This window comes from Ammodytes marinus (genome assembly GCF_949987685.1).
Source record: "Ammodytes marinus genome assembly, chromosome: 22".
NCBI lineage: Eukaryota > Metazoa > Chordata > Actinopteri > Uranoscopiformes > Ammodytidae > Ammodytes > Ammodytes marinus.
Genome location: NC_137226.1, coordinates 12,493,575 through 12,560,191, shown reverse-complemented (window position 1 = coordinate 12,560,191; position 66,617 = coordinate 12,493,575). Strand labels below are relative to the sequence as shown.

Here is a 66,617-nt window from a genome sequence, read left to right as displayed (position 1 = left end):
GCGCTCACGCTGCAACAAGTGCCTCCGAGTTGGGTAGGATAGGAGCAGCATCTTTGGAGAGATTTGCATTAGCTTGATATTTGATCCAAGTGTCAGCTTCTGCAGAGCGTTTCTACACACACACACACACACACACACACACACACACACACACACACACACACACACACACACAGCTCGGCAAACTGAGCTTCGTCATTCCAGCCGTGTAATGTGTCACAGTTGAGATGATGATTTATCTTGAATTAATTTCAGCCCACAGACATAATTGTGGATATTTCACTCCTCACACACTGTTCTTCACATTGCCTAATTTGTAGTAATGGAGCACTGTCACTCCTCATATGTTTTGATCTACTTATTTTCAAACTTGTATTTGATGTCTGATTCATCATCACCCACTAACGTTATTTCTCACCACAATGTCAGGCATTACTAACCCTGCTGTCATTTCAGACCATGCTGCCTGCTATTACCCTCGCCCAGTAACGGTATGCACTCCACTGCCAGATCAGTCTGTGGTGTGGTTCAAGCAGTCAGTTATCTGTTTCGCCTGCCTTTCCTTGTGTGACCTCATACCTGTTCTTTCACACCGACCACTTTCTTTCGCCACCCTGGCTGCCTGCCTTGCTGGCTTTGCGATAACAACAGATTTCTATTTTGCAATGCTGACTAATTTTGCACTTCTACGTCCCTCTTATGAGTCTGCATTTGATGCCTTATTCAGGTCTCTGGTCCCTCCCAGGCAAAGTGCACACCAACCAAAGCAGCCTTATTGTCGCCTTCACTTTATTGCACATCTGGCTTGTATGAGTACATTGACAGCAGGTCATAAAACATATTACGTGTCCCCTTACGTCAATGTCGCTTGATAACATTTCCACAACCATAATGGAATTGTGGGGGGAGATTGTGTAACAGCAGACTATCATTCCAAGAAGCAAAAAAGAGAGAGAGAGATGGATAGAAAGAGAGAAAAGCTGCGGTTTACATTGCCTACGTTCTTACATATAAGCATAGCCCAGCAGTTTCCTTGTTTATCCCTCTGAAGGTATAAGCTGTCATTTTAATAGGTGTTGCTGTCTACATTAGGTCTGCACAAGCTCTCCCACCAAGCTCAATCTTAAGTGCCACTTATAGCTGCTCTATATTGTTATGCCTCACATTCATTCACTCACTGTGCGTTATTCTAACTTGCCTTTGTAAACACAGGTCGGCTGCCCAATAGCAGAAAATGTTTGGCACTGTTCATTCCAACTTATTAAAATTAAAAGTAAAACATATGACTCTTTATATACACAATAAGCAAACTATCATATTCTATGAACTTTTTCTATGACTTCCATGTAAAAGCTTTTTCTGTAAAGCAAATACTAACTGTAATCTTCTCCTAAACATTGAGTGAGTCAAAAGGTCAGTGTTGCCCTTTTAACTGTGGTCAAAGTACCACCCCTCCTAAACATACTTAAGTTTTAAAGAACTTGAGCATTTATACTTATTATCGAATGCGGGGGCATATATCAATATGAATGTACGGCAACTTATAAACAGATCAAATCAACCTAATAACATGGTCTAGGGGTAAACCGAAATTGAATTAATGGCCTTGATTTGCTCTGATAACCGATGAAATTCAAACTGTATACATGAACAAAAACCACAATTTAGTTTCATGCATGCCACTTTAAGCAAGAGCTAAACCAACCTGAGCCACGAGCACAACTAAAGCTCAATCGGCCATGGCAGAAAATAATCCAAGGAACATTTTAGAATAAATCAGCTGGTATATTAGCACGCTAAGCCAGGCCAGATGGCAACCACATGTCTGTCTGAGGTTTTTCTTGGAGGTTACACTGAGGTCAAAGAGCAGATCTGAGATCCACAGTCCCTCCCTACATCTCTCCCTCTATCGTTCAATTTCTCTTAGTCCACTTTTTCTTTCTTTCTTTCTTTCTTTCTTTCTTTCTTTCTTTCTTTCTTTCTTTCTTTCTTTCTTTCTTTCTTTCTTTCTTTCTTTCTTTCTTTCTTTCTTTCTTTCTTGCTTTCTCTCTGTCTCTCCTTCTTCCCTCTTCACAATAAAGTGTAATATCCCTCAGCAACAGATTGGAAGAAAAAGCGGCAAATCTTTTGTCCTCTTTAAATTTGAGTTTTCGTTTTTGTTTCCTAGTGTTTTTTTGGGGCATGTTTGAAGCATCTTTGAAGCCATATCAGAGATGACATGTTTTGTGAATATATTTTCAAACTGTTTTCCTTTTGTAATGCAAATGGTGGCGACGCCTCTGTCAATACATACTGTACTGTAGAAAGGGCTTCGGGACGCATGCTAAATAGATCGCCTGAAAAACTTTGGCGCTGTGGAGTTTTGACTGCTGTGAGGGATTGTAATGTTAACTGCTTGTGATGGGGGGGTTGTTTTAGGGCTTCACTGACTTGACTCGACCGCACTCGCACATGATTTACAAATAGGCATGCGCACAGACACACACACACACGCACCAACACACACACACACACACACACACACACACACTCACACACACACACACACACACACACACACACATCTTGTTGGTGGTTCTCACGTTTGTGCTTCAGTGCTCTCCATCAGAACTCAACCTCCCCAACACACACTGTGCTTCTAGGCCCTCTCCGCAGCCCAAAGAACCTGCAGCACATCTGTCTACACACTGCATCTCCTCCTCCTCCTCCTCCTACTCCGCATTTGCACTGCGCTGCTCCTCTAACCGTGGCCAGGTGTTTGCCCACAGCCACACGGCTCTTCATCTCCAAGCCGCCAGACCGACGCTGATGTAATTGCTCTCTCCGCTGATCCATGAAAACAGAGAGAAAAAAGGCATGGGAGAAAGAAAAGGGGGGAAAAGTAGCAAAAAGAAAAGACAGTGCGAGAGAAAGAGACAGTCCGAACGAGGGCTGGGAATTTGTGGCGTGGGTGGCGAGGGAGGATGCGTGTGTGTGTGTGTGTGTGTGTGTGTGTGTGTGTGTGTGTGTGTGTGTGTGTGTGTGTGTGACTATTTTATGGGGGGTGGAGTGTGTGGCTCTGCATGTTTATGAGAAGGTCAGGGATAAGTTGGGCGAAATGTCTGGCCAACTTGTCATCATTTTTTTTTGTTTGTGTGCGTGGAGGTCTCCAGGTCCGAGCAAGGAACTGTTTCTGCACACTGCACACATGACCTCTCCCAAGAGGGACAAAGCACAGCTCCACAGTGGGACTTGTCTGTGGCGTGCTTTTAGTGCTTGTGTTGTGAGGGCAATTCCAATTAATGTATTCATGATATTTATATATTTAAATATATTTATAAGGGGTTAAACCCACAGGGGGGAGGTGGCTTTCCATTTTCCTAATGACATGCAAATGGGGGCTGTAATGTTTTGTTCTGTCTCAAGCCCATTCCGGAGAGTTCTGATGTTGTTATATATCTTATGGGACTCATATCACATTCTGTATATGTGTGTCCTTATAGATAGAGATAGATAGATAGCTTTATTGTCATATGCACCGTTACAGCACAATGAAATTTGCCTTTTCAGTACACACCTCTCCAAGAAACATACAAGACAGTGACAAACATCGCTGAGTGCAAGGCATCCGCATTAAGTTAAGTTGACCTTTCTTGTTTAAATTTTTGAAACTCTCTCATTCAGTTACACTTAAAATACAAGTAACACGATTTTGAATCATCTGCATTACATCCAGGCAGTAATCAGGAATTACATACAAGGGTGTCCTGGCAACCAATCTGGCAAATTATTAGGCTAATTAATGTGTCTTTGGAATGATCACATATCACAGAACAGCTCCAAGACTCAATATAGTTGATATTGTCAAATTGATATAAATACTTGATTGCACTATAGCCTATTTAAAATTATAATCCATAAATTATCCAACATTGCCCACAGGTAGGCTATGTTAATAATGTTGCGAACCACTCCATTGCTTCATCATTTAAATTATTCAATTTTTTCTGCTCAGCAAAGGAGCTAATTCATCAAGTAAATCCTATTTATTCCGTCGCGAAACAAACAACAACATTAATTTAATAGTCAGAGATTGCAACACTTAGCGGAGATCCCCTGGAGTTTTGAATGAAGTGTTAGATTAGATTAATGTTTGCTCCCTATGTGGCTAACCTGCGGCACAGTGATGAGACGATGCTGTATATCAAATTAGACAATCAGAGGCAGGAACGCTTCCCGCTGTTAAAGATCTAATTATTGCACACACAATAAACAGCTTGATTGTTTTGAATTCACGCTACTGTATCCTTTCTCCCACACAACCCTACTGATTCAACTGGAGACACCAGAGCACGTTCCCCTGCGCTATTAATAATAATTCCATTATGCTAAAGAATAAATACACAAATGTTCTTTTGTGCAATATATTTCAGAAACTTCTTGGCTTATTTCTTATTGTTGTGCATCTAGAGTAAAGGTGATTAAATTTGACACCCTTACTGAATGCTTTAGCATCTATTATAACAAAGAAAAATACAGAAGACTGGAAAAATAGGAAAATACACGATGGTAGCTTTTGAAAAAATAGTTTGACATTTTTGGGAAATAAAAATATACACGTCGTTGTCCAAAGTAAGATAAAAAAGTAGCTACAACTATCATGTCTGAACAATATGAAGCTACAACATTCAACTAAGCTAAGCTAGTAGGACAGTCTTCGCATCAGCGTTAAGATGGAAACATGCGGGAACAGCTAGCCTGGCTTCGTAGGTAACACACTCCCTTGCTTTTTTGCTGAGAGTTAAATTAGAAATGTAATAACCCTGTCATGTATGTACAGTGAGTATGAAAATACATCTATATGAGAAAGTAAGCTTAGCTTAGAAGGCAATACAAACTTGGAACAGAGGGATACAGCTAGCCAAGCACTCTTCAAAGGTAACAACATCCCCCTAAGGTCAACTAGCAAAACTGCATAAGCATTTTTTCCGACAATTAGCCCCTGTAAAACAACCATTTTTTGTATGGTTATAAAAAATCTCCGCTTCTCAGCTAAGCGAATCGACTAAACCTCTTTGTGGGCTGGCTCAGCTGAGCATGTGTTTTGTGGAATGATCTTATCTGCCATTCTGTTTGACATTCCGGACATAATATTCGAAATGTTTTGTTCAATTTTATTATCTAGTAGGTTGGGAGAAGAGAAAAAATATTTCACACACATTCTTCGGTTTAATTTAATCCTATGATGTGTCACTCTCGACAGATGGCAGATTTTCCCATACAGGAACAAAACTCTTCATTTCCATAAAGGCTGAGCGAAATCTTTGCTGATTCAGCGTTAGGAAAACATTTATCTTTCCACAAATTGATTCTTGATATTAATTCATGTGTTCACTCTTGAAGTGTGCCCATGATTTAAGCCTGCCTCTTTTGTATGTCCAACTTTTAATTAATTAATGTCATCGCTATCATTGTGGTCTGGCTGATTGGTTGGTCCATCGTTTACTGTACTCCCTCTCCAAATCTCATCCACTCCAGCGACGCTGACATTTGGAGAATTTTTGATTAACATAATTAGACAACTTTGATGGGAGATTTACAAAATCCCCCCTTTTTTTTCCTCCCGTCCTGACTTGTTTCCATGCACGTCTCGCAATCTTCACGTTAATTCTTTGAGTCCACGGATTAGACGTGACATTTATTAGGGCATATTTAACTGGAGAATGTACAGAAAGATATCCTTAAATGCATACAGATGAAATGTTTACTGTATTAAAGCTATAGTGCGTGACTTCCGTTGCCCTCATGAGGAATTCTGAGTAACTTCAACAACACTCATCTACATGATGTAAGCCTTCGGTGATCGTGCTTGGATTTTATTCCTTCTGCTGTACGTCCATGTTTTTTCTTGGCAGTAGAATCAACAACTGAAATACAGTCCCCTCCATAAGTATCGGAACAGTGAGGCCAATTCCTTTATTTTTGCTGTAGACTGGAAACATTTGGGTTTGACACCAAAAGATGAATATGAGACAATAGCTCAACATTTCAGCTTTCATTTCCAGGTATTTACATCTGGATCTGATACACAACTTAGAAGATAGCATTATTTGAAACGGAACGCCACATTTTTAGGCGAGCAGAAGTATTGGAACAGATAGACTTTAAATAAATTAAAGTGAATACAACGTAATATTCTGACGCAAATCCTTTGCTTGTAATAACTGCATCAAGCCTGTGACCCATTGACATCACCAAACTTTTGCATTCTTCTTTTATGATGCTTTTCCAGGCTTTTACCGCAGCCTCTTTCAGTTGCTGTTTGTGTAAGGGGGTAACTCTCTTAAGTCTCCTCTTTGGCAGGTAAAATGCATGCTCTATAGGGTTTAAGTCTGGGGATGGACTTGGCCAGTCTAAAACCTTCTACTTTGTGCCCCTGATTAACTCCTTTGTTGTGTTTTGGGTCATTATCTTGATGCATGATGGAGGATCTTCCAATCAGTTTGGTTGCATCTTTCCTTAAATTGGCAGACAAAATGTTTCTGTAGACTTAGAGTTAATTTTGCTGTTGCCATCATGTGTTACATCATCAATGAAGATTAATGAGCCCGTCCCAGAAGAAGCCATGCAAGCCCAAGCTATGACATTGCCTCCACCGTGTTTCACAGATGAGCTTGTATGTTTGGGATCATGAGCAGATCCTTTTTTTCTCTAAACTTTAGCCTTTCCATCACTTTGGTAAAGGTTCATCTTGACAACAACACAGTAACACATGATGGCGGCAGCAAAATTAACTCAGAAGTCTACAGAAACATTCTGTCTGACAATTTAAAGAAAGATTCAACCAAACTGATTGGAAGATCCTTCATCATGCAGCAAGATAATGATCCAAAAAAACTGCAAAAACAACAAAGTAGTTCATCAGGGGTTAGTTAAGTTTTAGACTGGCCAAGTCAATCTCCAGACTTAAACCCTATAGAGCATGCATTTTACCTGCCAAAGAGGAGACCGAAGGGTGTAACCCCCCAAAACAAACAGCAACTGAATGAGGCTGCGGTGAAAGCCTGGAAAAGCATCACAAAAGAAGAATGCAAAAGTTTGGTGATGTCAATGGGTCACAGGCTTGATGCGGTTATTGCAAGCAAAGGATTTGCGACAAAATATTACATTTTATTCACTTTAATTTATTTAAAGTCTATCTGTTCCAATACTTTTGCTTGCCTAAAAATGTGGCGTTCCGTTTCAAATAATGATATCTTCTCAGTTGTGTATCAGATCCAGATGTAAATACCTGGAAATGAAAGCTGAAATGTTGAGCTATTGTCTCATATTCATCTTTTGGTGTCAAACCCAAATGTTTCCAGTCTACAGCAAAAATAAATTAATTGGCCTCACCGTTCCGATACTTATGGAGGGGACTGTAGTTCTTGGGCGCTTCTCGGGATGTTTCTAAGCTCCTGCACTAGTGTCAGGGGGTTACACCAGTTTGTTAACGCTGCCATACTAAGAAATACAGCGAGAGTTCTGTCGAGCTGATAGTCTTCTTAATTTACTTTTATGAACTAATTTGACAATGGCTTGAATGTAACCGACACACATTTATATGGAAATGTTACACACTATAGCTTTAAGGGCACTGCACTGTGTCGTTACGTGTTTGTATTTATAAAAAAAACAAAAGCTGAAGAGAAGAAGAGAGTGCAAAGAGAAATAGGGGGAAAACGAAAGAGACACAAATAGACTCTGGCTTGCTGTTATATCTCTATGAAGGAGACCACGGAGAGCTCCAGTGGTTTATTGATTTTCAGAACTGCTCTGCTCTGGTTGTTATCCCAGGGTGCTGAGCACTGTTCATTGGACACACGCTGCACCTCGGGCTGTGATCCCTGTCTGAGAAAACCCCCAGTTCTTACTACGGGCCCTTTCCCACAGCCCACCAGCTAGAGCCCCATTCATACCCAATTCATGCCCAAGTCTCACTAGCTTCTGCTGTGGAGATACAGTGTAGTAGCAGGCAACCATGAGGGGCTATACAGAGCATTGAGGTTCTTTCTCACATCTTTGAAGTATTAGCCGGATATTCCACTGCGTCATGCAGGGCCGGGCGGTGCAGGTGAAAGGGTCAGATCAACAAAGACAAACTCATTTATTACTGTTTTCCACCCCGACCGCGCTTATTCTCGCCGCAGCTGTTGAGGAGGTTAAATTAGTTTGGATAAGCCGTCCCGGTGACATTTACGGATGTTTACCCAGCATGCATCAGCACATGCTTACAGGAAAGAAACAACCTGCAGCAGCCACATCGCACATCCAGCTCTGCTTTCTTTTTACTAATCGTGTGCGAGTCTCAAGAAGACAGGGAGAAAAAAACAAGTCTTTGCACACTTTTGCATTGTCCACCACCACTGACTGTCTACTCAAAGCAGGGCCGTCTGAGCACCGCCACCCTGAAGCGATGTCGTGGCTGCTGCTCACCTTTAGCTGGGGTTTGTCTTTAATTATTGTCAGGGAGGAACACACAGCCCAGCTCATCAACTGGATAAATATTTGACCGCTGTTCCATAAATTGGCATGGGGGTGGGGGGGTTTATTTTAACCACGCATTCTGTCCAAGCCAGACACCATGCGCCGCGAATTGGCTTCTCTGCAGGTGACCACAGCTCGTCTCGGCATGAGGTAAATTAAAACTCACATTTCTGTTCAGGAAATGAGAGATTTCAGACACTTCCTGAATTTGTCTTATTTAATTATAACCTATGTCAAAGCCTAATCTTGGAAGCTTAAGCAGGGCATCCAATTAATCAAGAAATAGGTGTGTTTGTGGACTCTGGAGGAGCGTGTCCGTGCATGTGTGTGTGTGTGTGTGTGTGTGAGAGAGAGAGAGAGAGAGAGAGAGAGAGAGACAGATAGTTATTGCATGAATATGGTGAGCATATTTGTGCTTTGTTTGTGCGTTTAGGTTGATGTGCGCGCGGGCTGACTGCGAGTGTGTGTGGGTAAAATTTGATCTGCCTCAACCCAGGGGGTTTCGCTAACAGGACTCAGGGGTACGTGTTGGCACCATGTGAGAAAGCTCAAAGCAGGACAGAGGCGTCCCGCCTTAACAAATAAGGATCCCGTTGTGATTTTAGCCAGTGTCGCTTTAGCTTGGCTTATGGTTTATGCTAATCACAAATCTGTAAAGGATCATAGAAATCCAAACAGCCTGACATTTTTGATTATCATTCCACGTTGGACAACAAAGGCGGCAAAGGACGAAGAAGAAACATAACTTTGTAGTAAAAAGAAAAAAATTGTTTTTGCAGATATTTAATCAATTCGGTGAGTGCAATTTGGGTTAGAAATGCATAAAATAATATCTGAAAAAATAAGAATAATGAGAATTTCATTCAAGCGTTAAGCTCCTACTGCTAATTCACAGTTACAGTGATTGTGAGCGTTTCCTCACTCAGTGCGTGCCTGGAGGTTCAGATCACATATAAGCAGCTACAAGTCATCTCCCTCACAAACTTGTAACATTGCATCAATTGTCACAATACAGCCTGATGGGTCAATGGCTCTACAAGCTTGAGTGGCATGTATTTAATGCAAAGTCGCATGTTATAACTCACTCCTACAGTGTAAATTGTGATCGTGTAAGAGCTGTTTGCTCCATTTGTCTAATAGGACGTGGCTATGGTGGTGGCATGCGTGTGACTGTATCAATGTGTGAGTATTTATGTTCCTCCCATCGAGTGGACCTAACTCCTAAACCAGATTCCACCTTCCTCTGGTTTCCACATATCATCAAATGATCAGCATATGGCGGAGCAATGACGGGTCAACACAGTCTCTGTCTCGGTTGCTTTGGATGACTGTCAATAAAGTTAAATGAATCGCAGATGGACGTCAACTTTGATCTTGTGTTCTATCCAGGAGCCGGCGGAAGCCATTTTGAATCCTCTTCGAAAAGCCGTGGCGCAGGCGTCTTCTTCACATGTGGATTTCACATCGGCCTGGCTCGAGATATTGTGATAGCCCGCCGAGTGAGCTCTTTTGTTTTTAAACGTCAGTATTAATCGTCAATCACCTGCCACGCTCGTTCTTTATGCGAGGGATACATATTTATGAAGTCTGCTGCTTTCCCTGTGAACATTTGCAAGTGATTATGGGCGCTCTTCTCGCTCCGAGCATCAGAGTCCAGATGTTCAGCTGTAAAAGACGAAAAAAACCCGGTCATTATTATTAACTCGGAGAGTCCTTGTTGAAGGAAAAGTATGTTTGTTTGCATTCAAAATGGTAATCAATTGAAGTAACAAGGCTTCATTGGGATCAAAGAGAGACATTTCTTTAATGAGTCCGTCAATTCATGCCTTATTCATGTCCAGACAGTGTGATTCATACCGCCAAACGCAAAGTCGGCCTCCTTTGACAGTCGGACCAATAAAAGGTTGAGTGTTTTGATCAGACAGCCTCAAACAATCCTTTACTTGGAAGAAAGAAAGAAAAAAAGAAGGACTTACCATAATGCTATTAATCATGTGAGGGCGTCGGGGTTCAGCGGGTGTCACGGTCAGCTTCAAAAAGCCTTACTTATTAAGTTCTACTCATTCTGTGTGTGGACTGGTGTGTGTAAAAAAAAATCTTTGAAGGTTTGATCAGGTACAGGTGTCGGCTCTCGCTGTTCAAAGCGACACCTCAACTCATTGGACTGGCCATTAAAGTCGACGCAAAAGGCCAACGTGGGCCAACTTTAGCATTTCTATTAGAATCTCCTAGTCTGCTGAGGAATAAGCTCATTAGGGATTGTTACAGATGTTCTGTCCAACAGCCATTTCTGCTAAAGGATTACTCCATGACAAAAACATAACTAAACAAATGTATAGCAAGAAGCTCATGATAAAAGCAGATCCTTATGATAAACTAACACTTGGACTCCACCGACTCTTGCAATTATCAGTGTTTTAAAGAAATATTTCAACATTTTAGGGGGACGAGTCCTGTTCCCTTTCTGTGTACAGTTACTTCCTGGAGTCTGGGCTGGTTGCCTGGAAACTGGACCCAAACAAGAAATAGTTTGGTAAGGAATTAAAATAGCTGTTTTTTACCCTTCGGGTTTTGTATGGATTACACAAACAAGATATAACCAAAGACACATGTCTAAGCTTTGGAGCGGAAGAATACCAGCCAGAGTTTGTTTGGAGGTTAGCTGTTTCCCCTTGTTTCCAATGTTTATGCTAAGCTAAGCTCATGGGATGACAGCTACAGCTACATACAGCGTCTATACATACGTACTTACTTTACAGATGCGAGGGCGGTAACAAACAATTATCTTATGTAACTCTTGGCTGCAAAGTGAATAAGCATATTTTCCAAAATGTCAAACTGTTGTTTAAACTAACTATTGTTATTCCGTTTATAAAAATGTATTCTCGATGCTCGGATAGCTACAGACTGGGAGCTTGCAGTGGGAGTCTTTTTGGGACGTGTGTGTGTGTCTGTGTGTGTGTGTGTTTGTGCATCATGTGCCATGGAAAGTCACAAACAGAGATGCGTGTTTGTTTGGGGCCAGGTTTCGGAGGATTAGGCTTGTCGACAGCATGTGCACCGACTGAGCCCCGGCGCTTTCCTCTCGCCACCAACACACTCCAGCAATCAAGCCGGCTGCCAAACAAACAGATGAAGTCAACAGAGAGACGTTTCCCTGTGTCTTCTGGGATGTGACTGCAACAGATGCGAAAGGCTGACACCGACGCTTGACACAGTGTGACAGCCTACTGTGTCTACACAGCCGGCTCCACTTTGACTTATTTTGAAGGAGGGAAGGAGGAGAGTGTGGTTGTGTGTGTGTGTGGGGGGGTGGGGGGGAGGGGGTGACACTTTGCACATGATCACACACAAGATAATGTTTGTCAGCAGCAGCAACAGCGATGTCACCGTGTAAGAGAGACAAAGACAGACAAACGGGGGTTGATTTCACGGTGCAGTCATGTTGCATGTACAGTCCTCAAAAGATTTCCATATGTGCAGGGGCGGAGGGGGGGGGGGGGGGGGGGGGAGAATCACAGTCAGTTTTTTTGTTTAAAGGGCAGGCTTTGATTTGCTCTGTGCATGATTCAATCTCCGAAAATGAACTATGGCTATTACACACGGCAAGGTCAAAATCCCCATTACTTAAATGCAATTTTGTCCATGATTTTTTACTTACAGCTCCCCCATCTCTCAAATATAGCTCCACACATTGCCACCCAGATAGGCAGGCTGAGAGCACTGCATGCTGGTTAACAGAGTTCTTGCGCTCTGCAGCGGCTCTAGGGGATGGAGTGAGGGAGTATCTGTATCCAGGTAATTACAGTCGGAGGGGGCACAGAGGTCCACTGTGATTACACATCAGCCCTGTAATGGATTCAACACTTATAGACGGAGAGAGTGTGAGAGAGAGAGAGAGAGACGCATTCCTTACCTTTCCCATTGCGAAGGCAAGGTGGGGCGGGGTAGGTAGGTAGCCTATATCTGCAAGATGGATTACGTGGGGTTTGCCGAGTTCAACATTGACACAGATTCATCGTAAATCATTATGCTCGGGACCCAAAGTGATTTCTGCATTAGGAGCAGAAAATGGAGTTCAGCCAGTCAATGAGGGAGGGCATATTTCACATCAATCACCTCCACACTCTCATGTTACCAAGGCTTAAATCTCACTTATACTGTTACCAATAGGGTTCAATGGCTATGATGGCAATCAGCAAGACACCACACTAAACAATAGCCCACCGACTACACAGAGGACACAGCATGGGGCTGCGTTGCCATTTATTTAAAGTGAATTATATATGAATTGAAATGGAGAAAAGTTAAAGACGGTGGTGGCACTAAAAAGGTTGTTTTTAGGTGTTCAAACTTTCAACTTACACTGGCCAACTTTGCAGCTGACCTACTGCAGCAGGTTTGTTCATGTTCTTCAAAAATATTGAATTGGCCTGAGTCTGTTACCAAGGTTAAAAACAATCCAACTGACAACACTTCAGATACATTGCTAGTTTCAATTTTCCATGGTGAATATAATTAAAGTTAAGATTGTTTTGAACGTCTTGTTGTTTAGGTTCTCACTAACTTCACATTTTGAAAACCCAGTATGTTAACCCCGTATCTAGAAAAGTACTGAAGTGGTAACCCTTACTTACTCTACTTACTTACTTTCAATAAACTGGACATGCCATTTAATTAAGGTGGCATTGGATGCTGGTAGAACTCACTGTGGTTGGGGCTTGGTTATCAGTACACACTGACCTTACTTATGTTTGGGGTCAAATTGACCCTAGAGAGGTGTAGCTCCCTACCGCTTATAAAACTCCGATAACAGACATAACAGAAATTCCAGACAAATTCACTGTACTTGGGGTTTCGGAGGCGTAGTGCTGCTTAAAAGAATACTGTCAACACAATCGCAGATATACAGCATATGGAAATGCTGTTATATTTAACAATTTTGTTTTACAACTGGGCTATCTGAGACCACAACCAGAAGCAGTATGCCATTCCAGGAAGCTTGTGAAACATGTCATCAGCTCAGTTCATGATGTTTTTAAGCCATTCTAATTAAATGAAGAATTATGAAGTATCAAGCTGACAAACAATATTAGCCTACACAAGGACGACCTGGGGTCTCCTGGAACCCAACATGGGGTTATTAAATCATATTGCAACTTATACAACATTAATCATTTTAAGGCAATACAAGCTTGTCATTCAGTGAAACATGAAGTTTTGATGGATCACTTTGGATTTATTTGATAACTGACATTGTCTTATATAGCCTATCAGAAAAGCTCGAAAGCATCTTATACGAAACAATAAATAAAACAATTCAGTAGGCCTAGGCTAATGCTTTTTAATAATACTATACTCAACAACTATAAAACTAACTTATAAGTTAAGATTTATTCTTGACTTTGGAAATAATAAATAGGCCTACACAAAACATCTCCACACAATTGACTTGTTTCAGAGGCTGTCAACCTTCAACCACTTGAGGTGGCCTTCCTCGTGTGTGCACGTGACCCAAATGTCATACTTAGGTCACGTGATAACAATAAAACCATCTCCTTGACAACTGAGCAACATGCTGAGGAAAACTTTAATAAAGTTAAGAATTTGTTGCAGTATTTTCCTTACTTTTCGCTACAGCCTGCCTGTATGCGATGTAATGTTATATTGCCAAAGTTGTCTGCACCTAATACATTTGACATTTATTTCAGTCACCAGTAAAACTTTAAATAAAGCTCTTCCCTTTTTTCAACTAGCCTACATTTAAAACATTTAAATGCAGAATAACATTGAAAACGTCCCAATACATTTTATTTGTAACATTTTATTTCGTTTTTTTCAGTTACACCTAACTTTATTTTGGGAGACACATGTTCAGGGAGGGCTTTATTCACTTCTCTGCCGCCAAGGGAAGTAAAGGGAGAGAAGAGCGAGGCTTCACTGGCTGTACTACAGGAATCCGGATATGATGAATATGTTTCAGACTCTGCAACTGTCCTGTGCAAACTACCGCCACTGAACGTCGAAGGCGTCGCGAGGAACATTATCATTGACATTTTTCTATATGTCAGCAACATCTATACAGAGCGGGACCGCGGCAAACTGGCAACTAAAGTTACCGAAAAAAGTTTTGGGACACTAAAAAGTTACTTTTTCACACGGTTTGTTTCTTTTTTTCCCCCCTTCCCAACGTCTCGGTGGAAGAGTTGGAGGAAGGAAGGATGGGAATAAGTCACATTTGAAGCGAGGGAGTTGTCATGTTTGAAAGGTAAGATATGTTATATAAACAATGTCTGCGTTTAGCTATAAACATCACTTAGCTGTTGCGATAACTTTTTTTTCTCTTAAATAAAAAGGTAGCGCGTGAACAAACGGGCTGCACATGGGGAGTCTCTCGAGCAAGTTTATGTAAAACGCGAGAGGGGAAATTTCCACTAAGTTTTTACTGTGGCTCGACGTCACTTTCTCGCCGTGTGTGAATAAGCAGACGACTCTCTCTCGAGTTGAGTAATGACCTACACGGTGTTTCAGTCTGTGTGTGTCTCTTTATGCCTGTGTTTATGATGATGAAGAGACGTTGGTTTTCACAGCGCTGAGGGCTGAGGAAAGGGAGGAACGTCGCCTGCTGTGTCTGTGTGTCCCCAAAAAAAGACGACTGTCTCATGTCCAAGGAGACTGTCTTTCCTCCGGATGGGCCGGCGTCAGGGCCAGGGAAGGGCCCCCAGCAGGAGACAAGTCCCTTGCTGTCTGTCTCACAAGGTAAGGGCACACTGTGTAACTTGCCACTAATCAATAACATTGGGGTTCAGAGTTACATGTGGGTGATGGAAGTGATCCTAGGAGATGTAGGCTAAAGTCCCAAAGCTCCTCCAGCAAGATGTCATTTAACGAATATATTATTAAGTGGTATAGGATAGTGAGACAACGTAATGCCCGTTTCTGCATTGATTCAAGTTAACAACATCATTCTGCCCTCATTTGGCGTGTCAACCAAATTCCTGTGGTTTGGAGCAGGCCAAAGATGTTCCCGTTCAAGCGCTCTACAATTTGCAAACATTTGATTTTAGTAACTCCTTCTTTAAGATCCACAAAGCGTGTATAGGCTACATGAAGCTCTCTCTTGTGCATGTTTACGGAATGTTTTTTTTTTTGTTTCTTCTTTTTCGCAGTTCTGCCAGGGCACCCAGTACTGAAACTATAGCTATAAATGTCAATGATGTATTCCATTCAAGAACTCGTAATGCTTGTGTAGCCAAACATGGGAGAGAACAAAATATGTAGAGGGGTGGAGGGGAGGAGACATTTAGAAAATGACTGGTGCATAATCAGCATTTATCAGTCTGCGTGGGACTAAAATCAGCCTTGTCTTTTCAAATTATATTCATGTGACTTTTAGTATACATCAGTATCTGTGCTCCAGTGTTAAGCCTTGATAATGTGTTTGCTTTTTTTTTTGTTCCTCAATAAAGTCTGAAGAAACGCCCTGGTGACTATTAACAGCAACCACAGCCAATTATAGTTTTTAATTAACTTTCTAGTTGCCCCTAAGATTATCACATGTAAAATAAGCTTACACCCACACCCCCTCCTTTTTCATTTTTCTTCAAACAAGCAATGAACCGTTAACCATCCTATTTATACCAAGCATCATTATGGCACTGTCAAAAAATAGCAAAGTAGGACAAAGTAAGCAATCACTGGGGCTGCTGGATTGCGGATGGATTTTCGCTGGACCTTCAAAGGCGCTCGCAGTTAAGACTGGATCCCCCCTCTCTGGGGACTGTGGATGTACTGAGAATAGAGCAATTTATTTCTAACTGTGATCACTAAATACTGCGATGCATCACACAGTACTGCTGCTAACGCCACTGCCCGCTCCCATGCATCAGCTCCAAGCTGAGATATGTGCCACATCTATCTGAGGCTGCTGGCCTGCACCCACCCGGCCCCTCTGCCCCATCCATCACTGCTTACAAACAGAGAGTGTTGTAGCACTGGAACAAACGCATCAAGCTTGGGTAAACGTGATTGCTAGGGCTTTGCTGAATCATTCTTCACCGGGTTTTTCTTTAGATCCACCAAAAGTGGCTCAAGAGTCAAGACACAGTTTGTATATGTTAGGGGAAAGCACGCAGGCCAAGAGAAAAAAAAATTGTGGGCTCCGAGCAGGAGTCTGGCAGCAAAGTAGTGTTATTGTGGAAGGTTTATTTACTGAACAAAAGCGGCAGTGTGCAACGAGCAGCAAAAGCGTCAGCGAGTTCTTGAAGTCAAAGAAGCCAGAGGACACGGCTTAAGAGAGATGAGGGGGAACTGTCTCTCGTGTTCTTTTTGCGCAGCTATCAGGCCTGGAGCTTTTGCCCACATGCTTTTTCCAATTTAGATGAATGTAGCCTTTATGGCAGTGAAAAGAAGCTTGGCAGGTAGAGCACACCCGGGAACAGACGGGAGAGAGAAAATGAGATCCAGAGCTCTGGCAAGGCCTTTACCTGAACCGCTCCCACCATGTTGTGTAACCATTTGCCAGCGGCCTCTTGTGTGTTTTTTCTGGCAAAGAGAGGCAGCGCTGCCTCGGCACCTCTGGCTCGTCCAGCTGTCCCTGATACTTTGTCCACTGCGGCTGACTGACCCCTGCCGTAAAAGTTTACATCTGTTTTTTAGGGCACGTTAACTTAAAAGACAGTCGGGTTTCGTAATAGGATAACGTTCAAGTAAACAAGCCTGTCACGACGCAGCATAATATTTTGCTGCTTGACTTTGTGTACAAAGGGTTTTTCCGTCTCCCGTCGACAATGTTTAACATGAAATGCTTGTGACCCCCTCATAGATGCCTGTGACAGCGAATCCTCACGAAGAACACCGTCTCCCAGGAAACCAGCCACCGAAGGACAAAGTCACGTGACAGCCGAGAAGCCTAATTACTGCGAGCCTGTAAGAAGTAAGTTTTAACGATCCAGGAAAGCTGTGGGTGGACAGCAGGATGTCATGGTGTTATTTTTAATGATAAACAACAATGGGCCGTTTAACTGGAGAGACTGGAAATCACTTGCACATTTTGATCTCAACTGCTCTAGGTATTTAGCAAACTTTATTTTTTTACCATGTAAATCGTTAAAATGTAATCTTTTTTGTTGTTGTTGTGAAACCGCACCAGCTGTCAAGACTAGTGGTATTATGACAGTTGCACACAGTGTACATGCACAAGGCAGGGTCAGTTGGCCAAGGCAAATATGAGCCTCAGTGTTTCTAATTAAAAAAATCCCCTCAAAGATAGCGCCAAGCTCTCTTGGCAAGTGAGTGGTAACATGCTTGCTCTCTCATTCTGCCATGGTGACCAGGAGTTGGCTCGTTTCTCCATTTTTGCTCCTCCTCCCAACCCTCATGCCTTCTGTTTTTAGAAGTGGGGAAATCCTGTTTGCGCTTCTGAAGTTGACTGTTTTAAACGCATCCTGACCACAATGTTTTGACCCAGTACCAAACATTTACCTTTCGGAAGCTAGCCAGCTGTTAGAGCATTTTTTTTTGTTCAACAGTGTCTTTTAGTGTGTGTACTGGCGGTATATTGTTCCTACCAATAATCTACCATACCAAAAACACATGTTTTAGATTTTTAAATGATGTTTGTTTTTTCTCCTACGGCTTATTATCAAATTGGATAACTTGTGGAAACCGTTGAAACCTGCATTTCAACCCTGAAAGAATCATGTTGTTTATGCTAATGTGCTGACACAGGGAGGCTTTACAAAACCATTGTTTGGCATTGAACTGCTTTTGAGTTATTAGCAGGTCTCATTAAGTCCTAGATGCACTTCTTGACTTGATACTGAGCTTGTTGGATTGCAGGTCTACTTAAGGAAACCAGCTAAAAGCTTTGCGTGCGTTTTATTGTTCCTTTAGAAGAGTGAGATGTGTCAGCAAAGGCTAATAGCAAGCTGATTGCTTCCATCCATGTAAGTGCCTCGCTATAATAAGGACTTGTGTTTTGCGTTTGACACAACAGTTCTTTTGTTTCTAGGTTGTTAACTTTTCCAGGGCGCCTTTTCCTGCCTCTTTTTGTTTTTTTTCTGTATTAAGCTTAATGATTTGCCAGTGGCTTGTTTACTGAATCAGCGAAGGAAAAAAGAGATGCAGTTGCAAAGAAAAAAAAGATTTTCTGTCATGAGGTCTTTTCTAGCTTGGCAGGTGTGTGGAGTATTGCACTTCTGGGGGAAGAGAGAAGCATGCTTTTCTTTCATCTCAGCAGATAAGCCCCTGTGACAACAGTTTTGCGTTGTAATTGATGTCACCCCCACCTCCCACCCCCCAACACACATCCTCTCTCTCTCTCTTTCATACACTTTCTCTCTCTCTCTCTTGTACACACACACACACACACACACACACACACACACACACACACACACACACACACACACACACACACACACACACACACACACACACACACACACACACACACACACACACTGTGTAGTGAGGGAATTTCAGAGGGAGGAAGATGTGCTGCTTTTGAAAGAGTTACAAGAACATACAAAAGTCATGTCAAATAAAAGCAAAACCCCAAATGCGTGCTGCTATAATCCTTTATGAGACGTTTGTGGTTAAATTGAAGTTAGCAATTCTTACATTAATGTTTTGGGAGGGGGGGCTTAAGATAGCCTATTTGTGTCATGATCTCACTGTGGTTTTGTTTGACCAATCAGATTGCTCACTAGCATGGGTAATTGAGAGCCCTCTTCCCTGCAGAAACAGGAAATCAATAAGAAATCATCTGCCTGCCTACATCCTGCTGCCCCCCTACCACCCCCCCCTCTGATGTCCCATTTAACGCTTGTGTACAGTATGTGGAGGGCGACTTTTCACAACAAGAGGAAGCCTATTGTAGTGTTGTACGAACAGCACTGATCCTATTTCAGTTAGGATACTATTGTTTTGACAAGACCCCCTTAAAAACCAGAAAGTAAACATGGCAGCGGCTCCGTATTCATTCAGAACTGTTCTTGGAGCACATACACAGCATGCGTTTTGTTCAGCAGAGTACTGTAAACACCCAGTGACTGAACCTCGCTACACAATTAATCATCACGTGTGACCTAAAAAAAGATGTATCACAATGACCATAACTTTCATAATTACTGTACACATTGTGGAGAGAAAAAAAAAACTTCAAGCAAAGGTTGTTCACAGGATTACCAACCAGTGCATGTTAGAAAAAAGTAGTATAATTTTGCCCTTCCTGTAAGGCCCCTGTCAGTTCCTCTGTGGCTCCTCCGTCCTGGGGGAGGAGGGAGAATCTTGTGGGGGAGACAGACATTCCTCAAGAGACTGCTCAGGGTTTTCAAGCAGCTGATATCTCCTGCAAACAGGGCCTGGGTTGCTCTCCCTAGCCCCTGCTTTAGGAATAAATTGCCACCACCACCCAGGACCAGTTTTAGGAGTTTAATCGTCACATTATTCACCGGATTGTCAAGTACCCTTTTTTTTTTTTTTTTCTTTTTTGTTAACGCCTCTGTGGTTGATAAAGATGACCTTACTAGTAGCTTCCGAAGAACAGGTCTGTTTTTTTTTCTTTTTATCACAGGGAAATTCTGTAGTTAGAATGGAAGGTCAAATAAAATGACTCTTTTTTTTTCCCTTTTTTTTAAAAAGAAAAACAGTAGTCTGGCCTTTGTGTGAATCTCTGATTGGGCTCTTTAGTGGCACACCTAGGAGGTTATTACCTGTGCGTAGAGTTGACCTTTCGGAAGTGAATTTGTGACCCCTAATAAATGCAGCAAAAACGGATTGTTCGACTGGGAGGGCACCTCATACTCGTACAAGAAAAGATTCCTTGACCGTGCAACAATTAAGATTTTTACACAAAACCCACAGAGTTATGATACTAGACATTTGAATAAGATGAAATAAAAGGGCAAGTGCCTCCTCATCATCATTCTCATCATCAGTGCTGAAATATTTGTTGCCGCCCAAGTGTTGAATCAACATTCTGCGACCGTCACAGTTTGCCTCATGTATATTCCAAAGTTACTTAAGTACTCCAAGTCTTGTTAACCTCTTGCAAGTTTTTTTTCTCTTTCTCCCAGCTATAGGAAGTGCATGGTTGTTGTTATGCAAGATTCATATCTTCATTGTAATCCTTTGGAGGCCTGTCTCTGCAGAAATGATGTGTCTAAAGCACAGGCCTATTATAAACTGAACCGTAATTTTCAAGTGATTACTTACCATTGGGTCATAGAATCAAAAACTGTATAAATAGGGTGAAATGCTAGTGCAGGGGTTGATTAAAATGGCCATTGTAATTCTACCTCTGTTGTAATTATTTTCTCATTGTCTTGGTGCAGATAGATTTCATATGGGAAATTTCAAGTGTGTTAATTAGCATATTTTACCCAAGTGCCCGAGCCTATTCACTGTTAATTCATTTTTTTCTTTTTTGAAAGATATTCAAAATACTTGAGCCAATTGATTAGATATGCATACCTCAATTTATGGACCGCAGTCTTTTGAAGTGCTTATGTTAAATACAATGGAACATATATGGATTTTGATTGTGGAGGAAGGGTGTATTTTTCTTTTATTTTTGTAATCAAGAATCTGGATATAAAGAAGGTATTTTAACACCAATTGACCTGCATGTCTACATGGTTCTTGTGCAGCACTTAACAGCCTTGGTCGAAGAAATATTCACATGTTTTACTTGAATAAAATAGCAATACACCTACTCCTTATAAGTCCTGCACAGAAAGGTTTATTGTAGTAAGTGGAGGTGGTGCAACTTTTAACCACTTTCTATTTATCTACAACAATTCTTTATATTTTTAGTCAATTGTATGCTTTTGATGTCAAATCTTAATCTGCAATGTAAGTCGTGGCTAAGTCGTCAAATACAAGCACTTTTAAATTCAGTGGGGTTGATGTGTAAAATGGCATACAATGGCAACAAGCAATTTGAAGTCGAAAACACCTGGAACTGCACTTAGGTTCACTGCTTGAATAAATGAGGTACTTTCCCCTGCTCCACATCTGTATAGTAAAATGATGGCATTCAAGTCGTTTTATGATGCCACATGCATTACAGATTGCATGAACCTAGCCACCTTTACCTTTCCTTCCCCTATAATGCTTTTGTGTCTGTTCAGCACAGGTGAGGTAGGTGCTCCACTCATATTTACCTCCTCCCTTACCCAGTGCCAAACAAGACCGTGTCAGTCCCTTTCACCAGCCACTCACAGGGAGGGAGGGGAAAAAATAAAAAAAATAAAGTCAGCCAGTTCAAATGAGAGCAGCACAGGCGGGATTACTTGGCCTCTAACAGGGTTTTGGCTCCAACATTAAGGTTAAAACCCTTTTCTATTACTGAGATCTCTGCTGATGTTGCCCTCCGCCAACCGCCGACCCCCTCGAGCTTCCCGCTCCTTGGCCCCTTCGTGTTTGCAGGTTCAGTGCCTCTGCGCTAGGTCATTCCGTCAGGCCTCCCCCCCTGATCAGTGGAGGGTGACCGGGGAGCAGCCAGGGGATGGCTCCCGCCCAGACACACAGACACAGGCCTGGCCTATACTGCAATACAGTCCCCCCCCCCCCCCCTCTCTCTCTCTCTCTCTCTCTTTCAGGCTAGAGCTAAAATCGATACAGGCGTCTCCGTGTTTAAAAAGCCACTCAGAGGCAGACGAGCACCTCTGTCCCGAAGGCTGATCTCTCAGCTTAAGGCCCTTGATTGGCAAGCCGAAGATGCGAGGCGCTGACCCACAGCTGTCCCATTAGCAGAGGGTTAATACTGAGATTGATACTGAGCAAATAAAGGAACTTGGTGTGGGGGTATTTTGATAGACTGCCTATCCCCTCTCTGACCCGGGGACTAGACCTTAGCTGTATTTTGGCTTTAAGGGTGGAAGCACAGCACTACTGCCAGCCTCCTCATCTATTGACTCCAATAGTGGCTGTGTTTGTTAGTGGATCATGCCACAGACAGATGCGTATACTGTATTTATTTTTCTGTGTGTGGTTGACTTGTCTTCCGCTGTGCACATGTTTGCCTTTTGTGTAGTTTTTGTATTTCAACTTCAACCTTATTCATGTCCCCTTAGGGCAATTTGTTATGCAGCAAATATAACGCACACAAGTGAACATACATAGAATATACATACATACAACGCAAAATACAAAGTTTTTCAAAGTTACAATAGACAGATTAATGCAGCCATCAAAACTGAAGAATTAGAATTGCCCCAATCTAAAAAGCACATGTATATATTTAAAATACATAGACGCATAAATAAATTCCGGGGTCAAGAACAAATGAGTAGGATTGTGCGCATGGGCATGTCTGCTGCTGCGCGCCAAATTTCAAACAAGTTTGCTGTGGAACTTGTACTTCGGCGAGGAGATTTTTTGAAGCTGGTGGAATATTTGAGTCATGGATGTAACTGAAACTGAAAATACCCCCCCACCCCCCTCCTTCACTCCTGCTCCGTTGCTCCGGTTTTGTTTTGAGTCGTTCGGCGAGGAAGAGGGTGGAGCACGTTTTTTGGAGTATGGAGCCTTGGCAGCTCCCTCAGGCCTGCTCTGAGTCACGTCATAATTTATCTTTCTAGAAATTGCGGTAGCTAGATGTGTAAAGCCTAAATCTGTGCAAGATGTGCCGGCGCTCGTGTATTGGGCTGTCTTTTTTTTACTACTACACTCTTTTCTCCTCTCTCGGATGGTGAGGTGCAGATGAGAAGGAATGGAAAAAAAAGGGCGCTTGACAAAGCTTAATGCAGAAACAGGCTGGTGCAAATTCATCTCGGCAATGAGGAGAGGAAGAGAATAAGGCTCCATTTAGTGTCTCTCTCACAGCAGCCAGGTTGTAAGGCTTTGAATGCTCCTTGATGTCTTGGCATTCTGCTACATTTAGTTGCACTCAAATTAGCACCGTGCCAAATTCCACACAACAGTGGAGGGGACTAGAGACTTCTGTGGTCTGAACTTGGGAGAGGCGGGTGGGGGTCTGAGTGAATGTGAATGACTCCCCCCCTCAACGTGATTCATGTAAGAGAAAATGGCATCTCGTCGGGAGTTTCAATGATTTAGATAGCAGTCAGACGTATTAATCTGGGAAAATGTTCCGTTTTAAAATCAAAGGATAATTGATGACCCCCCCCCTCTCTCACACACACACACACGCACACGCGCACACACACACACACACACACACACACACACACACACACACACACACACACACACACACACACACACACACACACACACACACACACACACACACACACACACACACACACACACACACACACACACACACACACACACACACACACACACACACACACACACACACACACACACACACACACACACACACACACACACACACACACCTTAACCAGCCCGATGCACTGAGTAGGCTGAGAGGTTTGTGTCGTCAAATCAAGCTCTTGTCTTTCAAGCTGCCTTCGCTACTGTTAAATGTAATTAAGCAGAACAAGGTCCGAGGGGGTTATTTTTTTCCACTCAATCAGCAGCAAAATTTGAAATTAGCGAATCCCTGACGCCCCTGCTTCTCTCTTTGTTGGGTTGAGGCAGTTGTGTTGGTGTGTGTGGGGGGAGGGACGGTTTCCTGGAAATAATATTAAGCTCCGTCTTCATGTGTCATTTCCCCCTTCAGCAGGTTGGAGAAGCCAAATTTGAACGACTGTCACATAGAATTAAAACGCTGGGGAAAAAAAATAAGTGTGTCATCGCCGAAATTGAGCTGAGCAATATAGTCTGACTGTCCAAGGCATGGGATAGCAATACATAGAAAAATGTGATGTTTCCTGCTTAAATGAGATACTACACAATGTGATCAGCCTTGACAGGTTGAAGACAGCTAATAGAGTTCTGTTGCAGGTTCCTGTTACACACACACACACACACACACACACACACACACACACACAGCATGTCACTTTGGCTGATGAGGATCCAATATCAGATTATCAGAGCAGGTAATTTAGCTCTCCTCAGCGGTCATCACTGTCCGTGCCGCCGCCATCATCGTCATCATTTTATCTTGGATAATTGCAAAACACTGTGTGTATGTATGTAACTGACAGCGCCATGATTCCTGTATGATGTCCAGAGTCCTATTTTCTTCCACATCTGTTGGAACAAGTGACATTTCTGTTAGCGCGTGTGTCAGGTCGCCATCCACTCTGTGTAAACACACGAGACGAGAGCGCCATAGTTGTGCGTGGCGCCCACATCTTCACACACTACTCATTTGCTAATCAAATGCCAGTTCTCGGTTACCGCCGGTTCGACAATCGACCAATTTGCTCTAATTTCACGCCGCTGATATCTGCATCGTATTGATGCTTATCACAGTTAGCGGGGCTTTGTTGTGCTCGTAGTCACTCGGCCGTCCCTTTCAATGTGTCCTCCTAGACAATAAAGAAAGTCCTTGTCCCGGAGTTTGGAAGGTCAAACGGTAAACGAGGCTTTGATACGCCCAAGGAAAATTTCAATCAGAGCCCTTTGTAATAACATTCATTGTACTATTTTCCTCTCTCTCCTCTGTCCCTCTCACTCTCTCCACAGTATAATTCCCCTGGTTTTGCGTCTATAAATATGGACAGGGAAGATGTATAATTTCTAATGAGAAAATATATCCCTTTGGATTGAAACGCAGGGGCTGCTGCAGCACGCGCTGCTGTTTGTTAGGAGGAGAGATGATACCTCGGGCTGTTTTGGCATAGAGAGGAGGAGGAGGGGGTGGTGGTGGTAAGAGGAGTCTGGCTAGGTCATTGCACATTTGCAAATTAGCATTTCAATCATGCAGGTACATGGCCAGCCGAGCAGAAAATATACATGTTTTTCTAATACGAGGCGCAAAAAAAGATAAACAAAACACTGGGCCGCGTTAGTGGAATTAGCATTTCAGAGCTAACTGTCGCTGTGCGTTCTGCCCGTCGCTGTTTTGGGACTCATCATAACTAAAGAATAAAGGCTGCCTCTTCCACTCTCATATTCATATTCAGTGTTAACTCCCAATCTCGTGGCATTGTGTAATAACGGCTATTAGGAGATAAATACATGATCTGGATTGCAGTGTTTATTTGGCTGACATGATGTGACATTTGAATAACTGTATGCTCTCTATGATGGGCATTCTAATAAGCCTAGGCAAACACCTTTCGTCTCTCTTCTCCCTCTTTCTCTCCGTCTCGGGGGCATTAATATTAAAAAGGACTGAGCTTTAGAAACACAGAGCTTGTGTGGTTGTTCAATCCGCTCCCGGCCTTTACCTGCGACTCATGGCGTAGCGGTGTGCAAATGAGAATCTCCATACTGCCCTGTTTGACCTCTGTGTTATATTTTCATGTTCTTGACTGTTTTAGAATTCTTGTTTATACAGCTCTGTTTCAGTTGACATGCATGCATGCATGCATGCATATTTCTTCCTGGTAGGTGTGCCTTTGTGTGTGTACAGTATATGTGTGTGTGTGAGATGATATCCAGTAGGCTTGACACACACACACACACACACACACACACACACACACACACACACACACACACTGCTCTTCTTTCTTGTGTCTTTTGGGTACAATTTTCACCTCCCTCCTGTAGGACCTATTTTCTGTGACAAAAAACGGAGGTGTTTATATACTGGGTTTTACATACAGAGCGATCCCCCACACAGCTCTGGTGCAGCTCCGGCGCTCTCCAGGCACTCCGGTGCTCGGTCCCCGTGTGGCGCAGCCGCTGAAGACTCAGTGACAAATGGCAATTATATTTGTGTGTTCTTCATGAATCCATCAAACACTGGCCTTTTAAAAATGCTCCCCAGATATTTGAGGCTGTCAGCTACTAGTAGCTGGGACCAAATTGGGATGCTGCTTAGACAGTCAAGAACCACTCACCCCCTAGTTTCCCCTGTGATGTGTGTGACAGCGTGTGTAGGGGAATACCATGTTTTATTCAACTACAAATGTACACTCTCAACAGTTGTTGATGTGCTGGAAATAGGGAGGTTACAAGTCCAATTTGAAGTGGCTGTGCGTATGTATGCGTGTCCAGTTCTGCCTCCAAAACATGGTGTTTTAATGCAACATGTCAGGTCGTGCGCGTTCAGTTATCTCAGGACACCTACCCATCTCTACAAGCTTGTGGCAACTGCCAGAAAAAAAAAAAAAAACTTGCCTGAGCTGTTCATGTCAAATTATGATGCAGGTTGTGTTTCCCTGCTGTGGAACCACACAGTAGCAGCACCTCTGTCTTGCTCCATCAGAATTGATTAACAGACCCAGCTCCTATCTGCAGAATTATTTTTCCCGTTCAAAAGTTTCTTTACCGCATGATATTATCTTGAAACTATGTAGCCCAAGCTTATTTACAGGGTACACCCATAGTAAAGGGTCATAAAAGTTGTACGCACACTTCTAAATAGTCTATTATTTAGTCCGCAGTCAGATTTTAATTTGGACAAACTGCAAAAGAGTTGCTCGATTCGACATTTCCAGGTGGCCAAGTTAAGGCTGGCTTTTTCCATACTGTTGCATATTCTATGGAATAAACGGCACACGTTAAATTATAATTTGCTATTTAATTTTTCTATCACATCATATAAAGTGGAACTACTTGATGCCCCAAACTTACCAGCATTACACCCTTTCCATCAGGACACACTGTATTTCTGCTTTTTCTCGTTACGTCTTCATTTGTCTCGTGCTGACTGTAAAAGTCTGTCATTGCCATCCTTTGACAGTATCATCATTATCATGACCAATGATTATGAATATTAGTCCATTGTGTCCATTCATCTTAGTCACCACGTTCATCAGGATAAAAATAATGACTTTGTATAGAGAGAGACTCTCCAGGAAGCAGCCACTGGAGCCCACCACTTTTATTTCAGCTTTGCAGTGTGTTAGAAACCTGAGTAGCCGCTTATGCCCACTGCGGTTTACGTTGTGGTTTCTTAATAACTATTTATACTTTGTTAAATTGAAAGCTTGACTTCCTCAAGAGGAAAGGTAATTATGCCTCCCAAGTCTCCTTTGGCCTTTTTGAGCTTGTGTGTGTGTGTGTGTGTGTGTGTGTGTGTGTGTGTGTGTGTGTGTGTGTGTGTGTGTGTGTGTGTGTGTGTGTGTGTGTGTGTGTGTGTGTGTGTGTGTGTGTGTGTGTGTGTGTGTGTGTGTGTGTGTGTGTGTGTGTGTGTGTGTGTGTGTGTGTGTGTGTGTGTGTGTGTGTGTGTGTGTGTGTGTGTGTGTGTGTGTGTGTGTGTGTGCGCTCGTGTGGCTACTTCATTTGAACCTAAATGGTGGAAAAACAACTGGGGTATTATTATGCAAGATGCTATGGGCCTTGTTAAGGAACTGTCATGCAGTTTGCTGTGCTGTATGAACTTGACAATACTCGAGACGAGGTGCAGTGTTAGCCGTGATGTGTGTTTGGTATGGGCTCTTTGCAAATGAACTTGGACATGTTAATCATTAGCTTTGGACTGGGATTTCCCCAGTCGTACGCAATAATGTCAGCCTAAGCTTTTTTTTTTGTTTACACATCACAATATGTAAACCACATCTGAGGAATTGAAGAACGCGAGTGTGATTAAAGGAGTTGGCTCCGTGATTTTAATTTCAGGATGCTGCCAACGTTAAAACATGTATTTGCCAGCGGTTATCCAACCTTCTTGATGTGGAAATGTGGAGCATTTAGCAAGAATGAATCCAAGTTGCTTGCTAAGTTTGTTTCTTTCAAAATAGCTCACACATCTTTTGGAATAGCTAACGTTGGGTTTTGAGATCCCTGTTTATTGTAAGAGTGAGCGGGCTGACTCAACTCGACTGACTCAGAAAATAAATCAAACAGAAAACCTGTCCTACTGGTCTGTGCCATCTGAAGTAACATTTACTTAACCAGATTCCAACGATGCCAATTTAGAGATTTAACTTGAAAGAAAACATCTTTCTGATCAAGCAAAAAAAAAAGTCCTCCTTGGCCACTGAAGTAAGAAAAGAACCCTACTGTCGTGTAAGCGTGTGTGTTGCTGGATGTCTTATTATAATGGTTTCCTAGTAAGGATTAAAGAAAAATAGACTGAAAAAATGCAAGGTGCACATATTAAAAAAGAAGTGAAAAATGTAAGAAGTGGCAGCTGTCAGGGGGCACAACTGAAGAACAACAACAGACGTAGCCTAGACTCCTTGTTAGCAGGCCTCCGTCTCTCTTCACATTGTCATGGGCAGGCTGCGAGGCTTTTGTCTTTTGGAGGAGAAAATCCATCAACCTGGTCTTAAGTCACTGCATAATGAATGCTATCGTGCGCTACCCAGTTGTCTTAATTCAAATTGCACAGAATCCTGATCCCTAAAGTCTATATTTGTTTATGGAGGCAGCATGCAGAAAGCCCAGAATGAGGAGAAAGGCGAAACCCAGTGTGTGTATTTAATTGCTTTGTTTTACATCCACATTCACGTCCGGCCTCTCCCTGGGTGATGTGTTGTTAAAAAGCGTGAGGGCCCGCTTTCCCACACTCTCTCCCTCCTCTTGTTAACCGTAATTGCACTTGTTGGTGTGCTGACAGACAGACAGAGATGGGAAGAAATGACCAAGTGTTATATTAAGTTCGCATCCACTTTTGAAAATGTGTTGATGTTTTGGACAGCTACACATTAACAACATAACTGCGGCGTTTTTGTGCTTGTTCTACACAGCTATTAAATAAGGCCGAATATAAGGTTAAATTACTCTATTTTCAATGTATATACAAAAAGTATAGAATTGTAAGAGAAAATAGTAAGTATGGTTCACACAGAAAAAGAAGATGAATAATTCACAATCTCTCAAGTTAAGCGTGCACTGGCGTGTGCGTGCACATGCACTGCGGCTCTGATGTGGAGGGGAGGTAAAGTAGGAGTAGGTCCCAGTAGAGCTGAATGTGCAGGTGTTCCTCTCAGTAAAATGCCACCTTCTGTTGCTCACTCACATCCTTCGCCGCCTTTCTGATCAGACAGGTCGCTGTCTCCTGACTTTCGGTGGCTGTCACACACACAGGCACACACACACACACACACACAACACACTTAGAAAGACTGGTTGAGGCCATCTCTGAGCTTTCAGAGGAAAGGAGATCATTACCGTTGCAGACAGCAGCTATTTTGTATATGCACACTATCACAGGCTCTCTTTCTCTTTTTACTGCATTAATCTCCCTTCCTCACACGCTTAACTCACCTGGGTACTACTGTTCCCTACAAATGTCTTGACTGCCTACAGCAGTGGCTTCTGTGAACCTGTCTCATCTGAGCTGACTATCTCTATCCGCTTCTTTCTGTCATTGCAGGTTGAACTGTTTGCCATGTGATCGATATTATCACGTTAGGAGATGGTGGCAAGGTTTGCTGAGAATAATTTTCGCTGATTGTGGCGTGTCGCCATCAATGTGTTCGGTTTTGTAAGAACTGAACATCACAAGTGACTTTGTGTGTGAGTAAAAAGGAATGAGGAGCAGCAGAGAGTGCAGACGAAGTTCTCTTTAGTGAAAATCAAGTTACCGGGTTATCAAGCGTTTACCCGCGTAAGGGTAAAATGAATCCACAACTCTTTCCATTAAAAATAGGGACTACACATAGTAGTTGAGTTATGAAAGTTATCCCTTGTGGGATTTTGTATTTTAGTATTTAAAGCTATAGTGCATAACTTTTTCATATAAAATAATGCCGGTTTCATTCAAGCCAAACGCTAGACGAGTTGACACAAAGTTGATTTAGACCATTACCTCCACAAAACTCTTCTTGTATTTCTCAGTATGGCAGCATTTATGAAACTGGTTTAACAACCCCTGACACTGGCGCAGGAGCTCAGAAAAATTAGTGAAAATTATATATATATATTTTTTTTTCTTCTTTCTTGTCTCCCTCCAGCTCAACCTCAGTCTGAGTCTCAGCCGGTGGCCTCGGAGTGCCCGGCCGAGAGAGACGCTGGCAAGGACCAAACAAATGGTTTTCACCACAGCAGCTCTGGCACGCCCGCGCTGACTAACGGCAACGGAATCCACCCTGGCATCGCTGGTGCCGGAGCCACGCGCACATGCTCCTGCGGTGCCAGCATCAGCCCGGTTGCAACGGGTGTGTCGGGCGGCCATGGCAACAAAGCAACGGGAACCGCGACGACAACGGAGCAACCCAGGCGGCAAGCGTCCATGCCCGTGTCCCAGAGGATGCAGAGGAAGCTGAGGTCCAGCCTGTCGGTCAACAGCGACAGCAGCCGACGCAGCAAAGGCAGTTCAACTGGCTCCCAGAAACCTCCTTTACCAGAGGGTCAGTATCCACTCTCAAACTGATGATCACACACAAACGCACGCACACACGCAAGCACGCACACATCGCAATCTGATACTAATACAAACTTTCATGACAATCCTGTGCTTGCATGGTTCACTTTCTGCTTATGTTGGTCAACAATTAATTCAATTGGTAGTGGGGATGTGTCTACAATCAATGGCGGTTGACGATGGATGACTGAAATACAGCAAACATTTCTCCATGTTCTAAACTGATCAACGCTGTACTGTGCAGCTGCATTATGTAGGGAAAATATCCATATCCTATCTGACCGGATTTAAGTGAGGAAAAAAAAAAGATCCCACAGTGAACAAAAAAAAAACACTCCATCACCTTCAAAGCGATTTCTTTGATGCTCCGAAGCTATTGATAATAAATTCTTACCTCCTCTCACCTTTTAATGATGGGAGTGCAAGACCTCTGGTATTTATCAGTCCCATCAAAGCAAATGACATCTTATCCCCCCCCTGCTCCTGCCGCTTTCTATATTCTTTTAACAACAAGTCAGGAGAGGGTCTGCTTTTGCCATGCTGGGGAAGCCGTCACTTTGTCAGGTGCAAGGGGCCTAGGTGAGTCCAGTAATGAAGGCAGGTTGGCTGCTCCTTATCCATTGGGGAGATAGGTGTGACCGTCTAACGAGGCCCGGAGAACATGGGGTGCCTATTAAAAGTCGTGACCAGCCTTCTGCCTGGCCCCTCACACCTCTCCGGGCCTTCTCCATCTCTTGCCTGCATCCAGTCAGCACCACCCCTAGCCCTCATTAACAGTGGCCCTGCCCGTCGCATCCCCTCCTCTAACCATTGTACTCCATGACTCTACTGCTGTTTGTGGACATGCATGTGATCTCTCTGTGTAGCATGGAGGCATGTTTCTTTTAAAGGGGCACTATGTAACTTTTGGCTGTTTCAGAGAAGTGAACATTTTCTAGGGTGTATTGGAGAAACTGAATAGACAACTTTACTTGCAGGCAAACTTGGAACCCTAGAACGTGTTTTTGAATTTAGAATGCTACCTGAAAAAGTTACTATTTCTACTGTTGTTGTTTACAGCAGTATGGCCCACAGCTTATTCACAAACATTATTCTTGTCTTGGTTCCAGGTGCCATACAATGATGAATTTGAGTCATGATGATATAAGCATTCAATCCTAAAAATAACATGTTGAATACACATGTTTTGTAAACTCACTGCAGGCTCTGCATATGTAAACAGATCCCCCTACCGTGATACTGCATAGTGCACCTTTAATTTAGAGGGCCACCTATCCATCCAACTCAAAGCCTTTGGCGTTCCTTCTTTTTATGTGGGTTTTTTCCTCCAAGGTGAAGATGGAAAATAAGACGCGATGTTATGTGTTATTGAAAGAATCACAATGGTTGAGATATATCTTTAAATAAAAAAGGAAACGTGGGATCTGAATTCAATGATGCTTCACTTGAAATATGCATCAGATCGAGTTGTTTCAGGCGAACAAAAACAAGGAGGCTCACTCGCACATCCGCAACACCTTGCAAGTAAATGTGGGATGCATACATCAGAGATATTCCACACACACACACACACACACACACACACACACGCACACACGCACGCACGCGCGCGCGCGCGTCATGTTTTCAACAAAAATAGAACATAAGAAAAAAATAAAACATCAACTCAACAAGTCTGTCTCATTATGGCTTTATGTGTTGCTTATTTGCGGAGGCGAGAGCTCTCAGAATCAATATGTTCGCTCTCAACTATTTATTTCCCCCCGGAAAACAGCCAAGCTGTGCTGTTTGAATGTTTACACGGATTAACATAATCTGTTTGCCTGTGAAATTAGCCTCCTAAACAGCCCCCTGAACACAGGAAATAAAAGGCGTAAGCTAGCACTGGGGATTCTGACTGCCGCTCACTGTGTTTTCTTGGCACATGCCGTTGGCACCGTAGCCAAATCTGTGATAACACCGCAGCTTCTAAAGGACTCATTTACAACAGTGCTTTTGTTCAGCGGGGCGGGTTGACGCAACTCTTGTCATCCAGTTTGTGTTTTTGTTAATCATGTGTAATCAGTTAAGGTCTCCAAGCTGCTTTAGCCTCATTTAGAGATTTAGGGCCAAGGCCGCGAGCACATTTCTTTGCCTAAGCTTCAATGTGTTTGTGTGTGTGTGTGTGTGTTTGTGTGTACGCGTGTGTGTGTTGTGTAAGCCCTAGTCCTTTCTAGCTTTTGACTTTTCCCATAGTCATGCATTATAAACAGGCCTGCTTTCAAGTGCATGTAGTGGACCTCTCCTCCTTTCCAGCCCCTGCTTTACCCCATGTGTACCCTTGTGTGCATTCCCATGGCCACCAAGGCTCTTCTTTTTCCTCTGATCTACCACTATCTCTCTCTCTCTCTTCTTCTATACTGTATGTCTAGCCAGTTTTTGCCCCTCGCTCTCCCTCTCTTTTGTGAGTTTGAATGTTTTGCACAGCTTGCCGCTCCGAGGCCCATGCTGCTTGTTTTGTGTCATGCCGCTCCCTTTTTTTTTTGATGTTAGCTTTCCAGATGTCTCAAACTATATCCTCTGAGGCGCCGGACGCTGTTTTTTTTTTTTTTTGCCGTGTGCAAAAACTGCCGGGCTTCATCGCCACTCACTGACATTAAACAGGGAGCCGGTGTCAGTGTGTGCTGTTCTGTCTGTCTGTTGCTTGGTTTCACTCTGTGTCTCTGTCTGTCTCTCTCTGCCTTGCGTCCAGCTCTCTTGTGTACAGTATACGGCTTTCCCCCTCCCTAACTGGCTTCTCTTAAGATCCAGACTAATCGCTGGTGTTGAATTATACATCCAAGTGAATAGCTGAGATGGCCAGTCCGCTTGCTTAAAGCCTATGTACTGTGTTTATATCAGCATTCACACTCTACTGTTAACATTCTCAAGGCTGGCATGGCTGTACCCCTCTGGGTCCTTCAAAGTTTGTTAGGCTGAACTTTGAGTTTATTTTTTATTTTTTTTGTGCATGGAGAGCTATGGCCCTGGAAGCGTTTATTGTTCACATTGGTATTTTTGTAGCACTCAGTCAGATGGCACTACACTGCAGTGGATTCCAGTATAGATAGAACGTGGTATGAGTTTTGTTATGCCAACATGAAACAAGTCCGCATTCGCCCAACAAAAATGTGCTGCATGCCCACACCAGATGTTCAGTAGCGAAGGATTTTTTCTTCCATCACTGCCAGTGTTATGGCCTCAGATAAGGATAATAAGATGCATTCAAACTTCAGACTCACACACGCACACGTACGCGCACATCTGCTCACTCGTTTCATGTTCCCCTCGCTATCTTGTTTGTATCACAGTCAGGGGCGTTGCACCAAATTCTGGGCCCCTATACAGGAAGTCCTGATGGGCCCTCTGAGAGGCGGTCTCTATGTTTGTCTATAGTCCAAAACGTATGAGTGACTGGTCCCTCTCTGAGCCAGATAACAACACAATGTTTCTATTGATGAATGACCAAATCATTACGCGTACTTGAACACAACCCCTGGTCTAATGACTCTTAATAAACATGCACACACACAGTGTTTCTCACAGGAATTTGGGAGACTGTGTCGTGGACCCTGGACCTTCTAGGGGGGTCCGGGGGAATGCTCCCCCGGAAGATTTTTTTAAAAATGTTTAAGTAGAATTCATCAATCTGGTGCACTTTGAGAAGAAAACTAAGGCTAAATCAACTGTTTCCTATGTAAGCTATTTAGTACTATTTTCTGGAATAATTTATAGACACAGAATGACCAAAAAGCAGAAAGAAGAAATGTACATGTTTAAAAAATCCAGTCAGCTTTGGGAATTTTCCCTTCGTTTGTATTTATTAATGGCCCAATATAGGCCCCTGATCTTCGTAGCCCCGAACAATGTTATTTAAAAAATAGCAAAAATGTACTGACGAATGAAAGGCCCCTGATATATATATTTTTTTCCTAAATAACATTTTTCGGGGCCTAAATTGAGCCAGTAAAAAAAATTAAATAAAAAAAATACGTTTTTATATTTTTTGGGTGCAGCCCCCCTCTGCCTTGGGCCCCCCAAGCCTGTTCGCAGTCCTACGGCCCTGAACGGAACTGACCATCGTCAGATGCTCATAATTACCGAGTAGAAGTTGAATGCGTCATAATACAATACAATGCAGCCTCTGAATGGGCGCATAGGCTACTGGAGCACTGTCAGACAGTAATATGTGTAAAACACATAGTCACTGTAGTAGTAACGTTCAGTTATTATAACTACAGTAGGAACCGTTGCTCTACAATGAACTGGCGACTTTTTTTTTTTTTTTCTTAAATGAACTGGCGACTTGATCAGAGTGTAGCGCGGCCAGATGACAGCTAACGTAGGCTCCAGCCTGCGCCCCGTCAAAGGTAATGTTATGAATAAACAAGTAGTAGGGTAGGCCTAATTGTTTCAGCCTCCCTCTGTAGTTTTACTCTCACCATTCTTAGAAAAACTGTTTTTGATGTCCTGGGCCCCTGCTCTGCTGCTCATAGCCTACTCTGGTCTCCTTCTCATCTCTTTTCTGGTGTGCGAGCTTGTGCTTTTTTGGGGGCATCCTCGCCTGCTGGAGTTCACTTCGCTCGCGCTCACTTAATTCCAATGAGGAAGAACGAACCGCGGGGTGGACCAAACCATTTTTTAAGAAGGGGCCAAGGGGGTTATTGAAATGATTACAATTAGAATATTGTATGACTTGTGGCTTTGTTCTAATTCGGACTCATTCGTATGATTATATATTAGTTCACTGTATAGGCCTACACAATAATTTTGTCATAGATTCTACTGGGGGCTGTGTGGGCCCTAGCTGGCTGTGGGCCCTTATAATCGTCATAACCTTTACCCCCTTAACGACGGCGCTGATCACAGTCCGCAAGTGCTTCTGGTCAGCTCCGCAGCCCCTGAGCATTGCAAAAAAATAGGGGGGAAAAAAAGGAGAAAAACTCCCCTCTACTTTGATTAATCAAACATGAGCATCCAGCGGTCCACAGCGGGCCTTCCCATGCCGCCCTCCACACTCTCCTCACTTTCCCGTTCCCTCTAACCCAATCAGTAACAGCTCCTTCTGACAGCTCAAGATGGGCTGATGAAAGTTATGCAAATGTGCCCTGTTTGTAATGCTATTTTTCTGCATACATCCACATCATGTCTTTTTAACACTCCAAAGCAGTGGCGCTGCGCTGGCCCTAGTTCAAAAAAGGGAGAGACAGCTGCAAGGAGTGTATGCCAGGCACACTTAGCCAGTGATTTTCAGTGTGATTTACCGACTCTGAACTACAGAGGTTCTGGTGTGGAGTGATGACAGGATTAATTGTGTACATTTATCTCGTATTACTGCCACGGTGAACAGTGTCTGCGGGCTACATACAAACTCAGTTCTGTATTTAACCCAACCTTGTCAAACATTTAAGATTTCTTTTTTGCTTCCTTGTAACCCGCATTGCATATAGAGTTGTTTTCAAAATATTGCAATTAAGAAAAATAACCTTCAGCTTTTACAAAGTGAGTAATAATTTTAGAACAATGTTTTTCAAAAGCAGAGCAGGTATATTAAAGGAATACTTCACCCATACGGAACCAGCGTTCTATCATTATAAAATAACTATTATAATATAATGAATGAGGTTTTTCTTCCCTCAGTCTTCCCTTGGCCCAGCTGTCCTGTTAATCCTAACCCTTACTGTGATGTCACAAGAAGGAAACTGTAGGGTTAGACAGTGAGACCATAAAACACTCTTTCTGCCTTTTCTCAGGCTAAGATGATCCGATTTCAATTTTTTCTGCACATTTATACTAAATAGGATCTCCGAGTTCAATACACCTTCATATTCTAACCGGTGAAGTAGGCCTTTAAGGTCCCTGATTTTTATTTAAATGACTGGAACACCTCTATACTAAAGAGAATTTAAAGCTTAATTTAATCTAGTGAACCAAATAAAATGATGTGGGAAGAAAACTCCCAAACTACTGTATCAGTGAAAGTTTCTCTGTAAAAATGAAATGAGTTCTTTGTCATTACCTACGCAACACAGAGGCTTTGTAAGGCAACTAATTCAGCCGTTCAGACACACATTTGTGACGGTTAATGAGTGTATTGGTAATTTAACGGGGAACTCTTTATTGCTGTGAAACAACAAGGCTGAAACATGCCACCAGCTACTTAAAGCGGGCCTGTTTGGAGGTTAAATGTTAATCAGAGGTGTGAGCAATCGCCAGCATTAATCCAACTATTTACCGGGGAGAGACTCTTTGGACATTTTGCTAATCATCTTTGTGTGATCGACCTTGCAGTTTGAATGATAATGGCACAATTATGCAACAGTCCGTTAATCAAAACTGCGGGACGGAAAATAATTTCTATGAATTTCTCTTGTGTTTTTTCCTCTGCCCCGCTCATATCGCCCGCCTTCTCTGTTCCACCTGTTCTGCCTGCCGAGCATGGACGTCCTCGCTCACTCATTAACTCTGCATTCTTTTACTAATCGCCGCATTCATTTCCATTCCGAAACACACACACATGCATCTTTTTATTTTGTATATTTTTGTATTTCACAAATTTGCCTTTTTTTGTCCTTTTGGATTGGTCGATTTGGGTCTGTTTTTTGTTCGACGTGTGGAACCCCCAGACTGCTGCGTCCACTGCATCCTGGCCTGCCTGTTCTGTGAGTTCCTGACTCTTTGCAACATGGTGGTGTCTCAGGCCTCGTGCGGCGCCTGCACCTCGGAGGCCTGCTGCTGCTGTTGCTGCGGCGACGACCTCGGCGACGACTGCAACTGCCCCTGCGACGACATGGACTGCGGGATCATGGACGCCTGCTGCGAGTCCTCAGACTGCCTGGAGATCTGTATGGAGTGCTGCGGCATCTGCTTCCCCACATAAGGGGATAGATAGATATAGGCCCTGTGTGTGTGTGTGTGAGGTAGACCAGTGTGTGTGTGTGTGTGTGTCTACAGGGGATTACTGGACCGCTGGACGCAAGAATAGAAGGAAAAGACTGCTACTGCTGTCACTTTGAATTCAGCAGCAGACAGGGGGAGTGTGTGTGTGTGTGTGTGTGTGTGATGGTCAACGTGTGTGTGTGTGCATGTGTGTGGCAGTATGGTATGCTTGGGTAAAGCATGCTTTCAAAGATTTATTTCGACACTGGGCTTCTCCATCAAAAACCAGCTCAGCAGGGACTACAAGTAACTCCAGACATATAAACATGTCAACTAAATCAGTGTATAGTTTAAGTTGTTTCTGTTAAGTATTCTATCTTTTTTTTGCGTAAGAAGTATTATCTGCAGACTGCTTTATGGATTTTATTGTTACATCAGGAATGCTGTATAATCTTGCCTCTTTTTTTATTTTTTTATTTTGATGACCGACTTGTTGCTTACACTAAACCAAATGATTCCATTTAATGATTATATTACAAGACATGTTATTTTTGTTCTGATCAAAAACTGAGGTTGCAGTCTTAGTACTGTACAACACTGTAAAAAGGTCATGTGACACTTCAGACATTCTTAGTTGCATACTGTAGTTTTGCAAAACTGACTTTAATTTTTTACACATATCTACTGTAGAACAGTTGAAACTGGTGAAATATCAGAGGTGAAAAAAGAACAGGAAAAAGGACATCACACCATTGGCTATTTTCTCAACCCTAAGGAAAAGAATGTGCCTTGTGTCGGGATGTTTTTTGCTTTTACATTTACATTTCAAGCAATTGCTTTTTATTGAAGTGGCCTATTATAACTGAAAAAAACTACACCCAATTTTGCTGTTAAGCTCCTAATTGTTTGCTCATTCCTACCAAGTGCTGGACGGTCCATGAAAGCGTGTACCAAAAAAATCTCATCTCGCTCCTGATTTGGCAGTATTTGAAGCCTTGGGTTTACTGGAAATACAGTGCAGATACTCACATTGTATACAAGGTTCTGACCAGCTAACTCTACATTTCTCTGCAACATGAAGGTAAACAATGTGTACAGCTTACGTCTTTATCCCTATGTGAGTCCTCCTTCAATGTTAGCCATCAATGATTTAGGCTTTTGTCAGCTGCGTATGGTACAAGTCTTCTCTGAGATGATATTTAACATACATACTGTGTAAGTATGGCTTGTTGAACTGCACTTTGTTCACGAGGGCTGTGATAAGGAATTAAAAACTGGTGACCCTGGTTGCCGTATAAGCGGCTTTCGTGTATCAAGCCCAAGTAACTCTCAATACAAAAAAGGGAATCATGAACTGTCATGTTGAAATGGTAAACTAATGCAGGGTAAAGGCAGTTTTCTTCTCCATTTTTTTTTCTTGTTCCTTTTGAAATTCTGTGTATCTCGAGATGAGTTTAGTGGTGAATCACCAGTGGAGTCATTTTCTTGTCTCGGAGATCCGCTTTGATGTTGTTTAAGTGATGCTACTTAGCGCTGGCCCTCATTAGCACTGCTTTCTAAATGGTAACAAAAAAAATGTCCCTTCCCGACGCGAACAAAGAGAATGCGCTGTCATGTACGGCCCGTCTTAATGGTGCACTGTTATTGTGTACATGGAGGTTGGATAGGCACCTCTGCTGCAGATAGTGTGCAGAAAGCAAGAACCTCATTTTCTAATGTTTATGATTAACTCACGGCAAAGTTTGTTACAGGGCTAATGTGTCAAAAAAACACTATATAGATAATGTGAAGAATTCATCTATAACGGGGAACAAAATGTATACATATTAGCTACAGTAGTCGTCCTCTTATACTATTCTGTTATATGATTTGTATTTCCATGCCTTACACTTGATCCTTCTCATTTTCATCTCGATGCATCCTAGCTCTTTATACTCGTTTTGTACATTATTCTTCAATCTCTAAAGAGAACAATTTTTTTTTTTACAAATAAAACCGTACCAAATAAATGGATGGTTATTGTTTTGCATTTATTTTATTCAAACAATAGATTTTGTGTCCATTCTTTCATATGCCAGTTGTTTGACCAGCAATTTCTTCTCAGTCCACTCTGGGACAAGTGTGATCAACAAGCATTTTTGCTCTGTGATTATGGAGTCGTATATATCTTATGCCTAGACACAAGAGTTCAAATGTACATCTTTATATTGTGGACTTGGTGGTAAACCGAAAAAAATACACAGTTTTGGACTGCTGGTCCGACAAAGACATTTGAATATACATGTCAGGGCTGTACAGTGCGACAGTTTTGATCGCATTTGCTACTGAAATTGATCACGTGCGATGATGAATACGAACCCATTAGCACTCGTGCGACAGCTTGCTAATGAGGAGAGGCTGTCTTTGAAACACAGAGGAGAGATGCACAACACTGCTTAGAGGGCTCTACATTAACACTGCGGGTAAATGAGTCTTAGGAAAGTAAGTTATTGAGTCCACCCTCCACTTTGGCTGGTGAAAGATGTGTGCTCGGGATCTGTGCGGGTGCAGCGATTCTAGGTATAAAAACTTCACCAACGGCAATTACCGGAAGGAGACGGCACATTACCGCAGTTAAGTTAGCTCGTGTACAAACAGAACATTTCCTGTGCGCCTTCACATTAAAAGCCTGTTATTAGCCAAACGTTAGTTGACTTTTATTTTGAAGCCGGTAAGAACAGGAAGTTAGCGCTTTTTTCTAGCTTGAAAGGCAACTCATTCAGCTGCAGAGAGCAGTCAACAGTAGCCTAGTCTATTTACAAAGTTTTAAATAAGCCACTGAAAAGCTACTCCCAACACATTCACAACAACCTATTTAATTTATCCTAAATTGTACCAATATTTATACTTATTTATTTAATAGGCTATGTTTAATGTTTTAAAGTTTGGTTTTAATTAACAGAAGGACATTATAATAATAATTCTGAATCAGCAAAAAATTGCAATTGGCAGGTTAGATTCTTTTTTCTAAATTGCAATCAGTGCACCCCTATTCATTCTTCTACAATTATTACTGCACACACTAGGATATCATATTAATTGTGAATCTCAAATGAGACCAAGATGACATGCTCAAAGGTAATTAGAGCAAAATGCAAGGGTTAAGGTTATGCAAGTTTTCAATCATAGCCTACTTTGTGTGCTACCAAATTTATTTTTGTGCTACTGAATTTTTTTGCTTGCTAGCACCAGTGCTACCACCTGAAAAAATAAGCGTACAGCCCTGCATGTATATCCCTGGGCTGTGGGAAATACTAATACATACGTTTAACTATGTTCAAATAGTTACAGACCAAATGGTAAATACATTCATTAAGAAAATCTTCAGCAGATTTGTCTATAATTAAATAATTGTTAGTTTGCAGCTCTTATATTAAATGTAATCAAAGATGGTTCTTTACAGGAACAGCTGCCATTTCCCTTAACTTTAATTATTTATTTATTTTAGAAAATAATAGTTCTATTACTGCTTGTTGTATGTCAATTTATTTTCCATTATAAACTTTTTAAATTTAAATTATAATAATGCTGTCAGTAGTCCTGGTCGACTTTGCTCAAACTTGAATATAATCGTACTGTCAGAATTGCATGTTTATAAGCAGGAAACGTGTGTTAGGTCTGAATGGATGGGATAGCTTTCCCACAGAAAGTGTGGGTTTCATGATGGCAGCTAATGTGACCCCCCCCCCCCCCCCCCGCCCAACACACACACACACACACACACACACACACACACACAGTCCTCCTTCTCTGGTCCTTTCTCTGTGAAGAGAGGGCGCTCACCTGGCGGCGTCTGCAGCGCTGGCACTAACATGGAAACATGGCCGACAACACTCAATGAGGTCATCAGGGAGCAGGGACCTCCTGTGGGCTGGAACAGCAGTCTGACCTTCAGCCGACACCACCCCCTGTTAACCCCTCAATTAACCTCAACGTAGGCCCCCCTGCTGGAAGAATCCCTCCCCTCCTATTCTAGCATTATTTCCTTTTATCATTTTCTGCCTGGATACACCCTGGCCCTGGGAAATTACCATCTTATTTCACTAATGCGTTGGGGAAAATATCACTGTCCACAAAGTCTGCAATCACACTAGAGTTGTACTTTTCCTTTCTTTCTTTCGTTATTTCACTTTATCCCACGCTCACATAGCAGGCGGAGGGGGCTGGAAATATTAGAAAACTGCAGGTAGAGTGTGCAGTGACCTTTTCACAAAGTCGTCCACCTTTCCACTCCTCTAATCAATCCCCCTCTGATCGCGCGCCGTGCCGGATTGTAATGTCACAATTAAGGACGGCTCCATTGTTTCTGTTTGCCGTCTGGGGGGAGACATTCGGCACTTCTCTCATCTCAAGGTCATTTCTCTTACAGTATTAAATAAATTAGAGAATGGCAGCGGGGGGCGGCCACCTCCTCTGAATAGCCGTGTATTTATCCATCCATCCATCCATCCCTTCTTCCTGCTAAACTGGGTGGGATATAACTCTTTCAATCAGAAATTTAAAGTCTCCTGCACCATGGCACCACAAGAACAAATTAGAGCTCTTGCTGTTGCTTTACATTAAGAAAATAATTGCAGATTGATACATTAACGGCCTTTTGTTTGCTTCATATTCATGTTGAGTATGAGACAGAGCTGAGAGGTGTATATATGGATACAATAATAACCGTATCATAATTACATATAATGTGAATAATTAAACAGGACAAGGGGAAATGCGAAACGTCTCTTTATTCACCATCTATTTCCCCCCCCCCCCAGATGGAACATCAATGATTCTTTTTTGTTAAACGGCAGGAAATCATTACATGGCTGTCAGAGTTGATTCATTTTGATGTATTTATGATATTGTGTTGTGAGTCATTAAGGATAATCACACTGAGATCTGTCAGCATCTGCGCTCAATACTTGAATCCCAAGTAAATGGCATTATTACTCGTAATGGACGCATTAGGCTACAGGAGTTCATGTACAAGTTTGTTGCCAAACTGTTCAACAACAAAGTGCATAATACTTTTGCAATGCATTCTTCTGCATTTCTATTTGTGAAACCTTAAATAGTAAAGATCTGTATACTATTTAAATTACACGCCTTGAGGAAAAAGCGACATTACTTGTAACATGGCCATTTTTTCCACCTCCCCCTCACTCGTGTTGAAGTTTGTAAAGAGTCCACCCCTCTGTTTAGACTTGTGGCATGACATTAAAACAAGATGAGAAGGTATTTCGGAGGGATGTGAAAGGAGAAGAAAAAAAAAAGAGTTCAAGTAATGTCACTTTCAATTAGTCTCCTCAGGTAGTGGCCCCATTAGCCTTCTCACACGAGGGCCTGGTTTACAATGCAAATAGGGTCATTACCTGAGGACTCTAATGGACTTTGACAAGAGGCCGAAGAAGGCTGTCTGCCTTCCTACATCATGTGCTATTTGTTTGCGTATTATTCCCTTATCACAAATTATTGATGTGGTTGCTAACATGGAAAGTGCATCAAAATTGCATTAGCAGTGACAGAATGCTGATGATGAATGTTTTTCTTTCGGCAAGCAAGAAGCGCCGCAAATATACTCCTTTTAAAAAAGAAAACAGAAATTGCATCAGTCTCAGAACAGAGTCCCAACAATGAAATGTAAATCATTTTCCAAGGGAAAGATTTGTATTCTTTGTTCCCCCCCCCCCTCTCGTCTTAGAGTAACAATGTGTGATCTCACTCACACCTTTAAATATTTAAAGACCCCCTTTTGCTAAAGCTTTGCTGTGGTACATGGGCCTCTGACTGCTTCTAATCTCCTTGTTACCTGGAGGCGTCGCCATGGCGGTGCAAAGGCAACGTTGCAAGTTAGCGAGATCATGAGACTGGAGGAAAAGAAAAGAAAAGGAAAAAGCCTGGATGGGGGGGGGGGGGGGTGCACGGTGAGGTTCAAAGTTTCCGCCACACGTCGTGCCCCGCGAAGACGCCGCCGACAACATCTGCCTTCGGAGGACTCAGGAATCAAGAGGGGAATGAAAGGAGAGAGGATATGCTGTGATGTTTTCAAAATCATTTTCCTTTCTTCCTGCACAATGCTGAAAACATCCCCCCTCCTTCCTCACCCCCCCCCCCCCCCACCCAGTTCAGATGTTGTGGCATCTTCTTTTTTTACTGTACTCAAGCAAGTGGAATATTTTTTGCTCCTGTGCTTGTGTTTCGGGGAGGCTTTGATGGATGCCTGCACTGGGGTTTTCAGAGAGTGTAGCAGAAGCAGAGGTCTTGGACCTGTAAATAAGACATCATCGCAAAGTTGTGTGCTTTCAACTTCTCTATTCTTTCCTTCCGCCCCTCCATCTGAAAGGCAATGGACCGAGGGAGAGGCAAATTGAGAGGGACGTGCGGACCAGGGATGCCTGTTTATTTGCTTGTACACGCTCCTTGAGCTATAAATTAGATGTCACCATTGTTACATGTCATTCGCCGATGTGGACGTGTTTGCGGGTCTCCCAAGCAGCACTTTTGATTGTTTGTTCTTAACATCACTTAAATGAACGGGGACTCCACTGGCCTCCAGTCATCTGGAGCTGGTGGGTGATTGGCAGGTTGTTTGGCAGGCGTGCTTGTTGTGTTTGTAGTTTCTGAGCATTTTGCAACCGCACGCACGCCCGAGATATGTTTATGATCAAATCAGTTGCTCCATGTTGTGCTGTGCAGACTTACAAACCAAACCAAAGTGTGTTATTTAGAAAAAACACTGACATATTTGCTTTTGAAATAAAGAACGCCTTTTGCAATTTGGATTTCCATCAGTTTTCTTTTTGCAATTTTTGTAGATTTTTTCTAGTACTGCCAAGCGAAACAGTACTTGAAAGGAACTCGGTGGCAGAGTATAGGTTGGTTGCTCTGTTGCATAATGATCTATTTTTTTTCACATGTCTGTTTATGTGCTTTTGAGATCAACTGCAACCTTCCTGCTCATCAAACCGTATTTACGTTTCACAGCTTCCACCATAAAGGCTTCAAATTGAGCATAAACACGAACGGAAAAACGTCCCTAGCCGGGGTTTGAGAAAGGGATGTTTACGGAGCAGAGATGTTTGTGTGTGTGTGTGTGTGTGTGTGTGTGTGTGTGTGTGTGTGTGTGTGTGTGTGTGTGTGTGTGTCTCCTCTTAACCCGACTCAACCAAACCACCCCGCCCTGACACACAGCACAGCCAAGGAGGCAGAGAGAGAGAGAGAGAGAGCATCTAGTAGCTTACCTCCCTCCATGCAGAAAGAAAACACGGATCAAGGTCTTAATAACACCAACCATTGTGGCAAATATATAGGACTCAACTTTCCGCTTGGAGCAGCCTCTTCACATTGAGTTAACATGATTGACAGGCAAAGCCTATCACGCGCACACACTCACACACACACACACACACACACACGCACACACACACACATAAACACACACACACAAATAAATAAATAGGCTGGCTCTAACATGCTTTGTAACAACAGGCCAATACACAAAAGATCAAACAAACTTGTTCACATGAGGGTTTTTCCATATTTTAGTGGCGGGAAAAACTCAAAAGCAGTTTCCCTTTTAAGGAATAAACAAATAGAATTAATTGTTTGTCAGATCTGCTAAATTGTTTTCCTGTCTCACTAAACAGCTAAGCTCCACCACAAACAACAAGGCAGCGATAACCCCCTCGTGCTTCAAGCAGCTTTGCCAGTCTGTGTTTATTTGCCTGTCAGGCGTCCTTAATTGTTTCATCTGCTACAAATACATATATCCACTGTTGCATCTTTGTTTACACGCCGTTCTGCAACAAGCCGCCGCTGTGACAGTTTGTTTGTGATGATGTGTAGTGCCGATTAAAGGAAAGGTAACTAGGCACCGGCAGGGTCCTCTGTACACACACATGCCGCAGGGAATTCGATATGCGAGGAAAGTTAACAGGTGTGTATCGGAAACACCTGCTCGCATCCTCATCCGGAAAAAGTGTGAATTAACATGTGTTAATACAGAGGTTCGGTGACAGGGTAAAAAGGCAGCACTGTTTCCTGCATGCCATCACCACCAAAGAGATCTTCTCCGATGCTTTTAGAATTGTTTCTGTTTTCCCAGCTTTCGAGAAGTATGTCTCGCTTTATCTGTGCATGTTCTGTATCCAGCCACAGGGAAGGTGACTGGGATATGGTTTACGCTGCTCATAGAACCGAAAAGGTGTCAGTGCCCCCCCCCCCCACCCCCACACACACACACCTGTTTTCTTAATCTTCCTTGTCTACCAGGTGATAATTGACATTGTTAAGAGGATACTTAATTAGAACGTGGCTGTTGTGTGAATGAAAAAGCTTACCTACTTACTCTTTAGAATCGTCTACACATAGTGTAACTTTGAGAAGAAAACTAGCACTGGGTAACAGGTTAGTGTTCATAAGACACTTACATATTCCATCTAGTGTATTGAAGCCACATATAAATTGTTAATTGGCGCTTATTTATACTGTATATTTGCAATTCTTTGACAAAGAAGTACTGGGAAGCCATGCATCTAAACAAGCCAGCTTGAGGTATTTGAAGCCATCTGAAAGCAGTCATAGGTCTCTCTTTGAGATTGAGAGAGAGTGAGAGAGCCAGCAAGGCACAGAACAAGTGAGTAGTGGGAGGAGGAGGAGGCCTCAGATCGGAGATGCCACATCTCATATGTTGCAAGGTGATGAAGTGCAGATATCTGCCCTTAAAGAATATGTGCCCCGCGGACATGTGTGAGATTTATGTGTCTTTCTTCCGCCCCTCCTCTTTCCCACCCCAGTCTTCAAAATTCAAAACCCGTTGCAACAAAAGGTGGTTTTGATATTCCCAGCCCCCCCCCCCCCCCCCTCCCCACACACACACACACTCCAACGCCCAAGAAAGAATATTCACGACGATTGTGCTCGCAGGTTAAAAATGTATATGCAAATGCAGGCTACATTAGAGCATGCACAGGTTGTTAATAAATTAACACGTGGCAGAAATAATTCAGTTTAGCGTGATAATTCTTGGGTGCGAGCTGTCAGCTGTCGCATTGTTCCGGATAGAAAGTGACGCTGAGATGGCAACACGAGCAGTGAACTGTGATGTTTTAGTGTACCTTGCTCTTCACTCTCAGCACTCCTGACACAATAACTGCCTTTTGCTCGCCTGGCTCTGCTTCTTTTTTCTTTTCCTTTTTTCTTTTTTGTCATTTTGGAAGAACAAAAGGTTTAATTAAGGATGCCTTTCAAAGGGAGGTTGACACTGAGCATGCACACACACACACACACACACACACACACACACACACACACACACACACACACACACACACACACACACACACACACACACACACACACACACACACACATTATCTCAGAAGGGGTTTGTGTTCGTGAGGATACAGTACATATTCTTCAGAGCCAAACCTACTAACACACTTTCTGTGTTAAAGCACAGTGCACAATGCATCTCGACCTCGACTTGAATTCCCTTTTTGGCAAGCCTAAATCCCTTTTTTGCCTTTTTGTAAATGTTCGATAACCACTATTCGGAAGTTGTGTGGTTGGGGAGGAAAAGTTTGAGATGGTAAACGGTATGTTTTTTTTCCGCTCTGGTTGCTGCGGTGGCTAAGCCGCTGATTGTAGGGCATCTTGACGTTCCAGGCGGGGATGCTGTATGACGGGTGCACTTCCTCCCTTTGCTTCATCCCCGAGATTTGCATAGCGGGAACCCAGGGAGCTGACACTCTGTTTATGTAGCTCAAGGTGCAGGGGGATATGTGAGGTGTCAAGTGACTCACAGTCAAGTTTTTAATAAGTGCCATTTGTTCAATCTGCTGTTTAAACACTCCCGTCGCCTCTCAATATCCTTAAAGACTGTATGCCCCGCTATCTTTTAATTAAGTCTCGGGCTAATGTGCCACTTAATTGACTAATCTGAGAGATTTTGTTTTCTCTAATTTACTTGAAAAACCATCGCCAGCTAAGCGTTTTAATATTGGCATGATGAGGGTTGATACTTGGTGGATGCCTCAGAAGTGAGTGCAGGGGTAGAGGGAGTACTTGAAGGGGAGAGAAACAAAGTAGCGTTAACTCCTTCTAATTCCTATTAGGTTTGACAGCAGGCTGATAGCTAACTAGGCCATCGTGTCCTTCTTGTTTGCGGGTTTTTCTTTTTCTCTTTGCAGGTATGCTTGCAGAAACCCCTCCAATTTGCATATAGTTTATGATGGCACACGCAGTTGTCCTAAGTTTTCAAACTTATTCAATATATTAGCAGTTCTGTGCATCACTGTTACCGTAGAAATGTCTTCAGCGGCAGGTTATGAGGAGGAAAACAGAGCAGGGCTATTCTCTGACGCAGCCTTGCTCAAACAAAAGGCTAATTCAACAGTACATTTTTCCGGCAGCTTGGCCAAACGTTACCGAAGAAACATTTTAGCAGCAGCTTGAGATCCCATTGACTCTTCCAGTAAGGTGTGTGCGCATACATATGTGTGTTTGTCTTAAATCGTTTGGCACTTGATACTCGGATAGTGGTGAAGTGTCACTGTTTTCCCTTTTTTAAGTCCCAAAATGGGACCACTTACTCGATACTAACAAATGTGATTCCTGTTGTGTTTTTTTTGATTATGCTCCCCTACCTGCTGGCTTGCACGTGCATTATACAGTATGAGAAGTCACTCCGCCTCGGCTAAAAGAGTAAACTGTCAAGATAAGTGATGAAAAGCTGCAGCCACTTGCAGTTGGCCCAGGAGACGACTCAAAGGGGGGAAACGGGGCCTTGTGTCATGTCGCCACATGCAGGGCTGATGATTGAATGGAAAAGTAGCGTCAGGGCCGGGTGATAGGACAGCGGAGTGAAGGGCCTGTAAACAATGACTCACCCCTAGCTAGCTAGCATAGGGAGGGGAAGGAAGGAAGGGGTAGAAAGGCAGCCAAAACTAGTCCATGTGTGTGAGAGAGTCTAGAGCGAGAGAGCGTTGAGAGTCCACCGCCACAGACAATCAGGCCTCTGTCAGAAAAGTCCCCGCAGACAGACGTGGGATGTAACGCTGCTGCTGATAGACAGACGCACGCACGCACGCACACACACACACACACACACACACTCAACACTTATCCCAAAAATGTGCATATGCAGAAACAATTGTATTTAGACCAACACGTTATCCAAACAAAAAACAATCCTTTGCTGCTTTCATACACACAGCAGTTGCCGACAATACAACACAAGCACATATACAACACACCAAAATCCAATAAATAATTAAATCTCCAGTGGCTGCCCTCAGAACTATACAGTGATACATTAATTGGGCAAAATTAGCATGAATTAAAGCAAATAAGTGTAACATGTAATTTATTACTGATCAAGCGTAGTTTAGCAGAGGAAGGCTCCGATTTCCCCCAAGATTGCTTTAACAGCTATAATGTATTTCTTAATTTACTCTGTGGAAAATCAATTTTTTTTCAGAGTTCATTAGGCACCAATATGTTACAATGCTGCTCCCCTGAGCACCCAGCTACAAAAAACATTATGCAAATTCCTGCCAGTGCATCTGTATGTAAATAGCAACCAAGGCCGCAGTCAATTCTCCACGGGAAGCTTTGTTAGCGGGCCCCCTTTGTTTCTCAGCCAGAGCCTTGTTCATGATAGTCTGGAAAATTAGGAAAATGGCTTCGCGTGACAGGTGAAAGCAAACATCCACTCTCTGACTCCTACCTAGGAAGGATTCTTGTATAATTTTGACCAAACTTTGTTTCCACGATTTGTGCCAGTCTGCCTTTGGAATGTACTGTATGTAATTCCCTGTGTTTTTTGTGTGTATTACATTCAAATTATATAATGAAAGTTGGTTGTGATGGGTAAAACAAGGTTCTCTGCTTCTGCTTTGCGACCATATCGTGGCTCAAAATACAGAGTTTCCTCTTTAAAATGGGGGAGCTCATGTCATAAAACATATCATAGAAGCAGTGACATAATTCCCACAAAGCTGTCAGTTGCTTCGGTTTACACTCAACTGTGCAATTTTCCATCCCTATAGCTGCGTGTATATACCCATATGGAACTCTCAGGCTTATGTAGAGGCCACTCTGAGCACTTAACAACACAATAGCATGACCCACAAATAGAGTTATAAACTTTTTATCCACTCTGGCTGACAAATACAGGGTTGTGACTTGATGGTTTCGGACATTGTGGGAGGGTGACGTGTACATATAATGTGTAATCACAGTGAATTATTAGGACATTTGTGTGAACAGAACCCTGTACATTTGTAGATAGACAGCTGAGTAGGATTTAAAATGCATCTTTCATGCCTCATGAACTCCAATGCAAAAGTAGAAAGCTTGTCTAAATGATCTTCACTTACTGCTCAAATGCGAAAGATAACAATAACCAGACATCAAATATTTTGCACCAGGGCCCTCATCAGCCATATACAATAGTACTTACTATTGTAATCTTATTTTTTGTGAATATCAATCTTGTGACATGTTGTTGTGAACTTTTATGTTGAAATAGTTGTGTTGGAAAATCATTGGATCATTTTAAAACCAGACGTTTTGACATGAAAGCAGGGAAATCACAGGTGCAACTTCTAACACTAACGAGGACTGTTCCACGTGTGCTTTTCCCTACCATGAGAAGTCAGAATATCAGCGGTAAAGGACACAAAATAGGAAGAGAATCTACTAGAGAATTGATTTAAGAGTAAGCCAGTGCCTTGTAAACATAGGCTTTGCTTTTACAATCGCGTACAACCACATGGATAGGACACGAAACCCCCGAATGCAGTCCCTGTGCTGAAGTGAAAAACTCTTCCAACAAGTAAGTCACTGGCTTAATTTGTATTTCCCAATGAGAACTTTTAACAGGACAGCAACTTTGTCTTAGTAGAGTCCAAATTCCATATGCTGCCTTCAGTCAAATTAAATGCTGCTGTTCTTTTTTTTTTAAATATTTATATAGGCTATGTGTTGTAGCTGCTGCTATGCTAGGCTGTTGTCTGGAGTCTTTAATGTGTTTTCACTTATATTCTCTTGTTTGGTGACCTTGAGAACTCAACCAAAGTTTGATGCTAGCAAGGTAGCTAATCGTTTTGCTGTCATGCTAACAATTTAGCATTGGACATGCTTTTTGTAGTGTAAAAAATATATTTCACCATCGTCATCCCCCCTATTGTGGAGGGAAAATCACCCATTCTGGGAGAGCCTCTTTTTTTTCTCTCTCTCTCATGCTTTATTGGATTGACTATTATTGTAATCAGTGTTGCCAAAGCATTACAGATAATACAAATAATAACAAAAGAATAACTAACAGTCAGAACAATATGTACATAAAATAAGAGAATACGAAATAATTGTAAAATACAGAAAATTATATTAATCCAAAGAAAATATGCATAATACACATTATATGATACAGAATAATCCTGAAAATAAATCATGAAATCATAAAAATACATTCTCTCTCTCTCTCTCTCTCTCTCTCTCTCTCTCTGGGTTTGTGTTACTAGGATACAGTAGTCAGCTACACCACGTCACCATAGTTGTGTATGTATGATGTCACTTATTTCACTTGGCTACAAGCCAGACTCCATTGTGTTGCTCAGTTTTGCGTGTCTGCATTTGTGAGGGTGCCTCTCTCTCTCTCCCCCAGTCATTTGGGTTTGTTTGTCTTTTGATCATTCTCTCACGGATGTGTGTTCTTTCAAACTGTTCTCTGCCTTACTCCGTCTCCCCAAACCAAAACACTGCTTCACCTGCTCGCCTTGGACTCTTTCCATCAAGTCATTCGCAGAAAGCCCCACAGGCCATGTGGACCATATGGCGCTCTATAGTCTGATAGGTTGTACTACACAGCATACGTTAATGACAGTGACTTGAACAGGAACTAATTAGTACGGTCTCTGGAAATTGCATTTAATCTAAATTTCAGTTAATTGAGTTATGAAGACTGCTTTTAAGAGGGTATTTTCCCTGTAAGGTTATGAGCGTGGTTTCTTTGGAGTACATTAATCATTGGTAGCAGTGTTAAAATATGTGTTAGCAAACGTAGGGAATTATACATTTTGGGTGATCCTGCCGCTGCTAGCTCACAGGGTGGTATTTGGAATTAAAATGCTGCGCTTATATAAAAAAAGGGGGAACTGAAACAATGAAATATTAACAGGAAGTCTGGCTTTTGTCTTTTTATTGTAGGAGTTTGTCAGTGCTGTTTATACACATATAGCATCCTCAAACGCATATACAAGTCTTGGTCTATGTTCTCAGGAAAGTGTGACAGGAAAACACACGAGAGAGCATTTGGACAGTATCACTTCAAAAGTAATAGTTTGACTGCCATCTGACACAAGGCCATATTCTTGAGTCAGCAAATATTAGGATGCAAGCATGGGTCCCTTCCTGTTTTAACCTTCCTGTGTCCCGTTGTGTGTACAGACAACTGAGGGTTGCGGAACACATTCAGATCAGTGTACATCCTTGGTTTCATTGGGTCATTCTACAGTAATTTGACATGTTTTACAATGTTTGCTATTTAAATGTTACTCTTAAAACATTTACCATGTTTCAGTTAAGCTGATAACACTAACTCAAAACCCTGTGTCGATGTCAACGTACCTTTTTCTGCCCTCCTTTGCATTCACGAAGGACCCAGACTATTAGAAATCCTTCTCAATAAAATGCAATTAAATCATACCCCACCACTATATTTCTCTCAAATTTGATCCTGTTGTTAAATGCCTTGGTGAGTACCAACAATGAAAAGTAGACTAAAATGATCCGTTTTATGACATTGTTGTTTTATTGGATTGCATTATATAGAACCACGGTACCTTAATAACATGGCATCTTTAATGTAAAGCCTTTTTAGTTTCGTATTGAGAGACCTCACTCTTGTGAATGTGTGGCTTGTGTAGGTAGGAAATGTAATCAGCTCAATATTAGATGTTTGCCTTACAGTGTAGCGTTAGTTACTACAGAGAAAGACAATGTGCACAGGGAAAACACCATAACAATTATACAGTAAAATCCTATTTGTACACCTTCCGAATCCTCATTATTTGCGCTATTCCTTCCACCTTGCTGAAGACAGAGATGAGTAGCTGTCCTACTTCGTATCCCAAAAGGCCCGTTTGCCTCCTCCGTACACAACCCACCGTGGAAAAATGCACGTTGCATGTTTGTTTTTTTCAGCAGTGTTTGTATATCATAACAGCCTGTTTGAATTAGATGCATCCACCACACTGTTCCCACTGGGGAAGCATCAAGTATTAAATGCCATTCCCCGGCATGCTTGTTTGAGTAATTTACGCCGAAACGGATGTCATTCCCCGTCTCCAGGTGGTCCTCCCTGCCACGTCTCTGTGTACAAGCCGACACAGCTTTTGATGGCTCCACCTGAGAGATTTGCCCGAATGCGTCTGCTTTTTCCCCAAAGTGGTTCCCAGAGTTTTTTTCCGCTTTGGGCTTGTTTACCACTAAATGTTTCTGTGATTCCCCTAAGCAACAAAAGAGTCAGCGTCTCTTTTCCCCCCTTTTTTTTTTGTTTTTTTGTTTGAATGCAGAATTTGTCATTTCATTTGTCTCCCCTCTTGCTCTCCAGTACGACTAGATAGGCTGTCAGTAAACAAAGTCTAGTTCCCATTAACCTCTGATTCCCTCTGAGAAATCCACAAACAAGTCGAGTGGCGAACGACCTCAAACAAACTGTATACATGTTCAGACACATTGTGCACACACACACACACACACACACACTCACACTCTTGCACTCTTGTCCCGAAGAACAATATGGAAATATTCGTCCTTCCTCCTTTCCCGTGCTTAGCCCTGGTGCTCTAGCCGTCTGTTTTGCCTAATTGCTTTAACACTAGCCTGGCATGCTAATTGCACTGGGCCCCCTGTCACCACATCATTTACATGGCCTGCTTGATTTGAAATTTAATCTGCTTGAAGGGTTTGTGTTTCATGCTCACTTTAAATCCTAATGCTCTGTGGGATTGAAAGCAGTTTGCATTATTGAGACTGTAAAATAAATCCTTGTGTGTTTGTTTTGCACCACATTTTTTTTTCTGATATTTGCTCCTAACTGTCTGGTTTTCAGATAGTTCAAGGCGGTAAAACTTACTCTGTTGCAAACATAAAACTTTGTATTGCCACTTTAGTTTCACTTGGTGATTAAATCAAAGAGGAAAATTGATGAGACGGTGGGCAGTGCCGTGTCTGGATGCTGGGGCAGCGGAAACTTGTGGATGAGATGGGGGCGCATGGTGTGTTGGCTCAGGCCTTTTTACTGCAGATGGCCTTTTTGATGTGGAGCTGAAAGAGAGTTGGACAGACAGAGACACAGAGAGAGAGAGAGAGAGAGAGAGAGAGAGAGAGAGAGAGGGCTCATACAGTGTAGTGAGTTCACATAGCGCAATTCAATCAAAGGCCAAAAAGCTATTTCAATTTCTTAGAGGTTTGGTGTCCATCCCAGTTCTACACTGGCAAGGTGTTTCCTTTGGCTGGCCCCCACCTAATGCTAGCATTTTTTTTTCTGGAACAGGTCTATGTGATGACACCTATTGGACCCCTTGATTTCACTTGTCATCTTCAATGCAATGGGACCTTTTTGATTTGTGACGACTTGAGCAAAAACAATCAAAGACTGAATTTGTTCTCCCAACACGATGCAGTATAAGAAGTTATTGTGATCACCTATGGCTTCATATTGCATTTAAGTGCTTTAAGGAAAAGAGCGTGTCGTCAGTCAACAGGGTTATTTAGCAATACAGAGGAATGGAGACCACTTACACTGGCAACCGCACATTGATGCTGTGGGTGAGTTGGGGTCAGTGGGTACATGATAAATGGGCGGACGTAAAACAACACAACAAGCTCCTGCTATACACCACTCTAAATATTTGCCCTTTCTCCAGACTGGGCTCCTGTCCCAGCCATGATTAGGCTCTCTCTCTCTCTCTCTCTCTCTCTCTCTCTCTCTCTCTCTCTCTCTCTCGTAGTGCTTTTTATTGCTCTAATTTTTGGAGATCCGGCCCATGTTTCCAACTGTCACCATCTATAAGGCAAGCATGACTTTATAGTGATCGCGCTGACCTCTCTGAGAACAGTCGAACTCTCAAGGAGACCTGACAAGTACAGAAAACTAAAAATGTGTAACGCTCATTATCCTCAGTGGGGAAAACAGGCTACTGAACATTCACACACAAGCACACACACACACACACACACACACACACACACACACACACACACACACACACTCTCTCTCCCTCTATGGGTCGCACAGGGAGGGTAATTTATGTGAAAGACGGAGCTAAAGATGAACTGGTTTGTGGTATTGCTGTTTTTTTTTAGAAATTAAAGCTTTTTTTTTCTTTTTGCTCCTTATTTTTTTCCCTTCTTTTCCCCATACAAGTTCAACCAAACAGAGAGAATGCAGTCAATATTAAGTCAATTATAAATATTTATAATCTACACATTTTAAAAATCCTGTCAATCACAAAGATGTGGGGGGATAAGCTCACAGCAGCCGGTTGCACGTCCGGATGTGATTTGCATGCCACAGAAAGCCTCTGCTTGCCATTCCCGTTTTGTTTTTGACTTTGCATGCCTGCTTGTTCTCAGTGCAGATTAAATATAGAAGTTTTGTTCTTGTCGAGGATAGATGTTTTTTTCCCCTCCACTTGCGTGTACACACACACACACACACACACACACACACACACACACACACACACACACACACACACACACACACACACACACACGCTGGCACACAACTCACAGAGGCGGTATTGACGCCTGATGCTGATGGCGATTCATTATTGAAGAGGAAATCGTCTCAATATGACTGGAGTTTGTTATGGGGAGCTTTGTTCTCGTCATCTATATTGCAGGGCATCTTTGTCAGTCAGCACTGCGAGATCTGTTTCTTCTCTCTGTGTTTGTGTGTGCAGTCGAGAAATAGTTTTCCACTCTCTGTAGTGTTTGTCAGTGTTGTGTTACTGTCCTAATAACTAACTGCCTTCTTGTTCAGTAGTGAGATATACTGTTGAGTTTAACCTAGTACTTGGCAGCTAACATTCTCAGTGTCTCTTCATTGGCTGCGTGGTATAATCTGAAAACACAATGCTCTTGAGTCACAAGAATGTCCACTAAAGGGAGCTTGTATCTCTGCTCTCCTATCATTATTCTGCAATGTTCTTGTCCAGTTCGGATAGATACTTGGTTTGTCTTTCTGTTTAAACCACTAGCTTGATGCATCCACTCACAGCGAGTGAGTTACTGTATTTATTTCTTGGTGATCAGAAATTTGACATTGTAGACATATGACTCTCATTTCCTCAATATCATTGGAACTATATACTGCCTTTTCACTGAAAGTAAAGATAGTGTAGAAGATGGTACATCGCCACTTCGGACTTTAGATTCTGCAACAGTGGTTCTGAACTCACACTCCCATTGAAATAGCTTGGAAAGACCTTTGATCTATACCGTTCCAAGCATTTTGAAAAAAGTGGCAGTTTGATATGTTTTTGAATATTAGAATTGTGTCGCCAATTTCCTGCTGAGATATGCAGCATAACTATACCTCAAGCCTGTTTGGACATTTTCTATCCCTCTTATATTATCATACTTAGTTAGAATCATAACTGTGTGAAAGACTGAAAATAACAACGACAAATCATTTAATTAAATGTGTAAAACCAGTCTCCCGAAGTCACACTCATGCCCTCATCAACAAGCCGCTGATTGTCACTTTAGCTTAGCATCAACTTGATTTCATAATTTATTCAGATGTTTGGACATGTCTCTGCCAGTGTGTCGGTGTTTGCGGGTGTGTGTGTGTGTGTGTGTGTGTGTGTGTGAGAGAGAGTGTGTGCTTGCACGGGTGGGCGAACTGGCAAAGTGTCCCCTCATAAGAGTGCTTGTTGTGTGGCATTCTCTCTTGATTTCATGCTTTGCTGATGGAAAATTAGGCCCTGGCGTATATCTTTGCATGGTGGAGGAGGTGTAGGAGGAGGAGTGCTGATGCTTGCCGTCACTGCCTCAGGACACTCTCCCCGACAACAAGAAAAAAACTAGAGCGACGAAGGAGGGAGGGAGGCTGTGTCACTGGCTGCTAATGCACTCTAAACAAGACGATGAGACACATGGAATCCCCAATGCGATGCCAAGGAGCCTCAGAAAAGATCACATCTCTCCAACTCTCTCCCTCTATCATTTCCCCCCATCTTTTTTTTTTTTTTTTTTTGGCTTCCTTACGCATTGTTGTGAAGTGCAGTTTTGAGTCTGGCATTCTAAAACATTTTAAATATGTTCTGCCTGTTTTCCGTGGTAACTTTGAATGGTGTGTCGGAAGAGTTCATTTGCATTTTTATTTTTTTATTTTTTTGCCCGTCTGTTGCCCAATGAAGCTCTGAGGATAAAGTGCTTAAAGGACTGCAGGCACTCCACTTGAGTTGTTTGGTTGTTCAAAGATACGCCACAGTACACCGCTAGTTGAAATGCAGCTCAGCCCCCACTGTCAGACGTGTGAGGAGCATTTTGAAGCAAAAAAAAAAGAAGAAGTTATAATCCCACTGTGTTATGTAAGTGGAATAAGAGCTTTGCAAATTGTCGGCTGCCTGTGTTCATCATGTCAAAAGATCAAACACACTCACAAATGATGGCAAAACCTCTTTTTGATATGCTACAAATTCAAAAAGTAAATTTTTTCTGAGACATCCTCTATTGTTGTTTGCCACTTAAAAGTGCTCCAATATGGAAAAACAACAATGGTTTGAATGCTCCAAGTCTATGCAAACCAATTCAGTTTGTTTATCATTCATGGTCACGCAGTAATTCACTTTTTAGAATTTAGAATTTACTTTGGTCCGAGAAATGTTTGTGAAAGGAGTGACTGTGGATTAAAACCCATCGTTTAGTTTGGCAGCATTTAATGTTGGTTCCTTTTATCATTGTCCACCATAGAAGGAAGGTGAGCTGATGTAGAAGTTCCGATACTGAGCTTTCTAGAGAAAGTATCCTTAGAGTACTGGAACTGGACCTGTGTGTCTGCATCATCTGGCGGCCTTTGTCCCTCCCGTGGGAAGAGGAACTTACCCATCGCTGAGGTCACGGAAGAATTCACTATACATGGACTGTAACCCTGTCCGTGAGTGTATGTGTGCATTGATGTGCATGTGTCGTGGAAAGTAGAAAAAAAAATACATTCCCTCAGCAGCCAATGGCCCCTATACTTGGCCTCTGGTGTTATGTAACAATGTGGGTTTTTTTGATCATGTGATTTTTGTCCTGGAAAAGCAATATGAATCCTATACTGTGGTATTTAATTTGTGGCGCAATCCCATAGGTCTTCTGCGGTTCAATGGTTTTGGGGGGGCAGTTATTGACGAGTTGTTACAGATGTCTTATTTATTGGTTCTAGAAAAAGTAATGTACCCAGTGGAAATCTAGTCTCCTAAATAAGATAAACTGCTCTCATTAATTGAGCTGACTGTATTGTACTTGTGTATTGCATATGAAAAGATGAACAAATGTCATTAGGGAATGACTACTTGCTGTAGTTTGGTCTGGCTTTGCGAGACTAGGGAATGACTGGCTACTGCAGTTCGATAACTGGCTTTCGACTTTTGGCAGAAGCAAATCACGATTGTTTAAAAACGGTATCAGCAAGAACACCCACCATCATGGTACCATAAATGTTGAAAATGAGCTCTTATATTGAGCATTTTTCAGGAGCACAGCAAAAAACTTGGTGATTTTAAGTGTATAGCAGCCACTCAACAGTAAGATTGAGACAGACAGTAGAAGTCAGCAGCTAGCTCAGTTGAGTAAAAACTTGGAGCTTTGGGAGGAATTTCTAGGACTCCGTGCTGAGTTCGGTGGTCGACAAGGTCTTTCCCATCTTAAAGGGAAAAAGTGTTTACTCATCCAAGCAACAGAGAGGGAAAAGAGAGAGAGAGAGAGGTGGGGTGCTGCACTAGGAGCCATGGCGGGGACTAGATGTAAAATTGTCCATAACACCTGGGGCCACTCAGCGCAGTGACGCACACACAAGAATGCTGGCTGTGGGGACTGGCAAACTGCAGCCACATCTGGACCAGTTTGCCATCACAGAGGGAGCCTGATTGGGATGACTGCTCTCACTGGATGGGACTTTTAGACATAGACACAGCTGGTCAACGCTGTTTACAGCATCCACTCCCAACTTTTTTTTAATACAACAAGATTTTAAAAAAAGCCTGTTCGCGAGGCTGCAATGGAAAAAAACGACAAACAGGAAAGAGATGGCATAGAAACACTGTGACTTTATCAACTGGCCATCTCTCTCTCTTTCTCTCTCTTTCTTTCTTTCTTACTCCAGAGAATCCTGTAATTGAAGTTAGAGAGCAAGTTTAGGATCTGAGATTAGCAATCTTAAGTGTTTGGTCGAGCCCTGCGCCTTTCCATCTGCAGCAATCACCGAAACTCTAATATTCTATTTCCACAAAGTAATCACTGAGGAAGTAAGGGGGAATCGAACTCATTCCAGCCCATCTGAGTCCACAGATAAATCAATATTCACATCCAGGGCCTTAATGTTTGGTGTGGGATGAGACTTCTTTTTGTATGATCTCATAAGCAAATGGTGCCGATGGAAAGGACTTCTGAGGATGGAAGGGGAAAGACATTTGAACCTCAAAGGCACAGTCCACCACTGTGAGGAGAGACTTAATTACAATGACCTTACAACAGGGCAGTAGCCTAAAGCCAAGGCATTCAGGCTAACCGAGCGCCCCCGTCAGTGCACAATACACCCCCTGCTGCCATCAGACCTGATAAATGAGGTATTTTCCTTGATTGCTGCATCAGGGCCAAGAGCGAAGAATGGACATAGAGAGGGAGAGAATGAAAGAGTAAAAGAAGAGGTTGGTGCTATAACTTAGTTGGCATGGGCAACTGTAGTACAAATCCAGTGTATCACTGAAACTTACTGTATGTCTTTTACAATTCTGATTGATTTGATTGGTTTATTATTAATGTACACGCTTGTATACAATGAAAATAGGAATGATCTAAGCTCTGTGTTTTAAGGGTAAAATAAATCTGTGATGTTAAGAGTAGCTTAGTTTTTCCAAATCTGGAGGTTTAAAAGTTTAAACCCTTTTTGGCCTAGCATTAACCCTTTCAACTTAAACATGACATGGTCGTCTGTGACTTGGTCATCCAGTATTTTCTTAGTTACACATCACTTTCTTGGATGTTGTGATGGATACATATTTTGGCCTTGACTAACACTGTATGTAGATTTGGCCAATTGTCACTCTCATAAGTTGTTGTATGGACCAATGCAAGGTCTGTAAGCTGTCCCCCACATAGCCCAACTGATACTCAGTCAGAACTTTGAGTTTTATTATTTATCTTATTTTTTTATTACCAGGGGCTGATTTTAGAGTTAAGCATACTGTACACACACATGCACACACACACGTTGACACACTCCCAACATTTGTCATTTGCATTCAATACTCTCTCCATTACTCTCTATTTTTAAGAGTCACTGGCTGCCACGAGTTGAACTTGGTTTTTGATTAAGTGTTTGTAGGTAGCGCCTCAGGCCCCGTCTCTCATAGATAAGAAGCAGTAATCCCAGTGTGTGTGTGTGTGTGTGTGTTGTGTGTTTTCCGGAAGATTCTGTGGCTGTCTGTCGTAGGACCAAGAAACAGTTTAAAATTCAAGAATTAAATGTTGCTATTTTTCCAGCCGAAAATGAAGTGTCATTAACTTCCTGTCGCGGCTTTTTATTTTTGGAAAGAGGTTTTTAATAAGCCCCTTTTTTTCTTTAAGTCGATTACGTGTCAGACTTTCTAATGACAAAACAAATCAGATTTTAGCCCGAGCACTTAATCGCATTCATCATCTCTAGTTAAGATCAAAACATCTGATGACTAGATTATTTTGCGTTTTGCCCCGAGAGGATCCCTTTAGCTAAAAAAGCCCTTTTAGTAAGTGTCCCCATGTTTGACAGATTGCCAGTCTCAACAAAGGGGAAAATGCTGAGTTCCCTTTTAATAGATGTATATTCATTTTCAAATGAGTTGATTAGCCAGCACAATGTCATTGGATTCAGGGGCCCATTACACATTTATGATTGTAAATTACTGAACATTTACAATCCAAATGAAATTTCATGAGGAGGGGATATTGAAAAAAATGGAGGGAGAGAAGCTTTGCGTTCATCCCTGTAGCCTCGCCTCATTGGATTTCTCTTCCTCTCCCTCCCTCTCTCCGTCTCTCCTTTTCTGTCTCCCCCCACTCACTTTTCCTCTGTCTCTCGCACTCTCTCTCTCTCTCTCTCTCTCTTGCTTGTTTCTTTCTCACATATCACATCAGTGCCCCCTGTGGTTCAACTGGGCATCACATAAGGGTCTGTGGCTGCATCCACTTGCACAGCTCTGTCGCTGACATTTTAGAAAAGTGTATTATGTTCATGCTGCCATTCAAATAATATTGACGTATCGACAGGTAAGCTTACAGGTAAGCATTGAGTGATAATGGTTTTCTCTCAAAGTGTGCCCGATGCAGACAGAGTGCAGTAAGAGGATGGCTGTCTGGAGCTGAGGAGGGCTGTTCCCCCTCCATCTTCGGTGTAGTGTTACATGTAGGTTCAAACACCCTATAGATCCTTGAGCAAACACCTCTCCTCTCCAATCAGCGCTCGGCACTGTGCAGCCCTGTCACTGCGTCCACATCAATATTTTATTCTGGCAAATTTGCGGTGACACGCATTAGTACAATTAGGGGCAAGTTTTAACTTGGATTCCCATCTTCTACAAGGAGAGAAAGTGATAAAGGGAAGCTGAACTCTCTCTCTCTCTCCTCTTTCCTTACTCTCTCTATCCCTCTCTCCCTCTCTCTCTCTCTCTCTCCAGCATGGCTGCTTCGTTCCTGAGCCCTCCACCTCTAAATAATTCATCATCCAATCAATCATTTTCTCTTTGTTTTGGGCCCCAGTGCCTGAGATGAAACGGCCTGCTGCCAAAGCTGCTTTGCCTCATCTGAGGCCTGGAAAACATGATCTGCTGCTGAGATTACAACACACACACACACACACACACACACACACACACACACACACACACACACACACACACACACACACACACACACACACACACACACACACCAACAGACACACACACACACACACACACCAACGTGCACATACACACACACACACACACACACACACACACACACACACACACACACCCCAAAACACATCTAGCACTGTAGTGCTGGTACCACATATCCACTGTTGGGAGTCATACACAGTCATACAGATAAAATAGGCACACAAGCACGCACAACCACATGCAATGATGAGTTGGATTGTTTTTTCTTTACAATTTACTCAAAAGGACATTGGATATTTGCCCAAACATTAAGCCTGTGTGACCTAAAGCTCATTATTTTGCTACTTAAAAAAAAATATGAGAAAATAAATAAAAACAAAATGACCGGCTCAGTTTCAATTTACATCTATCATCAGCGATAAGTCAATCAACTTCATTTGAGAATTAAACCGCAACAACTGCAATTAGGAAATAATATTTCAAATCGTCTTATAGAAAGCTATAGTATCTCGGTTCTCAGTAGCAGAACACTGACTGTGTGTGTGTGATCTCCCAGCTGTAACATTCTGGTTTGGTTAGCTTATCTAAAGGGCCTGTCTCCGCCTTAAAGCCTGTGTGGAGGCAGCCTTAATAGGGGGAAATGTCTTGGACAAGTGATTTGAAGATACTTTGCCTCATCCCTTTGGAGCGCTCTGCAGGTGATGCCGCGAATGTCTCCTCCGTTTGATGTGGAACAACACAGATCCGCTATTGAGTGATAGCTTCAAATGCAGAAAAAGAGTGAGACCCTACGTGCCGCTCCCCCTACTCCAGCTAACATCACACGAAACTGACATCTATTATGGTAAAGAAAAGACAAGCGTTTGAACAATTTCAAGTAGGATTTTTTACAGAGTGCAATTCTTTTTTTTTGTTCACCCTCTTTTTTTTTGTTAACAAGGTGGTTTAAAGCCAAGCATGTCTATATGAACTCTGTTGGATAGAGCATGAAAGGATGCTGCTGCTAGCCTATCATGGTAATATTTTAGCCACCTAAAAAAAAATCACCACAGGTCCCTTGTGAGCTTCTAACAAGAAGAGATTAAACCCTTTGGACTTTTTTCTCAAATTCAAGCAATTTGATCAGTGCACTCGGCGACTAACTTTTTTTGTACAACATTCTCTGTATCTGTGTTCATTGCCTGCTTTACGTTTTTAAAACCTCAACAATTGTAATATAGCCAGATTCCTGTTCTGTCAAAAGAATGTTTCAGTGGATTTGCTTTTTTTTTTTTTTTTTTAAGATAATATTTTGCCATTTTTCACATTTTATTAGACAGATTTGGGGAGTCAGAGATGAAATGGGGCAAAGAGGGGTGGACATGCAGAGAACTGACCACAGGTTGGACTTGAACCTAGGTCCCCTGGTCCCCCTAGAGGGGGATGCTCTGACCACTACACCACAAGCGCCCTCCAGAATTTGCGCTTCTTTTTGTAGATCTTGATTTTGACCTGGACTTATCCATTGGTATTCGAATTGAAACTGAGGATGGGTAAATCATTTGTAATACTGCTTGCCTATACCGGTCATTCACATTTCCCCATAATCACATGGCCAAGTCATTTAAGTGGCTGTTTCTTTTCTCTGCAACTTCAGACTTAAGCATGTTCAATACATTGCCATCACACACACACACACACAACATTAAGTTAGAAAAGCACTTTGTCAGTAGTAACTATTGACATATTACTGTATGTGATTCAGACATGCTCGCAAATTTCCCTGGCAATAGCAGTCGTCACTGATGTAAGCTTATGTGTTTTGATGTTATGTATTGCATTAATAGATGTAAGGTGCGCTTCGTGTTTGGTGGAAAAGAGGAACTTTATCTTTTTAATTTGTATTCTGTCGCATGAAAACAAAGTACACGTGCCACAGTCACATACATAGATAGTCACCGTATTCATTACCACACTACAGTGGAGTCAGAAGGCCCTAGCTGTCTTACTCTATAAGTTGTATGAGATAAAAGCTTCTAAATACCTGAAGTTCCAATGTATTATTATTATTGTAAAAAACAAAAAAAAAAAAAAAAACATTTTCCCCCTGAAGCCTGTAGTGTAAATGCCACTTATTCCTCAGCACGTGGAATCTAATAGCCTTGTTGAAATGTGCCGCGGGGGACTCTCACACACAGTAAAAGCGTGTCTGAAGTCTGATAAATAGCTGCGGTGGACGAACACACATTAACTGTAAGTGTCCTGGGCACTGTAAAAAGACAAACAGCTTTATTTATCAGGCTGGCAGAAACACATTATCAAGACAGACAAGGCTATGCGGGAGTAAATAAAACACAGAGAACATAAAACAAACTTGCAAAGAGAGAGAGAGAGACGTAGATGGAGTTAAAGGAAAAAAGATAATAGAGAGATGGATGAGGAGGAGAGAGGGAAGGATGGGTAGGGATGCAAGGAGAGCGAGGGAAGGGGACAGGCAGCAAGTGTCAGGCGGAGAGCTGAAGGATCACCCAGGGCCTAGTAATCATGCCCCGTAGGGCTCAACGTCAAGCAGCTCTAGTGTGAATGAGCGATCACACCTACCTGCCCCCTGTTTGTCCCTCTCTCTCACTCTCTCTCTCTCTCCCTCACTCTCTCTCTCTCTCGCACACACACACACACACACACTCTCAATAACACCATGTGCAGCAAGTGCAATATCTGCCCCACTTCACGAAATAAATTGGCCACCTACCAAAGACGGCAAGAGTCAGATTACCTCCGGTGAGAAGTCGGCTATCGCAATTATTGTTACAGAATGTGTCGAGAATCTGTTCAAATATGTCATTCCGAAACACGGACTTCGGGCCCCGGCGCGGCGCCCCGTGACTTGTAAGATATTTATTAACAATTACGACTTAATTGAAGAAAAATATTTGGTTCATATATGCCAGTGTAATTTAGGCGGGGAAAATGTGATGAGTTCTTGGTTTTTAGTAGAATATCATTAACCCGCTTGTAATTAACCTCGTTCAAAAATTAACCACGTTATTATCAAACCAAGCAAATAATTGAAGCAGCAGCTTAATTTATAATTCGACAATTTGCTTTTTTCCCCCTCCTTCTCCCCTCTTTCATGTATTCCTTTAATAAAAAGGAGGAAACGGAGAGAAACATTTAACAGCAGTAGTGACTTTAATGAACATGTGGCGTGGTGAACAGAAGAGGCAGAATTATCCTGCGTTAATGGCATCTGTGATCCATCCTCTTACACTGGACTGCATTACCACACGCACACACGCACACACGCACACACACACACACACACACACACACACACACACACACACACACACACACACACACACACACACACACAAACAAAGCCTGTGTGTGAAGCACGGCCCCCTGCTTTCTCCAAGAAATAGACAGAGGCCACGAGGGGATGGTATGGAGATTCGTCCCCGGTGGATAACGTAACCAAGCTTATGTACAGGTTTCACAGCCTTGCAAGGTCTGGATGTCAAGGCTCAGCTAAAGGAGGGAGAGGAATGGAGGTGTAGAAAGAGAGTGGATGTTTGATGAGAAAAATGTCATGGAAGGTTTTTTTTAAGACTTATCCATTGAGACAATAGTGTTGCTCACTTGGATTAATGTCAAAGGTGTTGTGCCAGGTACTTCAGAGTCTGATCTTGAGTGATGGTTTTCATTCCAAAACATATCTCACAACTTTCTGTGATAAATACAGATTGATTCAATTGAGAAGGACATTTAAATACAACTAGTAATATTACAGTGTTGAAATGCTGGTATTCATAAATTCTCAAAATATATTCCTAAAGAACCAAACGTGAACGTACTTGGTATTCTGAGTGACGACCAGAATATTCTCAGAAAATTGACTAAATATTACATTATTGGATTATAATTACTGATGCGTCAATGTGTACATCACTTTAATGTCGCGGCTAACGATAAGGCTCATTTTAATTACTTTATATACTTCTGGGTATAGCTTGTCAATTTCCCTGTGGGAGAATCCATAAAGTCTCATCCTAACTTCTAATAACACTGAATGCATGTGTTTTATTATCATTTTTGTATTATCAATCCTAATCTGCAAAGTAGCTACTCCATTTAAAGTGAAGAAATAGAAAGTAGCCGAAAATGGAAACAGTCAAATAAAGCAAGTGCCATTGAAGTACAGTGCAGACTATTGCGGCTTGACCCTTACTTGCTCCCACCTCAGTCGCTTAGACATCAAGAGGGGGAACTCCATCGCTCAGGGAGTGGGAGTGGCCCTCCGCCAAATCTGCCTCATCATTGACCCCAATGGAGCGCCACTACGAGTCGTCGGGACAGACGTTTAACTGCCATACAAAACCTCCATGGCTGGCTGCTTATTCAATCACTCATGTGACAGTTAACGGCCCACGGTGGCTAATGATTTTCTGTCATGTTCGAGGGCCACGCTAGCGGAACCCAGAGGATTAAATATCGGCCGACGATGGACGCATCAACTAAACTGCAATGGCCCCCCGTTCATCAGCCCTAAGCTTTGCCCTGCCCTGTTACACCGCTAAAAGGAAGTGAAGTATGGTACCTCTCTTTTTCCCCAGTTCGTTATCATCCCTCTGTCCCTTGGGCAAGCTGTACGGAACGTGGCCTCTGGAAACTTTCGGCAAGTTCTTCGAGAATGTTAATGTTGACTGGGAAAATGGCAATATACTTTCCCTCGAGACTTCTTTCTTTTGGTTTGA

General features: G+C 42.4%; 1 protein-coding gene across 1 annotated transcript; it reads left to right on the top strand.

Moving 5' to 3' along the window:
- Positions 1-14,471: 14,471 nt before the first annotated feature.
- On the top strand, positions 14,472-39,719 carry mdfic (MyoD family inhibitor domain containing). Its single transcript, XM_080050921.1, has 5 exons — positions 14,472-14,773; positions 15,096-15,264; positions 17,330-17,440; positions 30,411-30,806; positions 37,465-39,719. Exons 2-5 carry the CDS (start codon positions 15,168-15,170, stop codon positions 37,716-37,718), a joined length of 858 nt encoding a protein of 285 aa, XP_079907047.1. The 5' UTR covers positions 14,472-14,773; positions 15,096-15,167; the 3' UTR covers positions 37,719-39,719.
- Positions 39,720-66,617: the final 26,898 nt, after the last annotated feature.

Bases quoted from the DNA above. Each gene is read 5' to 3' on its own strand.
- mdfic (XM_080050921.1), top strand. From the start codon at position 15,168: ATGTCCAAGGAGACTGTCTTTCCTCCGGATGGGCCGGCGTCAGGGCCA. The intron at 15,265-17,329 runs GTAAGGGCACAC...ACCCCCTCATAG, and splicing joins CTTGCTGTCTGTCTCACAAG to ATGCCTGTGACAGCGAATCC. The intron at 17,441-30,410 runs GTAAGTTTTAAC...GTCTCCCTCCAG, and splicing joins TTACTGCGAGCCTGTAAGAA to CTCAACCTCAGTCTGAGTCT.